Source organism: Phaenicophaeus curvirostris, chromosome 10 (assembly GCF_032191515.1).
Source record: "Phaenicophaeus curvirostris isolate KB17595 chromosome 10, BPBGC_Pcur_1.0, whole genome shotgun sequence".
NCBI lineage: Eukaryota > Metazoa > Chordata > Aves > Cuculiformes > Cuculidae > Phaenicophaeus > Phaenicophaeus curvirostris.
Genome location: NC_091401.1, coordinates 8,841,626 through 8,913,714, shown reverse-complemented (window position 1 = coordinate 8,913,714; position 72,089 = coordinate 8,841,626). Strand labels below are relative to the sequence as shown.

At 39.1% G+C, this 72,089-nt stretch overlaps 1 protein-coding gene across 2 annotated transcripts; it reads right to left on the bottom strand.

Annotated features, from left to right (window-relative positions):
- Positions 1 to 15,628: 15,628 nt before the first annotated feature.
- PLOD2 (procollagen-lysine,2-oxoglutarate 5-dioxygenase 2) lies at positions 15,629 to 67,432 on the bottom strand. 2 transcript variants are annotated; one of them, XM_069864912.1, is made up of 20 exons: positions 67,176 to 67,432; positions 50,667 to 50,758; positions 48,496 to 48,632; positions 42,947 to 43,110; positions 41,697 to 41,809; positions 39,473 to 39,536; positions 38,662 to 38,759; positions 37,421 to 37,522; positions 33,313 to 33,438; positions 31,688 to 31,809; positions 26,629 to 26,733; positions 25,589 to 25,714; positions 24,477 to 24,618; positions 23,205 to 23,267; positions 21,740 to 21,853; positions 21,270 to 21,335; positions 20,156 to 20,260; positions 19,127 to 19,273; positions 18,776 to 18,901; positions 15,629 to 17,795 (listed from the first exon to the last, which is right to left on the bottom strand). In XM_069864912.1, the coding sequence occupies exons 1-20, from the start codon at positions 67,273 to 67,275 to the stop codon at positions 17,640 to 17,642; spliced, it is 2,268 nt and encodes a 755-aa protein (XP_069721013.1). In that variant the 5' UTR covers positions 67,276 to 67,432; the 3' UTR covers positions 15,629 to 17,639. The 2 variants fall into 2 exon arrangements, with proteins under 2 accessions (XP_069721013.1, XP_069721014.1); XM_069864913.1 differs by lacking the exon at positions 23,205 to 23,267 and having other exon boundaries at positions 15,630 to 17,795; positions 67,176 to 67,431.
- Positions 67,433 to 72,089: the final 4,657 nt, after the last annotated feature.

The following is a 72,089-nucleotide window of genomic DNA, read 5'->3' as shown; positions in this document are numbered from 1 at the left end:
CCCCCTTCCTTGCAGAAAGAAGACCTGAAAGTTCAGGCACCCTGGTAATTTCCCTGGAAAAAACAGCTTGGCCAGCCAAAGGGATACAGCTGAGGTAAGATTTGAAGAAAGGTTTGTTATGTCCCTGTTGTAGTCACTGGTCCTCTCTCCCTTCCTTACTTCTCGCCACCAGCTCTGTCATCACTTGGGCCTCAGGATCCTCCAGGGAAAATGGGTGTGAGAATTGGGTATGAGACTGTAGAGTAAGCCCCTGTATATTGCACCACCTTAGGCACTTCCTTAAAAAGCCTTTAGCCATTTATTCTTTATTACTTTTCCCCATTTCATCAGTACAAAGTTTGTAGTGATAATGAGAAAGAGGTCTTTATATTCCTATAATAAAATAAAAAAAAAAAAAAATCAAAACATCTTGGTCCTGCTTTCTTTGTTCAGCCTGAGGCCACAGCTCACTGGTTCTGTGCTCGAAGCAGCCTGTTCATTTTGCCTTCCTGAAGGTCTAAATACCCTTTCATGCACCAGCACGATGCTCAGTGGTCTCATCGCACTTGGTTAGCTCAGAGCTCTGAGGTAGGTAGGGTGCTGCATGTGCTTCTCTGATTGCTCTGCCATGCTCCAGCTCTGAGCCTGCTCAATCCTGTGCAGTAACAAAGGCAAAGGTACCAAGCACCCACTCCCATTCCTGCCCTGACGCGCTTTTGCTCCTGCTTACTATTTCTAGCATGTTCCACTACCTGTACAGAGGAAGAAGTGTTACATTTTAGTAACTGACAACAACTTGAAAGGATCACATGTGCAGAATTTCCAAAAGTATGATTGCCAGGCTCCCTCTGATCTGGCTTGTCAGCCTTTGAGGATCTAGTGTATCTACCTAATTTCTCAGCCTTTCTGGAGTTAGACTTCTCAGCCTCCCAAAGCTCCACGTTCTGATCAGAACTTATAGAAGCTACAGGTTATTACCAACCAGGAGCTCTTTGTGCAGCTACAGTTGTCGTGCTGCCATGACTACTGAAAAGCACATACATGAAACACTATAGCTGATACGTTGCCCAAATAACTGAACTTCAAATCATAGAATCATAGAATCACCAGATTGGAAGAGACCCACCAGATCATTGAGTCCAACCATTCCCACCAATCTCTAAACCATACCTCTCAGTACCTCATCCACCCGCACCTTAAACACCTCCAGGGAAGGCGAGTCAACCACCTCCCTGGGCATGAAATTCTCATCCTGCAATCCTCATAACGTAGTCCTTAACACACATGTACTCTTCACTAACTCCACAATTCAAAATCATAATCCTAATAGTACATTTTCCTCAACACATTTAACTATGCAATACAGTTTAAGAAGAGAAGCATGAAGTATAAAAAAGCACAGAGCTACCATCTTCCAAACAACTTTGCCTTATTCTTCACAACACAAACATTTAGAACAATTACAGATTAACCACAAACACGACCAAACACAAAGTCAGAATAGATGCAGACTGATACACCACTCAATAGCCACAGTCTCCTATTACTTGAGATTAGCTCATTTGTTTCAATTCATCAATTCTTAAATTAGTAAACTGTACACCTGCTTTGGCAAAGCCTCTTGGTTTCAGCTGCGGCTCGATGTTGCCCTCCTGTGGGCCCAAAAAAAGGAGAGCTGTCATTCCTTCACGCCTTCCCCACATCAAGGGAAATCTGGGCATGGCTCACTCCTTTCCAACTGAGAAAAAGTAAGCACAGATGAGCAGAGTTCCTGTGAATCATTTAACTGTAACATTGTTTTCCAGATTTAATCACTTCTGGACTACTTCTGGTACAAGTCTGTTCCAGATAAGCCCTAGGAAAAAAAATCCGCGTCCTGCAAAATTAGACATAGTTTATAATCTGGTATTCATGCAGATTTTCTTCCATCTGATCGAAGACAAGCGATGCATGAAGTTACCTGGAAGAAAAAAACCTACACTTTTTGCAGGAGATTTGAATGGCAGAGTGAATTGTTTTTCATCCTCTGCTTCCTGACAGCATGGGTGCCCAACAAGGGGGTCTTCAGTCTTGGGGACCCCCATGCATAAGCCATTTTTCTTCCATTTTTTGCCTCTTCCTTGCCTAGGATGAGGTGGATTTGTCTGCAACAGCCTCATTATAACAGTTAAGTGTTTGTCACTCATTTGACATTTCCCATACTTTTGTTACTTGGGCACCGTAGGTCCCTATTTCTGTAACAAAATTAATTAGGGACCCATCTGAATTCTGAACTATGGCCAAATTGATTGGGGGATAGCATGCAGTTAGGTTGGTCTCTAGTTACTCTTCCACTTCCTAAGGGTGGAATAAAGGGGCAAATTCCCCTCAACTGGAAGGTAGGAAATGCTCCAACAACAGCAACTTAAGAAACAGAGACAGCAATTAAGTGGGAAGCTAATAATTGATCTCTTTAGCAACAGCCAGGAGACAAGATAGGAGTACCCGGGCTATGTGAGAAAAGCCCATACTCCTTTTCCTGTGCATGATGCATGAGTAGTGAGAGCTCTGAGGAACACAGGGCAGTAGGGCTTGTTTTGTTATTGAAAGGGGTAATTAATAATTCTATCTGCACCAAAGCCCCTAGGGAATGACTCAGTGATGTCACAGCTGTCGCTCCAGGAAGGTTGAATCCCCCAAGACTCCTCCGGGACTTGCACAGTGTTAAGGAAAGGAACAAGTGTTTGAGGCAGCCACAGGCAGAGACTGAGCTGCAATTCCTCTTATCAGATCACCACAGCTCAGATCTGTGCCAGGATCACTGCAACTGCAGTCCTCAGGGAGAGATAGTCTCACTTTCAGCCTATGAAGTGCAACTCTCCTCCTTCCTGGGATGATATTTACAGAACTCTGAAGCAAAATCACACCAAACTCAGCTTTCTGGGTCATTTATTTTTACTGAAGTTGCAAGTTACCCATATGATTTTTCAAAAAAACCCAAACAAACAAAATGAAAGAGGGTTAAATCTTAAGCAATAGAATTTGTAGTCAATATGAAGCAATAAGTTGTGTAGTCTCGGATCATTGGTAAAATCCACCTCAGAATTCAGTAATACTTTGTGGCTGGGTTTGGCTCTTGCTGTAGGCAAAACTAACATCTCAAATCCAAACATAACCTCAAACTAAGTTAAGCTGAGGTCAGACAATTGTGACTTGGGTTCGCATTCAGTTGCTACCAAGTCAAAGGCTTCCTTCTCAAAAACGAAGTACTAATGAACAAGCAACAATCCAAATACAAACAAGAAAGAAGCACCAAGAAAACATCTGGAAGCAATACGGGAAGGAAGAGAACATGGAGACATGGCCAAACGCTTCACTGCCAAAAAGGGGGGAAAATCTAAAAAGATTAATTACAAGGGGCTTTTCCCTGCCTGCGTTCAAAGATCATCAACAGAGCATCTGTGGCAAATAAAAGACTAGGGGAGAAAGTACATACGTGGCTAGGGAATGAGGAAAGAAGAAACTGCTAGAAAAGCAACTCCAGAGTAGCTAAGGAAAAGGCAGCTTATTAGCATGCAGTCAGTTGAGATTTACAAAATAAATAGCATAATCAAAATTCATATCTATCTGTCCAATAAAGCCTGTAAGAGCCACCATTTTTCCTTAACCATCACCAAGTTTGTATCAGAAACTACCACACGTTGGCAGAGGCAAATTTCTGAAAACTCTCTTGCCACAATCGATCTGTTGATTAAGCATCAGGATAATGTAAAGAGTCAAATTAATGAAAGTCACTGGAAACTTTTACAATAATGCTTAGGTTACGGTGGCTGCTGACACACTGAATATAAATTAATTCCAGAGACTCGCTAGCAAAAAAATATGTTGAAGCAGAGAGATATTTTTAAAGCAAATCTGTACATTTCCTAAAAAGGTAACTTTTCACTCTCCAGCAGAAGATTTAACAGAAACATTGCTCCTTATTCCCTGGCCAGTTCTTACACACGCATCCCTTTAGGGCAGACTTATAATCAGGAGATGGACAGAGATGCATCACAAGTATTTACTCTGCTCTGTGAGGTAGAAAGTGAGGGGCAGCAAAATGCTAGTTTGTGACGCCTTATAAAAAGGGAGAGAGAGACTCACATTGCCAAAAGTGGCCATCACTTGGTTTCCATTTTCCAGCTCCCAACACCTCTCTGCAAAAGGCTGAGGCTCCCATCAGGGTGGGAAGAGCCCACTGCCCAGCTGCAGGCAGGGCTTGTGGTGTGTACCCCTTGGGGATAAGCTTTGGCATGTGTTTTGGCAGGCTGCAAATACAGGAGCCAACATACCTCACAAAAAGTTAGGACAGGAAAAATCTGTTGCCTATACGAAATGCTTTTAGAAGAGTTGGTTCTGCAGCTGAAAGCACTTTTAAATTACTGTCAAATTGTATAATGGACCCAGGGACAAATTACTGCCTTTTTCCAGCCCTGCTCATAGCAAATTTCACAGGCTTTATTCTTCTGAATCACTTCAGCTTTAGCACAGTCTTCCAGTTAAAAAGCTATTTCTGAAAGTGTCTTCATCAAAATCACAATTCAAATAAAATATACTACATGTGGACATTTATTTGTCCTTAATAGCACCTTCCTTGATGGATATATAGTTTCCATACATCTAGGAAATGAAACCTGACCAGAGATGTGAAGAATTTGTGAGGAGATGAGTTCTGATGAGTAAGCAGCTGTTTTATTAGCAGCTGTACAGCTTTTGATTTAGAAGTGTCATTCACTCAGAGTTTGAGAAACATCTCGGTATAAATGTTGGTCAGGACTAAAAATGGCAACAGGACATTCTAGTTGTTGCTTCCTGGCTGCATCACCCAATTACAACAAAGTTAAATGGGTGATCCAGAAAGCAGATCCTCTGGCAGAAGAATAGCAGTGCTACCCTTTGCATCCACGCCTCCTCCTTCGCTCCCGTACTAGGCTCAGCTGTCAAGGGAAAACAGAACCATGAAAACAAATGGGTCTTCCAGCAATTGCCCAGTGGTCCCACACACACATCGAGCCCACACTGCATCTCTAAGCATTCTACTGGTGTGATGAAAGCCTGGTCCATCCACAACTGCTTCGTACTTACAAAACTATCTGGATTGTCAGACCTGAATTCATTCCTGGTCAAGACTGACCTCTTAAGATAAACACAGCATGATTGACCCAGCTGACAGCCCAGCTGTGGTTGAATAGTGCCACAGGATAACCAGGGCAACGAGAGGACACTGGAGAAGATGACACTGTGGTATTTGTGAAACAGTGCTGACACGTGGCACAAAAGCAACTTGAGGTACCTTAATATTCCCAGCAACCTGCTTTCTTTTCCCTCATCCCAGAAGTTTGCTTTAACCTGATTCAGTACAAGCAGCCATAGAAGACCTGGGGTAATTATACAAATATTTGCTACATTTTCCATTCTTACAGGAAAGAAGGTTCTTAACCCCTTATAATCCTTTGGTGTTTAGTGCATTTAGAAGGTGCAGAACCTTAATCAACCTCCAAATAAGAAAAGGATTTTTTTTCTGGAATAGTCCTTAAGGCTAGTTTTAGAAATTGGTTTATTTTCCAGTTAATATTTGAAAACTGCTAGTCCCACACACCACATCTAGAAAGGAAATCTGGCAGCACAAAAAGGCTCCTTGTGGTTTAAAAATGTAACTTTTCAGCTCACATATAAGAGGAAGTTTATAATCTCTACTAAGAAAACTATTCTACAGTTCTGTTCTCTGATGTTACGCCTGTAAATTCAAACACCAGTCCAAAATCCTCAAAGTGGTCTCTTCTGATAATGACTTCCTTTGACAACAAAATTAGATTGAAACAATTGAATTTCGCCAACACAGAATTTATGAGACAGTAATTGAAATCTTTGTGCTATCAGAGTCAGTAGCTCAAGATCTAGCCTAGATCAGAACAGTTAAGGTAAAAAGAAATATTAAAAATGAATGTTTATAAAACATATTAGCCCAAGCATTTTACAGTTTTAAAGCATAAAACATTAGTAATATCTCCATTTCGTCTTTTCTTCTGCAACCTACAAACCACATAACCAGTTAATACAATCACTGAAGTATACAAAGTTTCCATTTCATTTCTTCCTACTTGACTTAAGTGAAAAGGCAAACCCATCAAATTATAGCTGATAAAAAAATGCCTCTAAGCATCTACCTCTTGTTGTTTAAAGCCTTAAAATGACTCTCTGCAAATATTTCTTTAATACAGTTTTAAATTTTATATTTTGGGGTTTTGCTTACTTGATTTTGACAAGGTACAACCACACACATTTCAGAGATCACTTGATGGTATTTTGGCAAGGATTGGAGATAGCAAAACATAAAAAACACCAAAACAAAAAAAAAAATCAGGGCTTTGATCTTTGGAACGGTAAGTGATTTCAAAGAAACATAGCAAAATTTTACTTTTAATTCTGGGAGGCAACGATTATTTTCTCACATCCAAATAATTAGCAGAAAGGCTTGGAAAAGGGGTCCCACCTCTCCAGGTACACGAAACTTATTGCACACACCACCCTGAAACGGCACATGCAACCAACATCTAGGAAAACCATAAATAAGTTATTTGCTCCACCATGTATCAACACAGCCCCTATATATTAATATTCAAACAACAGCATAAGAGTCAAATAACATTTCATTAGAACGGCAAATGAATGCGTAAGTGCAAGGGGCAGGTGAGATTGTGTGTAGTGTAGGGAGGTGGATGGCTCCCTGCAGACAAGACGAGGGACAGGAAGGGATGATCCCACAGCATTGCGTTGCTCTTGGCTCCTACCATCTGGGAGATTTTGGTTTCACACCAGCAGACATTTTTAGAAAGGCACAGAACAGGATCAGGGAAGAGATCCCACAGTAGACATCAGCTTTTTAGGAAAGTGTTGTCTTACTTTTTGTTCTGCACTTTTTGCTCACAGACAGCTCTGTCTGGTATTTGAAGAATGTCCCTCCTCACAGCCCCTTCTCGTCCCACGCCCCCAGACTCGAGCTGCACCACTGGGAAGACAGTCAGATGAATCATGGATGCTCGCCTGGCTACTGAGTCACTCGGCTGGAGGTCAAAGCCAAGGCTGCAAACTGAGACTCGGCAGCCTCTTCCCAGATCTGCTGCCAAACAGTATGAACAAATCAGTTCTTCTGAGCCTGTTTTCCCATCTACTAACAAAATAGCCACATTTAAATGATTGGTTGTACAAATACTGCTTTATTACCAGACACTATTTCATCCTCTCTAAGGTTATAAATTGCAACTACTACCTAAAACTGTGGGTATGCAAGTATTTTTCATGGCTTTTTAGGTATAGATGTACAAACACATAGTACATAAATGTGAACACTCTACTAAACTTGAATGCTAAAACTGTATCTTAAATATTATGTTTAAGTCTTATTGAAGCTGTCTATCCTAGTTTCTATTATCCAGATCCCATCCTGTCTTTAAGCACCTGTAAAATTCAATTCTGGCCACAGGATGGCAGACAGTATAAACACACTATTTTATCTTCAACTTAAACTCACCAGGGGAAAAGTATAGACCTAAGGTATAGTCCTGTTTTCTTTCCACCGTTTCTGTCTGCTCACAATTTTATTAACTAGGTTAAATATTTTGACCTCCACAGCAAGTTACAGAAGAGAGTTTATAGAACAGGTATATCATGAAATTAAATAGATAAAAGTAATTTCCAAGAAGTACCTTAAGTCAGATGTGCAGAAATTCAGCTACTTACTGGCACAGCCCTAAACAGATCTCACTATTTTATTGTTCATACATAGTGCTATTTCAATTGTGTTAAAAGTACTATTATTTCCTTCTAATTTAATAGAGGGTTTTTAATTATTCTTGTAAACAGTTAAGTAACCACCAAATTAATTAAATTATATTGCTGTGGTATATTACTTAATACATACCCAAGACAGCAGAATAAAGGGCCAGAAGCTGAGCAAACAGAAGGTTATTGTGGAACTACCCAAAACTCACTCCTAAATTATAAGCATTTTTTCTTGGTTTAAGTTTAGCAAATTTGAAATTTTTAGTAGCCTTCTACCCCAGCTTCTAAAGAAAATTAACACAGAAAGCACCTTTAAAGATTGCAGTAGCCTATCTTCGAGACTGACACTGCAAAACCATTACTCCAATATCCATCCAAGTCTATACACACTCATGAACCTAAAAAGAAGGGAAAGGTTTTCTTTGGTATTTGGTTTCAAAACATGTATTTCTGAACTGAAGAAGGGATGGAGACAAAGAGAGGAACCGGAGCCTGGAGAAGCATACCATGAAGAAACAATGCTTCACATTTAAGTAGCTTTTACATTGCCAATGGCTGTGTTGTTGGAGTGTTTTCTACTTTCCCACATCACTACTCTACTACTACCACTACAAAAAAAAAAACAAACCCCAAAACAAAACCAAAAAAATCACAATTCAAAACTTACGAGCTTGGAAAGCTAGCTCAAAAGGATGAATATTTTCTTTATCAAGGTTCAGCTTATACAGGGGCCTACCATCATGTGAACTAAAGCCACGTGGGATCACAGAAAGAAGCTCTGTATCTACAACCAATTTCCAGGAATCTGAGAGAAGTGAAATGTTTAATAAAGTGGTAAGGAAGGATTGCAAGCATCTCTGCAATAGCTTTACCAGTAGACCACAGGCATGTAGGAAAACACTGGATTCAAGAAAGACATTGGCACAGAGTATAGAGAAATGCCATGTCTTAGTACTCTGCTTGTATCATGAGATATTCCACCAAGAAACACACACAGAAGGCAGCACAGTAAAGTCAGAAAATAATGAATCGAAGTTATCTAAAAGCTGATAAAAAGGAAATATATAGAATAAACTTACGTTGGGGCTATGTAGAACCTAAGAGTTCCTATGAACTGTCTTATGAATAATCCTCAGTGTTTCAGATGACCCGATGTGAAAAATTATAGATGTTTGTTCAGCCTTCAGCCTCTCAGAGCAGAAAATAAAAGTCAGCAGAGGACCTGCTAACTTCTGACATGATCAATATATTTCACTGTCCATCTGGACTGGCAGCTGAACTGGAAAGACTCTATGCCTAAGGCTGTTTTTCTCATGAGTGGTAGACCATGATATGCAATGTTGTCACAAGCTTACTCAATTCCACCTCCTTGCATCTTTAATAAACTCATTTTCTACACATGAAGATTTAACTTTACTATGTGTACAATCACTTGGCTGTGTTGTACAAAAAGAAAAATTTCTTTCCTTTTGAAAAGCAAAACTGAATCTACAAGCTTTGTTAGTGAAGGAAAATATTCTTATGATTAGAAATAAACACTTTTATGTCTTCTTAAGTATTTGAAGCAGAAAAGATAAAAACCCAGGAAAGTTTGCTATAAATTTTTATCATGAGCAAATACTCTGTGGAAGGCATTCAGTCTAAAAGAGGTTCCTTGGCTTGTCTTTGAAGTAAAGAAGTAGCACTACAATATAGCATGCTGCATATAAAATTTTCAGCTAGAATATAAACACATCAAAAACAAAAAAGCAAAAGCAGTACTTTTACATATGGGAAAGATAAAAACCAACCCACATTTATAAAATGCAAGTAGCTACACAGTAGCAGTATTTATGTATGAGTTACTTATAATAAATGCAAGGGCACCCTTCTCTATAGTTCCTTTGTGAAGCAGGGAACTATTTTTCTGCCTTATGAGACCAATTCCTTTTGCATTAGCAAAAAGCTTCAGTTTTACTTTGTGCATATTCAAAGAAACTTTGTGCATACTTACTTCGTACATTATCTAAAGAAATAAAAGAATTCTGTAAGGGCATTTGCAGCAAAAAGACTAAGCTTTGCTTACTGCAGACATCCTATAGTTTGTCAACATGAATTTCTTTATATTTGAAATTTCAGATTACATATTTCTATTTCCCTGAAAGAAACATTTACTTCTTATTTTTAACACATTCATATAGTTCATAGTATCATAAAGTCAACAACTAGGAGCTTTTCCTGTACGATTTGTATAAAAATAAAAATAGGTATTTGGGCTGCAGTATTTTGATGACATTCCTCAAGTACCTCCTCAGAGTACTGGTCATAAAATATTCCATGTAGGGAGTAGTTTTGTTGTCTCAATGGCTGCAAAGTTCCCCTCTTCTCTGCAATATACTTTCAGCCTATTTTTATTTTTCATGAGCTTCTGAATCCCAGCATTTGAATGGTGCTACAGCTTTATAATGTGCTTTTGTTCCCTTCAGACTAAAAGTAAATAAGAATGGGAACAACTTGCCAAGAACAGATCCATTTATTTGTTCAAACAACATTTCAAGAACACCTGCACAGCTATTTTGGAAACATACTGGTATCTCCATTCAGCCTTTTGCATCTGTGTTATCCAGCTTCAGGTAGAATATGTCTACCTAATGATGAAAAAGGCACAGCACTTCCCATACTTCTGTGTTCAGCCAAAGAACACCTCATTTTCCTACTTTTGCCATTTGAACACCTGATACGGATCAATTAATTCTTGGAAGGTTCATATTCCCTTTGCGTCAGTAAGAGTTAAAGAAAAATCAAGCCTTGCTTGTGTACTCTTCCGTGCACCATAATTTTTAGAATTTGGGAAACTTTTTTCAAGCCTAAGAAATGAAAAAAATCCTCTTTCTAGAACAAAGTTAAGGTGCAGCCGGACTATAGCAAAGATGGAGCATGGGTTTGTGTTTGTACACAGACACACACACGGAGATGGATAATGAAATGAAAACTAAAAAGCCTTCACTAAATACACATCACAACAGTGAAACATCGCAGCAGTCACCTGCTCCAACAGCCACCAGTAATGCCACAGGTTAGGACGAAAGGCTCGCCGGTGGGATCTGAGAAATCACACTCACCAGTGGCCCGCTGCATCCACCTCACCCCACTGCCTGCATAAACTACATGAAAAGAGTTTATATCAGGAATCATCTATGCTTTTCTACAGAATATATCTCAGTCATACCCTTGACACACAATAGCTATTTCTGATCCTAAGGCATCCTTCTTTACCACAGAAGCAGCAGTTTTAAATCTATACTTCAAGACCACTTTAAAATAAAGATCCCTTGTCTGCCTTTCTTGCTCCTGCCCGTATTTATGCAAAAGCCATCGGCCGCCTGTATTTTTTTTTTGTCCCTGCTGGAATGTTGACATCTGGCAAACACATGAGACGTGAAGGGGGCACAGTTTGGATGAAAAGTGATATGTGCGTGTATGCCTGAGTGATGGGGGTACAGGTAAGGAATCTATGAGAACAAAGAAGGTCATACCTCATATGGCCAAAATACTCTCAGGCATCTTAATGAAGTACAAGAACTGAGAGTTACCTCTAAGTAACACTATCAAGACTTCCACTCTACCAACCATGATGGCACTGCAACAATAAATCTGAGACAGTCAGATCTAGAACTTTGAAGGCAAAACACTGTTTTATATACCAGGACCTGCCCTACTTTACATGGCACGTGCTTTCAAGAATGACCAAATGCTTGAAATAGCTCCCTGGTGAATCAGTTTGCAAAAGTGATTCAGAGATCAGTCTTTAAATTTGATTGTGCCAAAAGTTCATTACTGCTTTGTGTACCCGCTCACCTCTTACATTCACCCAGTAATTCCAAACAGAAAACCCAGCTTTTAATATCATATACTCAATACTTTCTGCCTTAACTTCTAATGTACTGTGTTTACTTCATGCTGGAGAAGCTTAATTTAAAAAGCTGCGACAGCATTGTGCTTTTGGAACCTGAAACTCACTAAGAGACACTGCTTCATACTGAAATGCCTTCAGTTACCACCATGCTCAAGTCAGAAGTCTCTGGGGGAAAAAAAAAAATGGTTAACCCCCCATAAAATCCTCATCAGAGACTTGCTAGAATTGAAAAGCCAAAATACCAGAGGAGTTCACCCTTACAAAGCATGCTGTGTTTTCTCCAGGCTCTTTATACACATCCTGGGGGCAACTGAGCTGGATCCAACTACGGCAACAAAACTCAAATTTCTCTATAATCGGTGTGCTGAGTGCAACTAGGGATAGGAGCAGGATACAGCTCCCTCTCTCAGGTACCCTCACCAACTTCATCTCTCCATCCTTGCTGCTGCCACAGGTGAAAGACTTATCATTCAAATATTAACAGTAGTTGGACACACATTCCCCTTGCAGAAGAACAGTAATTATCGGTCTCAAAGACCTGAGCAGTTATTCTGCAAGTTCTGCTGCTATATTACATGTAGAAGATAATTTACTTCATATGTTTGGAAGAATAAGCTTTAATTTAAAACTGAAAATTACTATCTTAAGAATAAAGTGGAAAAAAAGCAAGGTTGCAAACTTTGATTTCACACACCACCAGTGGATGACTGTACATTGTCAGAGATTAGCAACCCAAGTCCGAGAAAGCTTAGAGCCGGAAGTGTTAGTTAAGCTCATTTTGAAGGATAGGTCCTGATATCTTAATACATTTAGTAAGCCATCTCATGGGCTTAAAGTATTGTTCATATGAACTGCCGTTCCACCTGAAACTGTAAAAATGCAATGTTTTCATGCCTCATCTCTACTACTGATGTAGTAAAGAAGTAGGTTATACCAAGTTTGCTCTGATGCCTTCCTCCTCTCTCTGCTCCCCACTCAAAAGACAGTGCAGAAAAAAATGGTGCAAAGCCATTAGGAGTTGAGCAACTCCTTTCACAGCTAAACAAAATTCTTGGAAACAGAAGAACTCTGGTTTCAAGCCAAAAGACTAGATCCTGAATGTGTTACTATGCATCTCCCTTGCCAACTTCAGGCACTCGGAGACATTCAACAACTGTAAATCAGCAGTAAGTGGAGCAGGCAAGCACAAAGGGAACCATAGACAGGACTCAAAACACAAATGAGTCTTTTCAAGAAAACAGTTTTCTCAACTGCCTAGGTAGGTTGGAATAACCCTGAAGCGCTGCCTGCAATCTGATCAACATTCACCACACTGGCCAACCTCTCAGCTTTGATACTTCTTCTTGATACTTTGATACTACTTACACTGATGCCAATAAAGGCAGTAACCATGCTGATTGATATCCTGCTTTGGAGCTGTTGCCTTATTCTATTAAATACCTTAAGTGGAATACACTTTTATCAGATAGCTGATCTTACATTTCGTTCCTGCACAAAATAATCCTGAGGGGCATTTCTTTAAACACAGAAGTAATGCTCAATCCAGAAAATGAACATCCAAAAGCAATAAATTACCGAGGGAAAAGAAAATTATGATCTTCTCTACATTTAGCAGCTTTTACCTGATACCAGGGTATCAACTGCTTCCTCCATCTCCTCCTGTTAGTTCAGGATCTACGTGCCGTAGGAACACACTGCACAGCTCTGTGCCAAGAGCTGTGGAAAGAAGCAATTCTGTGGGGTGAATTGTGAACTTTCCTTAGCTTTGGCCCATCCTCTCCTCACTTTGCTCTCCCCTCAGCCCTGAAATGCACTAAAAGACAGCAGTAATCCTGCCAGTGGGACACACTTATAGAGATCTTAAAAGCTATGGCAAATAGGAAGATAATTACAGAAAGGGGAAAAGAATAAAAAAGAAAGAATACAATTAACAATGTTTCATTGAAAATAAAAGCATCTCCTTCCAGTTGTGTTTAATGTTTTATTTGTACACAAGATCAAAGTTCATTACTGCTAAGCAAGACTATCTACTTCATTAGATCCAGAATAACTTTTTATATTAAGATACTGAAAGTATCTGAGAAATGATGTTGGAAAGCCATTTGAAGTGACACTTCTACAATCTGCGTACAACAAAATCCGGCACCATCAATTCTCATTTCAGTTTCAGTGTTGGCTATAAACTTACTTCTGTCAGAGATTATCTTTCTTGGCAGCCGCTAGAGGGAAGAAACAGAACAACAGGGACTTCCTAGCAGTCATAAATTAATTACATGTTCCTGCAACTCTACAGTTAACTCTACTACTGCAAATCTCAGCTCTAACCGCTGCCAATATCAATTCCACAAATACATTTTATAAAGGCTCTGCTCTCTGATTCAGGCTCTGCTATGGAATCAAAAAATCCCAGAATAAAAAGCAGTCAAGTAATTTATCTGACACCTCAGTCACAGGAGGCTGCCAAGACAGGTATTATGTTCCTTTTCACTCACAAAAATAGCAGAGCAGTCTACTCAGCCATGCAAGAAAGTAAGAATGAAGGGAAAGGAAGATTCAAAAAAATACTACATTCAGAACTGAATCCTCCAAAACCTACATCAGAAATAAATCAAAGGACACTGAAATGCATATATTCTTCAAAAAGTGAATTGCAGTAGCTGAAAAGTCTAACCAAACTTTGTCAAGAGTAAAGACAAAAGCTAAACTAATACACACACATGGGAGAAAGGAATTATAAGGGTCTTTTCTAGACTTTTCCATCTCTTTAAATGTCTTTGTCTCCCTAAATCTTACATGTTGCAAAAAAAGAAGCTTTTGTGAAAGCTTTGTATCGAATTAAAATTTATTCCATGGCTACTGTAGGCATGGGGGGAAAGCCATTACAAAAGAAAAAGGCACAGTTAAATACATTTCATTAAATACATTACATTTCAGACTCACTGAAAATCTACCTTCTTTTGGGCTTGCCATAGTTTTATTCCTATTAGCTCATAGTAAGAGTGCAACAGTAATCCTTTGGGGGAAAAAAAATGAAGTGACAAATACATATTGGAATTCCTTGTTGCACAGTGATGTTAGAGATGATTAAGTGTATAAAGTACTACCAAACACCTTGAACATTTTTTAGGAGTATCAGAGTTGGAATAGTTCATAAATATGAATCTAAACCAAGCTATATTTGCTTAAAAATATTCAGATATTCTCTTGCCTCTACACTGTTCTCTCACTTCTTACCTACACCGCAGACTATTCAAGTACTTCACAGTGAAATACAAAGCTAGATGAAAGCAGATCAAAACAAATACTTCACAAATCTCTCATTTGTTGGAGAGCACCTTTATGTCCCTGTACTCCCAAGGTTTCTCACACACTTCTGGAATCAAGATTGCTGCTTTCCTTGTGGATCCATGTATCTTCTAAGCTCAAAACCAAACTTTATTAAGAGGTCCAAGAGTCTTGAAGTGTTTTTAAAGGTAATGAAAACTAAAACCCATTTCCTAATAGTGACAATTCCACTTAACCTGGGTAAGCTCATGCACTCACATGCTAATGTAACAGTACAGCAAAGCTTTCAGAACTAATTCAGGTGAACTGTTAAGAACAAACTCTTTTCCTGCTATCTGTCAGTTTCTGAGTTGCTTCCACACATGTTGCCACCCACCTGCTGAAATGCAGTTAGCCTTCGCAAATACTTCATGAAAAAAACAAGAGAGAATCTTAGTAATGTGAGCATGCTAAGGTCGTTTTTCCTTCCAGCACTTGTGCAGCACAGTAAAAGTAGCACTAGGCATCACTACACGACAAACTGAATTAATAGTTGCAAACCCAGAAATTTAACATTAAGTAAAGCTCTATATTGGTTGAGGGTAAAAATAAAGAAATGACTGAAAAGTACAAAATATGTAATTAAAACACAAGTTACAAAAGTAAAGAAATCTGCAAAAGAACTTTCCCTGTGTGCTATAGGATTATATTTTTTATCTTTTTCCAAGAAAGCTCCACATAACTGTAACTGATCCAGTGGTAAAAAATTTATAAATTTATTCTGTTCTTGCTTAGCCTAAGATATCACAGACAAACACTCAGAAAAAGGTGACTAATAAAGGCTGCTTTCATTCTGAAGGCCTGAAGACATTCTGCTCTGTAAAGTTTCCCTAAGCACAGACCATATAGAAAGACACTCATTAAGACAAGAGGTGTCACATGTCAGGAAACAACGTCAAGGGACATCAATGCCCAAATATTAGCCTGAAATGGTGAGAAGCTGACAGTGTAAAGAGAAATTAAAAGAAGGCAAATAACTTCCTGTGAAAATCTATTCCTTTTCAAGCCAGCCCATTTTAGTACATTATTGAAGTTATCACATTTTGATATATTTCCTTCAGCATAACTTCATGATTACAACCTATTCCACAAGACAGAAGAATGAGGAAATAACTACACATGCTTATTTTTGGCAAAAGAATAATCTTCAAACTCCTCTCAATCCTTCTAGCTCCAAATAAAGCTTCTGCTTAGGAAACGCGCTGTAAAGTTTCTTCAAATATTAGGAGGTAAAATGTCAACTACTGTTTAGATCATCAGAAAGCCTTCATATAAAAAAAATGAAGGTTGATACAGAAAACAAGAAACAACCATACTGCTGGCGCCATTCTGAAACTAATATAAGGTCTGGTACATAGACACCAAGTCAGATAAGAAATAATTTCAATAGTAAGAGAGTAAAGAAGCCAAAAACTGACACTCAGAGAAATCTCTAATCTAAACTTATCCACAGTTCCTTTGAAAATATTCATCAATCAATAAATATAATTCCTGTAAGAAAAATGGCAACATGCAAATAAATAAATTAATGCAGTCAAGTGAAAGCTGTTACATTAATTAATTAACATAAATTTAATTAATTTAAAATTACCCTTTATTTTTCACAAGTTTTTCCAACACATTGTGCATTTTGGCACAGTAGACTTTGAGACAGTTAGCTTCAAGTTTCTTTAAATTACAAACAGTAGATACAGTAGGAGTATTTTAAACCAATTTCTTTAAAATAAATGGCAAGTTGAGACCCTTAGCTTTAAAGCGAGCCTGCCACCATTTCATCTTCCTGATACAAAATTCAAGTAATTTTAAGTAAGCATAGAAAATTGTCCTTATAAAACAACCTACTATTAAAATTTACCAGCATTCTGAAAATAAACATCAAATTTCCAGTATCAATTGGGTGCAATTACACATTAGAAAAATAACTCATTTTACATGAAGGTCACTTGGTGAAGAAAAGTAAATTTTTAAGAGGATGAGTTCTCAAAACAAATGATAAGCCATTTCTTCTTAGCTAAATTAATTAATCCTTGCTCCATCTCCACAATTAATTTTTTTCTTCCCTAGATGTAAATTTCAGTATTGAAAATTAATTAAGAAAACAGGCTACTGAGATGTTTTCCTTTCAGTATATACCAGCGTATGGAAACATTGTTTATCCCCAACAACTGTGCACACGATTCACTTTATTTTGGTTTTATGCTGTCATTTTTAATTGGTTGGTACCAAACATACACACCACAAAAACTTTGGCCGTGTCACTTTACTGAACACCACAATAAACTTTCCACATATTTTTATATCTAGGGTTGTTTGTTTGTTTGTTTCCAACAAAGAAAGCGATTAATTATAAAACGCTTTTCCATCTTCCCTTCTTACCTTCTCTTTAACACAGAATGGAAAAACTAGCAGGACATGTTTACTTTGTGACTCAAGGCTCAGAGTGGATATTGAGAAATCTTCAGCAACTTTAGAACATTTTCTTTTTTTTCATTCTTTTTCCTCAAAGTAACTTTGCTGTCTAAGAACAGTAACTTAAAAGTTTATTTTATCATCATCTTCCAGACGAAATCTATAAATAAATGTTGATGTAAGGAATCAAACACTGCTGTTGAAGAGGACAAAAAAAATAAAAATAAAATTAAGGATCAATAAATGATACTGCAATGTATCTTGTGCCATTTAATATAGGAAGTCCTTCATGTAAATGAGTAAGTCTTCCTGGGTGCATGAAGCTCCATCCTTTCCTGGGAGACTCAATGGAGCAGTTGTACCTAAGAAATTTACATCCACCTCCCTGCAGTAAAAACACAAACAAAACAAATACCCAAACATTTACCTTATGTTTTACTAGAGAAAGTTCCTTTTTATTCACCCATAACTTAAAGTATTTTGCTATTATTAATAGGCTGTTAACAACAATCTGTTTTTAATTACCCCTACTAACAAGGTTGTTTGAATGAAACCATCTTCTGAACAATACAAGACAGACATGCATTTGCAATTAAAGGTTTTCTCTTGCTTTGCTTTAGCACTCCTTGTATAACAACTCATTTAAGCAGCAACTCTGACAGACACATCTTTACTGCAGATAATACCACAGAGAAGCAAATCATGTTCATAGGTCTTGTTCCAGGACTGCGTCCCTATCCAGGATAGTATTTAAAAAAGTCTTAAATATTAACCTATCTGTTGCTTTCACATTTAAGGTGTATTTTCTAAAGTCATAAGTTTGACAAGCATCATGGGTGTTAAACAGGACTGTGAATTATAAGGTTTTTAATCAAAACAGATTAAGTTTCTCTACTAGCAAAACCTCGATATTACCGCTACTGCCCTGTCTATGTCCATACTCTAGGGACTGTTTTATTTGAATCAATACCAGAGCAGAAAAAAAAATAATCTGAAAACACCCAGGAACGACACTTGAAAATTTTAATTCTGTGGCTGATCTAAAAAAGATTAATTAAAAAGTTGTAAATAAAACAAGCTGGTTTGAGTCAACTTGTGACTATTTAAAGTATTTTGAAAAAATCGGTTTTCACTGTATAGAATTGAAGCATTTCAGAATGTAAAAAATGAATGGCTAACACCTCCGAAGTTTTTCTTTAAACCTTCTCCCCCACAATCTGAAACCATTTTGACCAATTCAGCCTGACTGCATCGACAGTTCTTGATCCTGCGACATGGTCTTTAAGTATATGCATTTGAGTTCTAGTTTGGAAACAATTTTAGGTACCCAAAGGACAACATTTTCTATGTAAGTTGTTGACTTACTTGAAAGTCCTCTCCTACTTTGTTAAGAGCAATGTTGATTGTGAATGTAGAGGAGTCATGATGAGGTCTGAGTGATCGTTGTCTGTCTGGGCTGTATTTTACGACAAAATTCAACAAAGCAAACCCCTGAAACAAAAGATACAGTTAGAATTCAACATGTGAACTTCCAAACTACATATGGGGTTCTTGAGGGTTTGAGGGTTTTTTTGTCTAAAGCTGAGTTAACAACATTTATCTAGAACTACTGCTACATAACATATAAACTCCCCAACCAAATACAGTATATGCAATAGAACACTTAAAATTCATCATGTCATGCAGTAATTTCCTGCAAAAGTTTTAAACTCATACCTTGGTGTAATAGCCAGCAAACACTTTTAGCGTCACCGGTGCAATGAACTCTCTTATGAAATGCAGCCATTCGTTATCCAGTCCAATTTGCTTCATATGAATATCGTCAGTTGGGACATTTTCATAACCTCCAGAAATACGGCTGTCCTAATGAAAACACCACAAACAGCCTTGGAATATGGACATGAGATGCTTCTGGCACATCTACAAACATTTATTTTAAATCTGCCGAATCACAAAACTGCAACAAAGCAATGCTTCTGTGGGCATATGTGAGTGTGCTGTACAGTAATTTTATAGCTAACTGCTGTGGGAAAAAAGTGCTGAGCTATCAATGAGTAAAAACTGGAATTTTTTTTTAAATGATGAGTCAATATTTGGATGTGCTGCCTGTAGGTAAGGGCTTCCCAGGATAGTGGTTTGTTGAGAAGTAGAAACAACTGAGGTTATATTAGAGCATAGGCCTCAACTTTACATGGTGATAAATGCCGAAATAATTTGAAGACAAAGGTATGTTAAAATCCTGTATGGAGACTCCTCCACGCAGTAAAATAATGACTGTAACTTATCTGGTTTCCAAGGTACTATGTTTGTGAACACAACAAATATTCCTCTGATTTTAGCAGTAGTTAGTATATACCTTGAACTTTCTGCAAACACAAATGTAATAGCTCATAACATTTGTGAGTAACTGCTTAGGGGGAAAAGTCTCACAAATTAGTACATAAGAGGTAAATAAGTAAAACTTCTCTTAACAGTTATCAACAAGTATCCAAGACCAGTCTTGGATAACTGTCAGAAAACTACCACAGCAATTGCACCACTGTCTTTGAATATGCTAGTTCAAGGTTAACTGAGGAATGTCACTAAATCTACTGAACAACAAGCTATGTGGTGGACCGAGCATTTTATACCACAGAGCAAATGTCTCAGGTCATTGGCGATTGTTGGAATGTTTGTTTGCTCTAGTACAGTGTGACTTTTATATAAAAGTACTTGCTCATTAAGTTTATACAAGCTGACACCTACCTGGTGCTTTCCACCAGACCACTGTCCAAAATGTTCCATTTCTTCTACCAATTCATCACAGGCAGTATCAGAAAATATGGGAAACCAAAACACATCTGGACATGGCTACAAAAGGGAAAAATAAACCCAAAGACAAACAACCAAATTTAAAAACTGCATATGTATCTTTTCAGTGGAGTTAAGTTTTAACAGCTATCTTTCACTTTTAACTGCTAAAAAAGGTCACTAAAGAATATCCGCTTTTTTCATCTGAGCCATAATTCAGGTACATTTAAATAATTTTTGCCTTGATCCAGAAGAACACAGAATGAAGCAAAACCTAACAGCTACCTTGTAAGCTACGACCCAGCATTAACCGCTGCATCAGTGTATTCACATATTCCGTGCCTCGGCTGCTCTAAATAACAACTCTGGTCTCCTACATTACAAGCTATGAAGAAAAACAGTTTAACAGTTAACATCATTTTAACTATAGAAACAATTTATCTATTTATCCAAGTTTCTTAAGGAAGGCAAGTTCATTAAATCACTATACCTAATTGCCACAGAACTGATCATCCAACACCGGTACAACAATTATCACCTTAGAAGTGCTCTGTCAAGGTCAGTTGTATGAAATAAAGTGGTCAGGCAGGCAAAAAAAACAAAACAAAACAAAAACCAAAAAAAAACAAGACAGACCACATCATATCCTGCAAAAGGTTTTACCTCCAATTCATGGATTTTAGACCTTAGAGAATCCATAGGGAAAGGCATGCCCCAAGCAAAGAGTCTAGAAGAGGTTGCCTTTAGTCGATTCCAGAAAACACAGCAATCTGCTACAGAAGTTTTATTAGGCCTTCTGCCAGTGGTTCTAGTTCCAATAAATAAGCCAAATATATCTGTATTCTGTAGAAGGCAATTACTTGGAAAACTACATTATTCTAAGCAATCCAGCAATTATCTTTTTGATTCCATTCATCTAGTTTTCAAAATGGCAAAAAATCAGTTCTGATCAAAACATCAAAAACCTGTTCAGCCACAGATCTAAACAGTATTTGCATGGAAATAGTTACTGTATGCCAATGTATTATTGGTCAGCATCACAAACATTAAGAAAACTATTTATACCCACCTGTTCTACTATATTATCAGTGAAAATCTTCGAGTAGTTGGGATTTATATAGGTTTCCTTCCAGTCCTAAAAAAAATATGATTTTAAAACATTAAAACAGAACAAATGACTTTATAAATAATTAAAAATAATTTATATTCTATTAATTTACTCTAATAAAAGCACTGGAAACAAAGACTTTCTAATACATATAGATGAATTGTTTCTCATCACGTCAAAAATTATGAAACCTGTCATCAAGGCCACTTCTCAAACTCCTTACTCTGGTCATCAGTTGGCCTGTTGACATGATATATTGTTACTGGCATCAACAGGTGTTAGAGAACACCTTTTAGTACACAACCAATATATAGCATATAATAAACAAATATTCTCCATGTAAAGCCTTCAAATCCTAAATCCTTTATAATACACAAACTTTAAATTTTTTTCTAATACAATAAGTGTTTCATCACTGATTAGATGCATACCACAGGATTTTCAAATATCTGCCAAAGGTCATTGTTGTAGTGGGAGGTATTGTAATTGGCTGTAGAAATAAGTCTTCCAAATTCATGTCTGTTGGTAACATACATGAAGACACCCTATACCAAGTAGAAAAAATGTCATTAGCAGAACTGTCCATCTTAGCAAAAACAATGTTTTAAAGAAGTTTGTTTATGCCTGTGCTTTCATAAAATATATCACACACTTGTACATACATTTCATACACATGCTGTTCATTTATCTTTCATTTTCAATTTGTTGATTCTAATCACCAGCTAGTGGTCACAGTTTCTTGTTACAAGCATTTATTTGAATTTATTTTCTAAACATATTAAGCCAAAACATATATTGTCCATAACGTGAGCCTACATGCAGTTATAGAAAGGAAAAAAAGAGAAGATGTTGATTGATTCTTTTCCAGAAAACCTAAGCCAACACACTGGAAATACCCTTTCTCAAACTGAAACTACTCATACATAAAATCCAACATCTAGGGTTTAATTTCTGATCAAAATCTGGAAGTACAAGCTAATAATAGAAGAGCTAATGGAAGTCAGAACAAGAAACTTATTTCAGAGCATTCGCTACATGATCCTGGTGAATTGACCTGAAATAAAAAGAATTTGGCAAATACAGCATTACAAGAACATTCAAATCAGAGTACAAAACAGGTGAGCACTGTGAAGTATGTTCACCTAAGCAAACACTGTGCAAGATATCAAGTGTGACAAGATTTATTATCAAGCTATTAACAGAAGAGATTAACAAAAATCTCTTGATTAGAAACAGTAGCAGAAAATATTTCTTTTAAAAGAAATTTAGATTTGGTGGGGTTTTTTTTCTTAGTTTACTGTTTTTCAGACTAAAATCTCATTTCAGAAGTGTTTGTGACTTTCAGATTTGCAGCAGATGAAGACATTCTTTAGTTATTTTGGTATTTCTGTCTATGTTTTTGTCTGAAAAAGAGTTAAACTGTTAGAAAGATAATTATTATGTTAAACACATGCCCAGTTGTGGGCACTTACCAAATCATAAAATAGCTGCAGCAGGGAGAATAAGGAGGGTCTGGGTCAAGAAAAACAGCTTAAAATTACACCAATTTCACAACTGTACTGTGTGGTCCGCCAAGGGGGCCCAGCTGACCTGCTAGCAATTTGAGCTTTAGTTCTTCCTAGGACTGCAGAAACAATTTTAGCTATGGAAGCACAGCTTCAGCACACCTTGACCTCAGAAGCACTGAGAAACCTCCCTGAGGAAACAAGCCTCTCTAAGACATTTTGAACTGGTCAACTGCCACCTGTCCCTGGCAAAAACTTGAACATTAGAAGACTGAAGTGAAAGTTAGAGCAGTATTTCTTTACAGTAAGCGAAGAGAGGAGAAGTATCTTCTTGTGGTAGAATAATACTGCACATAATAATAACTAATGAATAAAAAAAAAAAAGCAACACCTTTGGGGGTCTGAGCATATGGAATGTTTCCGAAGAAGGGGAGTCTTTTTCCCTTTGTAAAGTCTAAAATGAAGGAGAATCATCACATCAGTTTTCTGATACATAATCTCTTTCTCTTTTTCCGAATACTATTAGGCTTCCACAGTTACATTAGGAAAATAACAGCCTTGGATCAAAAGCTGATATGCCTTTACAGACAACATGCAGTCTCCAAGCAAAGCCCATAATACACATGTCAAAGCTGCTTCCACCAGCCCCTTCTTATCTGCTGCAATACAAATACAAGCACGTACCAGACCATCTTTCAGCACAGACTGAGAAAGGAGAAAAGAGAAAGCAATTTTCTGATGAGCCAGTCACATTAGTTTAATGAGCGCAAGGGAAGCACAGGTTTGCAATAACTGATGCTGAGAAGGTTTGAATATAGCAGAACTGGACGGGGCTGTTCTGAAGATCAGTACAAACAAAGGAGATCATGCCTTGTTATGAGGGAATAAAAAAAAATAATAATACTTGCCAACTTTTCTTGTTCAATTCAGCAAAACTATTTTTCAATGCTACAGTGTCTGGAAATAGGTCTGGTTTAGGTCTTATTTGTTTCTGTGCTGAAACTAGTGTAAATATCAGTAGAAATGTGGATTTACATATTCATAATTTTACAGTAAAATAAGTTTTCTCTCATTACTTACAGCTTAATGCAAGTAACAAATTTCTGATACAGTCTTTTATCTCTCTGGAAAAAATAATAAGCAATTCATGCTTCCTAAGAATATTCCTACCATTTCATAAATCACTTACACTTTATCTATCAACACTGTCCATCACTAGTTTAAATATGTATCTATTAAAACGTATCATTGCGAATTATTCCAACTTAGTCCGCCAGAAGTTTCACACTGAATGAAAATGGGTATAATAATGGTCTAAATGCATCAATAAATCTGAAGTCATACACAGCAGGTAAGTTGAACCCTTTTTCATCTTGTTGAGGTTGTGCCAACAAGGAAGGTATTTTAACCTCAAAAGGAATTTTCAGTGAATTTAAATGAGAACCATCATGCAGTCAGTGCACCAGTGCACTGGCCTTGCAAAAACCTCCATCTTCAACAATTTAAAGAAATACACCTGAAGTGTTCTACGTCACAAAAATTGGCCAGTACTTTAAATTGTAAGTAAAAATATCCAAGATCAACCAAGTGAAGCAGTCAAGAGCAGCAGGACACAGAGAAGTCTGTGTATATTTAAAAGCAAGCTGTTGTAGGTACACCTTACCATTTCCCTTGCATTCCTGCAGAGCGCCATATCAGGATCCAACTTATCACGCATAAAGTAGTTCTTTTCTTTCATCTCTGATCTGAGAGTTTGTCCCTCAATTAAGTATATATTAGCCATATATGGAATATTCCACACTCCTCTGTAAAAATAAAAACAAATGCAAATAGTTTAAAGCCATGAAAACTGATTTGTTGCCTAGTCTATCAAATCAGTTTTTATGTATTTGCTGAGAATACTAAGCAAGTTTCAAGGAAATGAATCTGAAAGATTCCCAAGACATTTGACAAACTACAGCTGGACATTGTGGACATCTCAAAACGTATGCGTAGGCAGTAATTCAATTTTTATGAAGTATTGTTATAAAAGATAGAAAGGTCACATTCTCTAAAGAGTTTTAGCTCCAAACATACTCCATGTTTCCATAGTTAAAGCAATTAGTCAAGCTCTCTTAGGATATTATTCTACACTGCCAGATGGGGAAAGTAATTCTAAAACACGCTCTTAAATGAGTTTTAAGACTGAGGCTCCACACAACTGGTCTGACCTTCTCACACAGATACTCACTGACCAGAGTAGGCCACGTATTTATGCAAGTTGAGCCAATATCAACAAAAAAGCATTGCTGTCACAATGCACTCTGCAGATTTCCTGCCTCCCAGCACCACGATCACATTTTTCAGTGTGACTGACAACAAGTCACTCCTACTCAAGCAGTCAGCCTGTTTCAGACTTTTTTGAATGAAACAATAATTTCTTTTGACTGAGGTTCCTGGGATAGAGTTTGGGGTTTGCTATTTGTTTGTGTTGTCATTTTCTGTTTTATGCACTGCTAGACCAACCAGACACAATCAGACAGCTACTAGTAACGGGTATGCCCATTTCTAATATCAGCTCCACCATATTAAGCACTTGGCTTTTTTATTCAAGCTGTGAGAATGAGAAAAAACAAATGGGATAACAAAAGCATTTCTACAGAATAGAAAAAGCTAAACAATATAACTAAATGAAGCTCCTCAGAAATAATACAAGATTGCATGAGAATGTAACAGTATGTTAGTAATAAATATATTGGGTGCCTTGACTTTCAGAAATAGCTTACAATTACTTACACTCTGTTCCCTTGGACAATATCAATATAGTCTTCTGATCGAGCATAGTAGCCATCTGGGCTCAAAGCACCCCAGAAATTGGACCAAAGCTTCCCATGACGAGTGACAAGAGGAGCAATTATCTTTCTGTGAAGTGACATATTGAATAAGAAAATATGAACTTTCCTACATATACTGTACATCAAAATATACCAGTTTTCCTCAGCTTAAAATACAGTGTAGTTAAAACACCATCAAATGTCAAATCTCAGAATACCTATTCTGAACTTAAGCAGGAAGAAACAGCACCCAAGCATCCACTGTCCAGAAACAGCATCAGTGTAACAGAAGCAAAGGTTCCTGTAAATTGGAGGTGGCTTGATTTCCATACTGCCCACAGCACAACAATAAGAAGCGTGTGAAGTCAAAGACATGAAAAAAACCTAAACAAACCAAGCCAAACAAAACTACAATGAAACTTCAGGTATCACAACATTTTTTCAGACCAATACCTCGCCCAAAACTTAATAGCATCAAAAGGTGAAATTTAAGTTGACTAGAATAAAAAGAATAAACTGGCACTTTGTTTCAGAGCGTGCCTACTGGTAGATATGTTTCACAAAACTTCCGTTTCTTCCACCTAGTGTACCTGGCTTTTAGACTCTACAACAGTAAACAGTATTTCAGGGAACATAATGCAAAGGACTGGTAGACACATCCTTACTTAAGGTCCATCCCTCTCACTATTATTGATAATTTATCTTTCTTTGATATACCTAAGATTCCCAAATACGTTTGAAATAGTCAGTGAAATCTTGATCAATTTCATAGAACCAGCTTACAATACACCATTTTTTTCGGAGGAACTTTGAAGCATTTAAAATTCACATCAGGAATTTCTGTTTAACAGGAACAAAACTACAGCAATCAAATATCACAGGTAAATAAAGAGGATCTTAACTAAGTAAGAACAGACAGGATCTTATTTCCTCTGGATGGGCCCCACCAAATCCCTTCAAGTTGGAGGAAATTCTGTATATATCAAGAGATACATACTATACCTGTTCTGTTCTATCAATATTCTTAAGGTTTTCATGTTTGTCAGCACGACATCGGCATCTATGCTGAAGTAATAGTCACATGCTTTATCCTGGCGACAGAGGTCCCTAAGAAGACAAAAAGGAATAGTTAACTTGCACACATCTAGAAAAGATTAACAAACAAAACAAACAAATGAAAACTAAACCACAACCACACGCCCTCTGCAGCGTAGTATACTATAAGAAAGTTGTACTTAGATTACAGTAGTGTGATAAACTAAAAGATGATTTTAAAACATGGATCACATACTTTATGTTTTTAGTAAACTAAGTGAACTCCAACCTTTACCAAATTCCATAAGAGCAACTATGCACTGTCCAAATGGAAAACAGGGGCAGGGCAGGGAAGGGGGAGAATCACACTACTAATTTATATAGCTGGATGTCAGTACAATCACTAAATAGTGAAGTATGAGCTTATTAAGTAAGCTTCTCTAACAGGTAACTGCGTGTGGCTGTAGCATTGTCCTTGGGCAAAGATGTTACCGATGTGATTTTTCTCATCTGTACAGTAATGGAAACCCTACAAAAAGTGTAAACAAAAAGTATAAAGAAATATATATTTAAAGACCTTTTCTTAATCTTTTTGTGACCTATAAGAATAATATAGTTGGTAAAAAGAAATATAAAACAACTGCACAGGTAGTGAATGGAAATTAGAAAAAGGAATTAAATTTGTCCCATCCACTATTTCTATGAGTTCTGAGATCAAAATCGCAAGAATAAATTATTTGCATAGATTGCCACACCTTCAAGAGAGAGCTTCCACCAAGCAAAAGGCACATTCTACTATAAATTAAAAAAATAAAAAATACAGACTACATTTGCATATTTTTGGCAAGGTATACTTGCTAGGCTAAGATTCAATATAGTGAATTCAGACTTCCTACACTAAAAGAATAGTAGGAGATTATATTAAATCAAATATGCTTCTAGAGAAAGAGGAATAATTTCCTCAAGTCATACTAAAACAGTTTTCCATCACACAGGTGCAGAACTGGCATTAATTCCATTGTAATGGAATTACATTGAGACATTAAAACTATTTTACTTTCTTCCTTTAAAATGTCTATAAACACTGTTTTAGTTTACGTTCCCCTTGATTTGATTGAGACTTTTCTGCAAAGGGAACTGCTGGCATGGCTTCCTGCCCACTCCTCCTCCACTCTTCTCTGCCAGCTAACACAGCACTCCAGCCAGTGGTTAGTCTGCCTCCCCTAAGGATTACTACTAATCAACATCTTTTGTGTGCTTTTGTTCAACCCTTCTTCTGCTCAAAGGACTTTAGTAGTATTGGCTTTGTTGGAATCACAGTAGAAGGTAAAGCTGTTTCCCATAAATTTAAGAAACCCTTTCCTCTTCAGACTCGACCAATAAAGACTATTAGAGACAGATTTTTAAAATATCAAAATGACAGAAAAGGCCTTCCCGCTGCTGCTGAGGACCCCATATTTGGACACACATCCATAGGATAAATCTTTGGTCAGTCTCCGGCTTTACTTTAACAGACATCTCCTTCACGTACAGTTTTCTAGCTTATGTATACATGTTTTTATGACCACAATTGCTTAATCAGCACTTTCTCACAAATCAGCCTCAGATGAAACCAGCAGGATTTATTTTGGCCATATCACAGCCCAGCAATTAAGTCTTTATGGCATTTTCCATTCCTACCCTATTCTGTTCAAAGCCTTACAGCCAGTGAACACAATTCACATGTAGCTATACATTAGCATGATTGCATTGACTAATAGTAACCTGACTTTTATATTGCACTTGACATTAGACATTAAATTTCTTCCAAGAACATTCAGCTTCTTTATCCTTATTCTACTAATGAGGAAACTAAACCTGAGAGACCAACAGATTCCATGCTTGTTGAGGATTCCGATCACAACATGGGCCAGCGCTTCCCCAAAAGCAGCTAAACCTTTTGCTGCTCATAAAAACAATGAATAATTTAAATATTTTTAAATCACTAAAGTGTGAAAAAAACACAAATGGAATAGGTCTATATTTAGGCAAACATGACTGGTAAATAGAATACATGATTTCAAAATGCACAGTCCTTCAACTTTTGCTCCCTGACCCCATCCCCTTAAGTCCAGAGCCTGAGGATTAAAACTGTTTCAATGCATTCAGTGTTGAAAATCCGTCTATTTTTCATTCATATAGTAAATCAACACAAAATACTAAATTAGAAGTTTTGGTCTAAGTTACACTTAGTCACTCAATAATGTATTGAGAACTCTTTGAAAGTATTATTGCCTTAAGTAGTCTGGAAATTCAGGTGTAGTACAAACCAAGGTGAAACTTCTAACTTGAACCTCAGTAACCAAGAATATTAAATATACTCCTTCTTATATTTTATGTATATGTATACATCTATAAAAAGGCCAAAAATAATGCTACTATTTTGACCGTCCTTTGACTCATTTTTCCCCTATTTCTTTCTATATAGCATTGAAGACTGGCTTACCAAATAGCAAAAGTTCATGTTTAAAGCATAATTCTCCTTGCGTTCCCAGATACAAATCACCACATTCAGATATGAAGTTTAAGTTTTGCCTTTACACTTTAAGGTCACAAACAAAAATCTCCACAAAATGTAGCAGCTTTCAGATATACAGAACGAGTTGTAAGAGAGTCGTAAAAGTTTCTGCCAAAATTAATAAAGTAAGCCTACTCTTAAGAAATTAATGCATCTTCTCTTTAGGCTTTCAATATAGTCAAGTAGCTTTCCTAAGGAAACAAAAGTAATCCTGGATATTCTCATGCTTTAAATTATTACCTTCTTATAGCGTATGGTAACCTCTCTAGATGCCGAAATCCCAGATTATGTATATCTAGGTAACAGCAAGGGAAAAGTAGAAAATAATTTCTAGCAATAATGATATGTATAGTAACAACTTTCCTAATCTAAATTCAATGGCTAAAACTTTTAATCTACCTGCTTTACACTCCACTTAATTATAAACTAAGACCAAATGTTGAAAAGAAACCTGTATTTTCATATGTAACTTAAATCTATTTCAGTGTAGCAAGTAATAAAAATCCAGAAGGCCAAGACTTCTGATTGGAAGTGTGAAGTGAAGCTCAACAGATCAGTTTAAAGTATTTTGCAATTAGAGCGATGTTTAAGTTTGCTTAAAAACCACAAGCCCAACTGGAACAAGCTCATCTGAAAAGGGAAAGTGTGACTGTTCTGGTCTTCATCAAACTTTCCACTGAGATATTTCATTGGGCTAGTTTTTTACAGCAGTAAGACATTTTTTCTACCCAATTTCTTTACTGTTGGGTAACTTAAGGGTTGGTTGGGTTTTTTTAGACATAGTTTGAATTTGCAGTTAATCAATTTATCACTTTTATATCCCTCACAAATTGGAAACGCAATTCCAAATGCGGACTGTGAGCTCACAGGGAAAGCACTTACACCATTTGACAGATCTCTAAAAGAAAATGCCTTCATACACGAGCCAACCCTCACTGAAAGACTAGAGACAGTGCCTGCCATTTAAGATGACGTGTTGGATCTCTCCAGATAGTCGTAACAGTATAAAGGAACACCTACCAGATACCACTGAAAACAAAGACATGTAGCCACAAAACAGATAAAGCACTAATGTTTGGCTTTGCCTCTCATTCTTAAGTATTGTTTTTTACCACAGTCACCACACCTGGAAGCTACTGAAATACAATAGGGGTGGGAAAGTTGTTTTAATTCTGCAACACTCAAAGTTAGAAAAGTTCTTCCTCCATCTGAGGCTGGAATCCAGAACTGAAGCGTTCAGAAGCAACTCCAGGAAATCCAAGTCTCCAACAGAAATCACTTGACATCTAGGACGCACATATTTAACACCCCTGCTCTTCCTTCAACCACAGCCAAGTTGCTTTCCCTATCTGCAGGACTGAGAGGGAGTCCTGCACCCATGTCATCATTTATCAATACCAAACGGGAGCTCAGAGCCATTGACTTAATATCATCTGACTTTCAAGAAGCAAACAGGAGACCCCAAATTCAGCTTAAAATCCAACAGTGACGTCCCAATCTCTCTAACATTCTTCTGGAAACATTTGAAAGTTTTCAGTGTAAATCTTCCTTAAAATTTGTGTATTCCTACTAAAAGTTTTTTTAAAAGTTCAGGAAAAATCCTAGCTGGTTCTATTACTAATATTTTTGAGTGAAGAAAAAAACAACCCTCTAAAAGAAAAAAAAACCAAAACACTGATGTGTCTAAATACAGGGGAAAAGATTATGGAGAATAACTTTTTTTATAAGTAAAAGCTTGGAGAAATGAATTAGATAAATTCCTGTATCTCCCCACTTTTTATTATTGCTTGAACATATTTCATATCGTTATTTCATACTTTCTGTCATGACAAATTCTGTAACAGCTGGCTGAAATCTCATCTCCAAATGATGCAAAGCCACAAAGTTTTTCTTAAGGAAAAATAAAACCAAATGCATTTCTAGAAGACACAATGCAATTAGAATTTCTATTTGTTTGCACCTGCTTCCTCCTCCCTTTTCCTTTTAAATTACCACTAAATATAATTTTCTGCACAAACTTTTATAAGTTTGTGTTGTTACATCTATTTTATTTCAATAGCATTCTTTTTAAAAAATATTTAAACTTGACAGTTTATCAAGTTATCACGTTACAACTCATCATGTTTTATTATATGCTAATGTTCAAGATAACTATAATGCAAAAATAAGCCATCACACCTCTTATTTCTCTGTAGCCCACTATTATCTTGTCCTTCATTAGAAGACAAGATGACAGACTACTGAAGTAGTCCAAACCAGACATTTTCAACAGCTTTTTTATATTACACAGAAACCATAAAATACTCAACAGTTCCTATCTTATATGTAGATCTTGCTCAACCACAAAAGCTCCTACTTTCGTATCTTAAGATGTAACGTTATTTGTGTTTAAGATGCAAAATATACATAACATACAAAAAAAGAATTAGAATATGCACCACTATAATAGATTTATAAATTAGAATTTACATTCCCATGTTCCGGGCTTCTGCTTGACTCAGATTTTCTTCGGGTCCAACAATTTTGATGTTTCTGATAATGTTCTTGGCTTTTTCCCAGAATTTCTTGATGTGTTTTTCATGGTAAACCTCCTGTAATCATGTTAACATTGTTTATAGTCAATGAAAAGTACAAGCAGCTGTGATATCATAAACATAATGTCCAAGAACACATTCTGTTCTATCCTAAATAAACAGATGGTGAACAGTATTTGAAGATATTCCAGTATATTGGTCAACAAAATGAAGCTCTTCCGTCCAAAATGTTCGCAAAAGAATCCAACACATCAGCAATATAAGTCAAAGCTGTACCTCCAGATCACTGATGCAAGACTCACCATCTGCTTATGCAAATTTTTTTCAGGATATTTATTTTACAAACTTCAAAGCCCATCCTACAACCCCAGTGGCACACAGGAGTTTTCTATGCAACTCCAGAATGGCTTTAGAGAGGGTGCTGCCACCTGTACCCAGGTGGACAGTCACAGCCATTGCTTCTTTAAAATATAATTATTTCTATAATTTCTAATTACTCTACCTCTAATTTAAGAGAGCTCATCCACCTGCAATGCTTCCAACCCAGTGCCTTCATTTGTAGGTTTTGCATATTAGGCTTGACATTAGCATAATTAAAATATTGCATAGGGTGTTTCCTCTCTGTCATGAAAAGCTGTTCATCCTTTTATACTAATTTTGAATACCATACGACTTCTGGATGAAGCAATCCAGTATAACCTACAATTCCTAGGCGCATATCACATTTGTATCTTTAACATTCCCTTATAAAAAGCAACACTGAACACTTTAAAGATATGCTCTACTTCTGTTACTCTGGCCTGCTGTGCTACGATATCAACAGTAATGCACTCCAAGTGAAATAGGGCAGAATTGTATCTTCCTCACATTTCTCTTCCAGCCCAGTTTTTTTCCAAAAGACTTACGCACCTTACTCATGAAAACCTCAATACTGAAGTCACTGGTCAAGTATCAGCAGATCACTGGGTAATTAGCAAAAAGCATTAAAGAAAAATTTTTTTTAAAAAAAGCAAATTATCTGTACTGCCATTCAAGATATATCTAGATACACAAGTCTTTCCCATGGCCACCAGTAGGAGCACCAAGAGAAACATAAGTGGTCTGGGGTATCAACAAGATGAAAAGGAAATCCAATGTCAGCTACTGGATAACAGTTATTAATAATTTGCTTTAACATTTGGTCAGACCTGAAACGGTCAGGCAGTTGGTCTAGATGACGATCACAAGTCCCTTCAAAGTGGAACTATTCTGTTCTTATTCTACTCTGTTGTTTTATGTCAATCAGTACTTCCCCTAGAAGCATACACTTTAAAATACAAGATTTTTTCACTACTAAAAGAGAAAGAATTTAAGCATTTTCTTTAAAGAGACTTCAGCAAGCACTGCCAAAATTTCATTTGTGTATTTTTCCCACTTCTGAACATTAAATTCTGAAAGATTACCTTTTCCTATGCAGTTTAACTACGCACATAAATAGAATCCACACGCTCCCTCACACATTTCCATTGATATCATAATTTTCAAAATTGAATCTTTGCAACATAGTAACATCACACTTACATTGTTATGAATGAAGATACTGAGTGCCTCCTTTGGATAGTCCAGAGTCAACAATCTATCTAAAAATTTAGGTAGGAATGGAGTGGGTTGTTCAATGAAAACACCAATTTTTACTCTTGGATATTCCTAAAAGAAAAAAGTTTTCAAACAATCAAATCCAACTAGCTCAAAAGTACTATGCCCCCTTTTTATTTTCACAGACTTCACTAAATAAATAAATATAAAGGATTTAATATTGCTAGAAAATTCTTTGAATTCCAGTAACAGAAACTGGAAGCAGAAAATTACCTACTATGTTTTTAAAATGCTTACTTAAAAAAATTAAAACAGAAAAAATATTTAAGGAAATACACTTAGAACTCCATAGCAAATTCATTTTTTGAAAGTAACATATATCAACTTGACAAGAAAATATAGTGAAGGTCAGGGTTTTTTAAAAGCAATTAAAGAATAAATACAATAAAATGTTTTACGCATTTGTCCTTTAAGCCAAAGACTGCGATACCCTTCCACACACTTACAAGTACTATTTCCCCCAACCATTATAATTGGGCTCCACATTCCTTCCCTACTCACTGATTTTGTCCAGACCTTTGATGAACTAACTAGAACTCCTCCCACAGCACCCAGAGATACTAGAATTTATCCACCTTATTTTAATGTGAGTTCGTATCTTTCTTTCGAAGAGTGGCACTAATTCTTGGTTTGTATGTGCCTGATATAGAGATTATAACCACTAAAAGAAACTGAGGCCATAGTTTTGTGTGTTCCTAGAATATATTATTACACTATGAGAGGTAAAGAAATGTAACCTTCAAAGGCCCCAATTCCTACACAAAGAAATGCACTGATTTAACAAAAATTCTTTCCACCTCTATAACAGACAGTATAAATGCCTAACACACTACAAGGCTCGGAAAGAAACTTTATATGAGTACAAAAGGCTGCAAGTTAGCTTTCCTTAAGCAAGCCAACACCCACTTGAAAAGTGTCTGGATAAATCATCAGCACATGTTGAGATTTCACAGTGTCACTGTCTACATCGGAAATCCAGAAACATACTGGCAAGTGTACCAGATCGGAAATATTAGCACCAATGTTTACCCTAACTACCTCCTATTCACAACTTCATCTGCAAATCTAATACCTACTCATGCAGACATCCTAATAACTTTGAAACAGCTGATGAAAACAAGCACACTGATATGCCTTGAAAAAGCAACTGTGATATTCTCTGGCAACTGCTTCATTGACAGTGGCGTCACAGTAACTGGTTCCACTGATGGTGAGCCATGAGAGAAGTAGGGTGTGCAACTGGGCTTGCTAAGCTGACTTTGTACATGTGCTACCAGTAATAGCACTTCTGCAATAATTTATTTTGCATATTTCTCTAATTCTAAGGCCTTTTCCCTTTATTCTCCAGAACAAAGAGTAGCAGGTTCAGGCTGAACCTGCAGAGGTTACAGGAACAATTGGGAATTAGTAACACTCCTTCAGTACACCAAAGTGTGAACCACTTGGCTCCAATGCCTCAGAAACGTGGTCAAAGCCAAACAGTGTCTAAAAAAATTAAGAATGAAGATCTCTGCAAACTGCATCTCCAGAAAGCAGAGTTCATCAATGTACACTGTATAATTTGAATCTAGGTCAGAATGAATAATTTTAATACTCAGCATTCTGAGTATATCAAGTCTGAAGTTTTGGTTCTTCCCAAGTATGCCTCAGCAAAACCACTTTGGGAATACCCAGTCTGCACTGGGATGTTACATTTTCTCTGACAAAGTTTCTCATTTTCACTAAGGTCACACATTTGCCTTTTGAAGTTTACTCTTCTACAACCAGCAGGTGAGCAAACAACAATTTTTGTAGGAAATACAATGCAGTCATATGGAGACAAAGCAACCCTTGCCACAAGAAGCACCAGTGAAGAGAGAGAATGAGCAAGGTCATCCTTTCCACTTGCATCCAGAATTCTTCATCCCACCAACAAACTTTAGAACTTAAGAAGTAACTCTAGGGCAATTAAGTTTGTGACCCAGTTTAACTAAGGTTTTAGAAAAACCACAAACCTTAAGTGGCAAAAATTTACACTCATTGAGCCAAGATGCGTTATTCTATTAAAACTCTGCATTTGAGGCTCTCAGCTGCATCACAGGTAACCCCCGAAACTCAGCTTTTCACAGGCCACGCTCCCAGCACCTGCTCACATCAACTTTTGTAGTACCTTGGGCTCTTCTGTTTATCCATTACAGAACAACCAGCACAGCCCGTAGCAATCCTTCTACCCACCTCTGCCCCACATACACCTACCCCGACCTCTGAATGATATCCTTTGTGCCCCTGATGGAAAGCAGTATTATTTCAGCTCCTTGCCCTACACTGAAGCTTATCTGTTTTGTACCGCTAAAATCAAGGTCTGTAGGTGAGTCTAGGCCAAAACATGGAAACCACAACACCTGAGCATATGGAGTCAAGGACCCAATCATGCCAGAATTCATCTAAAGGAACTCAAAGCCCAAAATATAGCTGGTATCAACACATCTGATTCTCTACTTGCTTATGAGAAGAACAAGAAAATCTTCAGAAGGCACAAGTGCATCAATGCAGAAGGTTAAATAAAACATTATGGGAAGAATGATTAGAGGCAGAGAGCTAGTATTGATCTTTTTACTGAAGATTCCCTGTTAAGCAGCAACCAGCCAGGCCAGAACAGAAAGCGCATTCAGAAAATGAAATACTGCTTGTACTCAGAAATGCCCAAAGTAAACACTTCCACTGAGGCCAAGGAAAATCTTGCTATTTTTGCTGGCAGACTGAGTGAGGTATAAAGTCCAAAGAGTGAATTATAGTAAGGAAGAAACATTCCAAGTAGATGTACATAAACAATAGGAAGCTGTCCAGTAAATCCACTGCAGGTTACCCCCCATTACTGGCTTTAAGATTAAACTGCACCCCAACCAGGTTTTAATTGCCAATTTCAGTAGGAAAAAACTAGACAACTCCTTTTCCTAAGGTAAACTTTATGTTAAGGGTGCAAACACTTTTCAGTAGAACACTGTTTGAATGTTGTATTCTGAAGGCAAAACTAAGATAAAAAATATAAAAATCTGAAAGTTATTGTAATAACCTTTTTCATTTATACTCCCATCTATCAACTGCTTATTGTCCAGAAATTCTTTCACTCTGTCCCTTCATGAGAAAGATAACAACCCATTTCTTTCACATTACCCTCAACATGACACTCTAAGACCTGTTATCATTCAAGTCTTCAATAGAGAACAGAAACAAAATATGCTGCTGGAAATAGCCTGTTAGGAATAATCAGAATGCTCTTTTAAGTACAAGCCTTACATTTCCATATATTAGATCTTACTATTTACTCTGCCTGAAGTTTACTGAGTACAAGCCAAAATATTTGTCAAGACACTAAAGACATCACACTTGGAGCCAAAGACCCAAACCAAGTTCCCAAATATTTGATATACACACACGCATGTGTACATGTCTGTTTGTTCTAGCCAATCTCTTACATCAGATTTATTCTAGATACACATTTGCATATACAATACAGAGATCTATTACCCTTTACAACGTGAAGCAGTTTTGACTATTTCTCTGTCTTTCATAAAATAGTAACTGTAACCATGCTAGTTAACTAGCTAGTTGTCAAACTCTATTTGTAACAGAAATTAAACTGATGCATATTCAAGATTTTTTTTTTCAGGTCTGCAGTTAAAAATCTGAAATAACTAAAGAGTTTTTCTACCTTCCAAAAATTCTAACTATTCACTTGAATCTGTACGATTCAAAAATGATTTGTTCACCCTCAGTGAACAGAGGTAAGGATCTGGAGGGCTTTTGGAGATGGGGTCACCTACAGTAATATCGGAAAACTTATATTAAAATACATGCATAAAACAACTTCTAAATGTACCAGTATTTCCAGTTAATTAAAATTCCACCTTTACAGTTTCATATACCAGAAAAAATATCCAGAGGTGTCTACAGCACATAGTATTGCATATTGAAGCTGCATTTGCCTCAGAAATCACTATACACTTATAAAATGCATTCAAAAGAGTCCTGTTCTTGTGAGAAGGATTCTTACCGTTACCGTTGACAGGTCTAGTAAGTCTAAATCACAAATACCACAACCAGTTTCCCGTGTCCAAGCATTGGGGATATAGTTTCCCAAGTAATTCAAGTGAATCTGGTAAATAAATGAACAATTTAGATTAATGAAACATGCACGCAAATGGTGATTTGTACCTTTTAATGAATTCGGGCTTACTCATTGAATCCCTTAATCCTAAAGGCAATTAACTGTCTTTTTTTTAATTATTATTTAAGACTAAAGAAAACCCCACAAACATGCAAAAATAGCTGGTAAAAGTTGGTTTTCTTTTCTCTTCATTTACAAACCAGAGATGATAACCTTCTAGCATCTATGTTTATTGCTTTAGTTAAACCAAAAAGTTGCTGCAAGCATAACAACTATAAACTAAATGCCTGTATGACTTCCAAGAAAATAACCAACACTTGACACAAAACACAAAGAGCAGCTATATATAGAAAACATAGAAGGTAGCTTCCTAGAAGATGCGGTTTTTATAATATATATCAAGATGCAGAAGCAGCCAGTGGGATGTGGTTTAAAGCAACATGTAGCTTCTTAACACATTTTGAACTGGCACTGAACAAAACATGTAGTTTTTCTGTTGATGGGCTGCCCAGGCTGCCCTGTACTCCTGGATACCATGGGAAGTTTGTGAGAACTTCACTTTTCTCTACTGCCATTTGCAATGGTTAAGGGTTCTCTTATGGTGGGGAAATTCTGCCTAAAAGGTGTTTATTATTTATTCTTGCTCTGCTATCCTCATCAAAAACTGGAAATACAGAATATAATTTTGCATTAAAACACACTCCAGCCCAATACTCAATCTCCATTTTAGCATATTCGGGGCATTTGTTTATGCATATTGAAAATCATTCTAGAAAAAAATCATCCTTCCGATTACCTTTTAACAACCAGACAGGCATTCTTCACTTTTTTCAGGAATTGTTTTGTGTTAGTGAACAAATTAATACAAGCTTACTCACTTCTAATATCCCATACTACAATGAATTTGGGAACAGTAGGAGTTGTTTCAGCAGCAATATCAAGCTACGGTGATAGCAGAATAAGATCATGGAGGGAGCTATTAGAATGGAGGGTTTATCCTTGCAATTCTTATTAACATGAATTAGAAACAAGCAATGGTGGTGTGCTATTACTGTCCAGACACTTCCACCATTGTTTCTGCCTCTATTAAAACTGTCGTCTTTGCACAGAAACAAGAAGTCACTCACTTTAGTCGGACCATTTCCATGAATAGTGATTGGTAATGTGTCGTACACTGAATTCCTTGCTCTTACTTTTCCTTCTTCAAATTTCAAAAAGACTTCATCTGAAAATCAGTAAGATCATACAGTCGTAACAGTTTATAAATAAAAGCTAAAACTTCAGAGTTCTTAAAGCTCTTGCTGAAACAATTTAACTTGCTGTTGCTATCACTGTCAACATTATTTGGGAATGTGTTCATTTTTTTAACTAGACCTTGAATTCTAAGCTCTTTATGCTAAATAGTTACATTTAACTACAGAGCTTGCCATCAGCAGCCTTCAATACGCAAATAAAATCTGCTTTAAAAATAAAATTGGTTTTGTGCAAATGCTATTTATAGAGAGATGACAAATATTTCAGATATGACCTGTCTATAAAAAGTTCTTCCATAACTCTGTGTTAAAGGTAAGAAAGTAAGTTTACACAGATTCTCTTTCATTTTAAATTCATGACAATTAAATAACATCTAAAATGCAATTTTTATTACCAATCTTACTCCTGTAACTAAGTTTGTTAAATACAGACGGGAGAATGGTTCTTAACTTTGTATTCATTGCTAACTTCATTTGTTGAAAAATATTTTTTCTATTTTAAATAAAATAAAATGGGAGAAATCAATTAATATTAAAACCCAAAGACCTGTAACTAATTTGGTAAACACATTTAGTCATTCAAATGCTTCTTTAAAACATGCATGTTTAGGGAATGCTATTCACGGTTAAGCAAAGAAAGTGTTAATAGTTAATAAAACACACAGCGTGCAAATCATACACTTACCAATAGCTCCATTTAGGGTCTGGAAAATTGTACATTTGTGGTCCAAAGTAATGTTAATGCGTTCCTGAAAGAAAAGTAGCAAAGACTTTGAGGCATTCTAAAAGCCAGTGTTTTTATGGTAATGTCACAGTTATACTGCAGTGGCAGCAAGTAATCAGGCAATACTATTCTCCATATCCAGCTCTTAGATACATTCTTTAATTTTATACAGTTAATTTTCTCTATGCTCCTAAGTTTTGCAGCTGTATAGCGATCAGTATTATATAGACAAAAACTTTATCTAAACTTGAAAGATAAATGTCATAACTCTCCAAAGAAACTTCAGTTTGGCAGTACAATGCAAAGAAAGTCTGTCTAATCTTAAAAAAATAAACTAAGACATTTTAGCCAAGCAACAAAACATACCATGTTTCACAGTATCAAAAATATAAAAGCCAAATCTAAGTATCACATCAGAATAGAAAACACTACTGGTTTTAAAACGTTACCAATATTGTATTATAAGTCTTACTTAAATTTTTATTTACAGTACCTCATTGTGAAGTTTTAACTCATTGATCAAAGTACACAACCTTTAAAACCCTCATACAGACAACATACTCTGTTTCGATCTTCCAAGATTTTGCTACATATTCTACCACATTGGATACCATAGAATCATAGAATCACCAGATTGGAAGAGACCCACTGGATCATCGAGTCCAACCATTCCCATCAATCACTAAACCATGCCCCTCAGCGCCTCGTCCACCCGTGCCTTAAACACCTCCAGGGAAGGTGACTCAACATCACCCTGGGCAGCCTGTTCCAGTACCACCACACAGAAAATTAGTACTGAAGTATAGTACAGTATCCCAAGCATAGCACCATGGAGGTGTTTTTAAATCACAGTGAAGAAGCGCACTGTGCAGACGTACACATCTTTTGTCTAGAAGACAATCTGTTCAGACAGCTAATTATAATACTTTTGACTCCAGTGCAGAGTCAGCTTTAAAGCTTCTACATCCTGTCCTTTCAATTGCATATCTAACATCTGATTTAACTTGCATAAAATCAATTCAAACACTAAGGGCTGGATGGAATGCGCAATGAGGAGAGGCTAAGGACTTTGGGCTTGTCTAGTTTGGAGCAAAGGAGGCTGAGAGGTGACCTCACAGCTCTCTACAGCTTCCTGAGGTGCAGAAGTGGAGAAGGAGGTGCTGAGCTCTTCTCCCTGGGACCAATGATGGGATTCAATGACCCTTGCATGGGAACAGTTCCATGTTGAACCAGAGGAGGTTTAGACTGGATATTAGGAAGCATTTCTTTACTGAGAGGGTGGTCAAAGATAGGCTTCCCAGTGAGGTGCTCAATGCCCCAAGCCTGTCAGTATTGAATGGGCATTTGGACAATGCCCTTAATAACATTCTTTAACTATTGGTCAGACCCATATAGACCAGGCAGCTGGACTTAATCACTGCAGATCCCTTCCAATTAAATTATTTATTCTTGTACCTGTAACTAAATATGCCCCATGTTTCAGGTATAACTTAATAGAAAAACATCTGCCTTAAGCACACAAATGCCCAAAAATTAACCTCAAAATTCTGCAATATCAGCTTCTAAAAGTCTTCTTGCATCAATACGTTATTAACTTTCCTTAGCCCTCTTTGTCCAGTGTCAGGGCCATGTCTCTGACCAATCTATCATGCTTTAATGCTGCTACTCAGCAAAGAACTTTGTTAAGCTAGGGCATGGAGAGGTCTTCACCAAAAATTTATGATGCAGCTTTATTGAACGTATGTGCACAAAAAGCCAAAGAGTTAGAGATAGCTGCAGGCAGGATCTGAAGTGGCAGCAAGCCAAAACATAAAACACTGGATCAGCAAGTAGTACAGTGACACCATGGAAAAATGCCACATTCTCCAGCCGTCAAACTACCGAATACATGGGACTCTCATTGAGATGAATGCGTCCAATCATATACCTCAGAGCTATTATTTCCAACAACGAAGTAAAACCTGCTGAGATCTGCAGACAGCCTGAAATAATAAATCAAGCCATGACCCTTTGGAAGCCTGTTCATCACTCCAACAGTAGGAACCTCTGGGGAACAAATACAACTGTCAACATGGCACTCAGGAACAAATAGACATCATTACTTTTATTTTTATCTCCTGATGTTTTATGAGGAGCAGCATGTTATTTCAAGCAGAGAGAAATGAGAAAGCTAGTCACTACCTACCCTTGCCAATGGGTCAACATAGATTTTGGTGTAAAACAGCTGGTCATCATCATTATCCTGCAGATTCCATTGCTGCACAATACGATTTATATATGGAGCATAACCAATAAACCCTGTAAATCACACACACATACGTTATTTCTGTAAAAAAGCCCTATTCTGCCAACGCTATCCACCAGTCAGAGACTTCACTCTGACTGGCATCAGCAAAGGAAAAGCATGAAATTCATACAACTTGGCTCAAAATCCAGTTTTCTTCTGCTGCTGCTTTAAAGAGTTCATAATTAAGAGTTATTTCTATCCTAATCCTATTTTAAGGGAAAAATTAGGAAACATATCTGTTTAAGACAGTCCTGAGAATTCCAAAGCATGACATTAGACTACTACTGTTCAAGAAGTTAATCTGAGTTAAAAAGTTTCATTTTGATCAATCACTTCTTGCTGGCAGAGAAGCCTGAATCTAATTCTGCCAGAACTACAAAGAGAACTCAACTCAAAGAGAATATACATTATATTTAAGCCAAAACAAAAGAAGACAGGGCAGATAGCTGAGGTAAAGAAGGGAGGGAAAGGAATAGGGACACTCACAGATGTACATGTTGCCAACCACCACCTAGGAGTAGCAACACCTCGTGCTCTGTAGCAGTGTCAGAGCACGTATTAATCAACTGTGAAATTATTACCAGAGCTGGCACTTAAATGAGGATACCAGAATTAACAAATAACAGATTAACAGGAGTAACTCACACTCCTCCTGGAATGAACTGCCTAAGCCATGCTGAAGGGCTAGGCACATCTATGCTATATGCTGAGATTCTCAAGGACAAAGCAGCCAAGTCAGGAAATTCTGTGACCCAGCTAAACTATGCCTATCAACAGTATGCACTGCTTTGACTGGGCTCGTATACTAGATTGTTTCTAAAGTAGATTCAAATGGTGGCAACTAGTTCATCCCTGCACAGCATTTCACTGCAAGGCAAAGCTGCTTGCTAGGATGTTAACTTTATTTACCTGCTTTTTACAAGTTATTGCAAACAACTCCTATGTAAGTTTGAATAAAAACTATTCTTGAGCACAGATGAGGAGCTATTCAAGTGGGGAGAGAGAGGGGAAGAGGAGTACAACAAATCCAGTCCTCTTTTATACTTGGCGAATTCAGGAACAGTTCCACATACAAACGCATAAAACTGATAACAAGAATGAGCCATGCGTAAATTCAAGTGCCTTGCGTGTTCAACAATCACACTTGCCTCCTGAGTTCAGGAATCGTTTTCCACTCCGGACAACAGGATACTTGTCAGCTAGTCTTTTATCTGGCCAAATTAGTCCATCTGCTGCAAAAACCACTTTATGATTAGTTTCCTGGAATTTCTTTAGCAGTTCTTCAGGCCCCCCTGCAAAGATAACATCATAGCTGAAAAAAAAGAAAAGATATCTGTTAGACTAGTTTAATTTTAATGCTTCTGTGTCCAAAACAACAAGTGGTTGGACAATTCAAATTTTAAAATCATACAGATAGCTCTTTGATTCTGATAAATGGCTCATTAAATCATGTTTTACCACAAAGTAAAAATCTGATATACTTCTAGAGGAAAAACTTCAATCAATACTACTTATTCCCTTCTACTTACATGCTTTTTTTTTTTAGCCTTCTGCATTTTGAGCAATCTTTTTCATTCAGGCTTTGTCTACCTGAAATTAATTTTCACATTTTAAGTATTTTGAGTAAAAATATATTTTTTTCTCTTTAGAAAACTGTTTGTGTTTAACAACAACAATCACATTTAGGAGATTAAATAGAGGACTGAAAGATGATTTAGGTGACTCTCACTGGAAAACTCCAGATGATCTTATTCCAAAACACAACAGCACTGACTTTCTTCTGAAAAATCTTATCAATAAAGTGCTTAGACATATATTCTATTTTATGGCCTGTTGCCCATAAACATAAACTGTGTTGCATCCTGACAATATATAGATCTCTTCTTCAACCTCTTTAAGGTACTATAGGCTTCAGAAGGCTCTAACCTTCACCATGTCTATTTACAAAAAACTTAACCTGCCTTGAGCGTTCATCAGATTTGACTTGCAACTCCTTTTGAATACAAAGACCTACAGGTGGAGGGCTCACCTCTAAAAACAGCAGTTACCTAGAGATAAAGGTTATCACTACCCCAAAACACAAATAAATATGTACGAGTTTGGCAAAGGTCATGTAAGAATGCAGTATCACAAGCCTAGTGGTTTCTTCTTGTTGAATGATATCCAAGTCCATGCCTCTGAAGGAAAAATTTAAAAAAAAAAAAAAACATAACCTACGCCCCCACTTCAAGGTCATTTTACACAGCATGAAACCATGATACAGTAATATTGGAATTATGTCATAGATTAGTTTCTGGCTGAGAAAGCAGAATTTGGTTTTAACGGAGGCATTTCAGCCTCACAGCATACTCATCTGTATGCATGTATATTCTCACTGCACACATCTACATTAGTAACTGAAAGCCATCACCCCGATATAGGGCAAAGGAATGGTACCACTACGAAAAATCCAAAGGTCTAACTTTGCCCAAGATTTTGTTCTTGCAATGTCTTGTAGCTGGTCTAAGGAGGATAGCAGTACCCCCACCTGCAGTACACAACCTTTCGCCTTCAATGTATTATTCAGCAATAGTGCCAACAGATCAATCATTATTGACTCCTAGTACTTTTTTATTACAGTTCTGAAATAATTTAAAATATCCATTCTTCAAAGTGAGTTTCATGCAATTGGCCTAAGAGAACTGAAATGCAGAAGAGATTATTTCCACTGCAGAGCAAAGTATAAACCCTGGAGAGGAAATGTGTTACATAGCCTCTACAAGTAAGTGGATTTCTGAAAACTGTTTCATTTTCTTCTGTAACTTTGCCAGAAGAATGTATGAGAAAAAAAAAATAAAAATTGTACATTTTGGAGCTTCCCCAGTTTTGCAAAAACTGCCTGTTTCTGTCCTAATATGAGAAAATACACTTCTGTCCCTTTTCCATTTAATTGGTATAGCGCAATTCTAAGCCAGTATAAGACTGAAGAACAAGCAAGAAACAGGAGACAAGTTGAAGACAGACAAAAACAGAGACTTGTTTGAGGCTTTAACTTAATAGCTTATGGCAGGCTGCGCTTCTCCTCTTTGATCAAGTTAGTGCTGCTGCTCCAATGACTTACAGCTGCAGGAAGGAACCAAACATTGCTTCCAAAGACTGTCATTCTAGAAAAGATAGCCAAAGTTGAGCAACGTGCTGGGCTAGCCCCAGGCTCTGCTTCTGAAAGGGATATGTTACTTAATAAAGCAGAGTTTGTAATACAAAGCACAGTACAGAGCTGCTAAACTGCATTACCTATTATTGTAAAATTTACACAATAATGGATATTATGCAGGAGCATAAAACCAGCATGGACCTACACTTTCCACTAATTTTCATGGCCTTCAGTTGTTTGGTCAACTGCATCACCCCTCCTTCCCAGGCAGGACCTCCACTAGCCTTCCACCCCTCCCTGCCAGTCTTCCCAAGTCACCTCCTTTATGAGGCTTCTGCTTTTCTCTCCAGGCAACAGGAAAACCTCTAAAGCCAAACTAAAACCTGTAAATCCATGGTTTGCCTTGCTCCCCTGCTATGTCAGATTATGTTCTATGTTCAGCCTATCCAGAATTCAACTCTTACTGTAAGGGAAGATCCATCTGAGATGTACACCACTAAAGCCATCACAAAACAGGTCCAGAACTATCCCTGACAGTTCATACTGTTATTATGGGTGACAGACATGACTGACTTTAAACAGGGCTTCAAAATTTGTCAGCAGTGAAAAATAGTGGATGTATTCAAGAAAAAGCAGTCTGCCTTGGCAATCTGGAAAAGCTCAGATACTTTTATCTGTTCTTCATAAATCCTTCTGATTAAGTAGAAAGTAAATAGAGGGGGAAAAATAAACACACACACAAACAAAACCACACGAACAGCAAGTTTCCACAACTCAAATCCCATTTCCCAGATGACAGATGCCTGGGACTGGAATCCACCCATTCCTCCTTTTCTTTTGCAGCAGCCAAGCACCCCAGCAACACAGAGAAATAGCAGTGGTGGCTTAGGTCCTCTAGAATTGAACATGCAGCTTTTGCATCCACAACTTATGGACTTGTTACTACTGGATCTGAAGGTTAAGAGGACGAAACACAAACAAGAGAGAGCTTACTAGTAATCAGAAATTCAGGTCTATATCTCATCTTATTTAATCCAACTGTTCAGCCACACAGCCATTTTGTCGTTTATGCTGTATCCACACCAAGATCACACCTTAACCATTTTGAAATATGTAGATGAGAGTTTGAAAAAAAAAAACCCAAAAATCTGAGAGGTTTCAAAAGTCTTCCAAAATACAAGAAGATGGCTGTGGGAGATCTGGAAGAACAGTCACAGCATAAACCATTTTATCCAGTCTACAACAGCCATTAGCCAGTTCAGTCTGGTGCAAAGTAACTCAGTAGTCGGCTCTTGCAAAACCAAGCCTTATTTAAATAGCATTCCATCTGAAGGCAAAGATTTTTGCTATCCGCACCTAGATACATGCTGCCCACAGAAAAAGTTCAAACTATTTCCATAATTGTGAGCCATACAAAATACTGCTCAAAAAAAAAGCCAGAAGCTGTTTATTTGTAGCAAATGTTTTACTTAACAATTTGCCTAGTAACAGTAAGCAAACTACACATTTCCTTTCCCTGCTCCCAAGATCAATACTCCAAATGCTTCACAATGAGTATAATGAAAAACACTTGGAAAAGAAAGGAAGCTCACTATATTTGTCTTTTCCAAACTTACTGCTACATTGATCAAGATTTAAATGGCAAACCAGGATTCCTGGAACTTAAAAAGTTCATTAGAATTAAAATATAGTGCTAGAATCAGTAAACAATTTTTTTCCTCCTATCTGAAAATTTCCACCAGCTTTATGTTTAAATGCTATATTTTTTCATGGCAAGAAAGATTACAGCATCTGCACACATGGTCCTCTGTACTCTCTCATCCATGCCAGCAGACAGCCTGCCCCTTGAGAGAATAAATTATGTTGGAGAAGAATTTGAGCTATGCCCAAATCTGATAACAAATCTGCATATATTACCATATAGGGAGAAAAAACATGGTTAATCAGGATAATAAATTTGAAAACAAAAATTAAATCTAAGTAGCAAACATTTAGGGGAAATTCAATTCATCTGAGCATTCAGTAAAGTACAAAGTCTCCCAAATTTAATCTTTAATAATTTCAGTTATTGCATGATCAGTAGAACAACACTATGAACAACCACATATTTACTTTTAGAAAGATCCTTTTTCCACTTACCAATGATAAAACTGATCAAGTCAACAAGAAAAAAAAATCAAAAACTGAAAGCACACCTCCCAACTTTGTTACCTTTATTGTTGATTAAGCATTGAAAGAAAACATTCAGCATAAGTTTCTCTTTTAAAGCTTGTTTATAAATTGGTTAAGATGATTTACACACTGGCTTTCTAACTCTACCTTCTGCTTATCTCAAGAGGTAATATTAAAAAAAGAAAACTGAGTGGCATCTTTAAATTTAAATTTCCAACCAGTTTAATAGGCTACTCCAGCATTCCTAAAGTCTTAATTTATGCAAAACAACAAATCAACTTTCTAGTAAATAGCACTGCCAGACCACTTTCTCTCTTGTGAGGATGCCTACTGTACAAATCCTGCCAAATCTCTACCTTGCAAAAGGGTCCGTAAATTTCTTCAGCTGTCAATTCTTTTAAAATAAAAAGTAGTGAGTTAAAAGCTGAAAGAAAATTCTGGAGCAGACATTCCAACATGACTCACTAACAGCAGCATGAACCCATGCACAAGCCTCTCCAAGCTTGCACTCAGCTACCTCCTCAAGGTTTCTTGTGTGCAACTGGGGCTTCATGTCCCTGATTCAAGATTTGGTCCCACACCTTGCAGTGATTCTGTCAGAGCTGTGAACCCACTCTGGTTAATGCTAGAGTGGTGGCTGCTGTGAATTGGATTCTGAGCTGCTCTTGTCACAAGAACAAAAGAAGAAGGGGGCGTGGGGCTGGGAAGCAGAGGGAAGCAATGGAAAAAGTGGGATTTGAACATGTTTGAGCTCCCTATTTTAGGTGACAGCGAGAAACCTATCTGGCCTCCAATAAGCATGTTCAGGCATAGCTGTGACATGAGCTATAATCTGGCAACTACAGCAGCACTCTCTCTCCATTCTTCCATCACACAGACAGCACAGGCACCAGGGGTCTATCTGGCACCAAGTCTCGTTTCAGTTCTCTAACATGTAAAAAAGTTCTCCTGTTAAGTGCTTTCTCAGGGACCTGCTTCCCTAACTTCCTCCATGTCACTTCATGAAACAAGATCATGCTCTGGTCCCTACCGGCCACTTTTATTTCTGGCATGGCTTTTGCTCCCCCCTGCATTCCACACTCCCAGCCCACAGCCATGACACAAACTTGCTCACACCACAGCTGAAGAGGGAGAGACAAATGCTTGCCTAAAAGCCTGTCAGCTCCCAATAACATTTTTTTACCTCCTCGAGGCAACAGAACAACTCTTACATCTGTAAATCCATCAAAAAAGTAACAATCTACTATTTTTATGAATGGAGAAAAACGTAAGCAAACTTTTTCAAGTAAAGTGAGGGGGAAAAGCAGCACACAACTTTCAGCACATCACGGCAGCTACTTTTGTATGCCTACCCAGACTACAATGCAAAGGCAACAAGCCAAGTTTGCTCACCATTCAACAAACATCACAACCAAGTCCTCTTGATCAGCATAGCTTTCTATGCCTTCTTTCAGCAGTCGAACTTTCTGTCCTCCACCAATAGAGTTAGGCAACTCGCCACCTTTCCACTCTTCACCTTTTCCAAGTACCTGGAATAAGAAAAAAAAGCACTTTTTGCTAGTAACCAAAACCAAGAGGCTTTTTAAAGTAGAACCTTATTGAAAACAGATGTTAAAGCAGAAGCAACACAGCAACACATTATAGCATAGCAAGCCAGCATTTCCAGCGTCACAAGTTTTCCGTGTCTGAAGCAGCATTCAGCACAATGACATCACTGCAAAAACATGAGACACACTTCTTCACCAAATAAGAATCAAGCAATTGCCTGCTACCACCGTGTCTCCTTCAGGTAAAAAAAAAAAAAACAAAAAAACAAAACCTAATAATTTTCCAGATTTTCTATTACAAAAACATTCTGAATGAGGTCTATAAAAGCCAAGAGAATCACCTCAGGAACAGGGAAGCATAAGAGACCTTGGTGGATCAGAGTGCTACTAAAATAATACAAACTGCAGGCTCCAGCCTTTCTGAAATCTTAGAATCATAGAACAGTTAGGGTTGGAAGAGACCTTAAAGATCATCTAGTTTGAACCCCCCTGCCATGGGAAGGGACACCCCACTAGATCAGGCTGCCCAAGGCCCCATCCAATCTGGCCTTGAACACCTCCAGGGATGGTGCAGCCACAACTTCCCTGGGCAACCTGTTCCAGTGTCTCACCACTCTCATAGTGAATAAATTCTTCCTAATGTCTAGTCTAAACTTGCCCCTCTCCAGTTTATACCCATAGAGTACACATCCCTCAGAGTAGTTTTGTACAAGGAATGGATAGGTTCCCCAATATAGAGCTGGCTGCTAAAAATCAGCTAAACAAAACACCATCCTAGCCATGCACTACTGCAAATTACACCTCAAAAAAAAGAAAAAACTCTTGAAATTTTTGCGGGTTATAAAACATAATGGTTTTGGAATTTATAAAACCTGGAAGAACTACATTGCATGATGTTCCGGACAAATCTGCAATGTTATTAGATGTATCCACAGCTCAGGTGTCTTGGGTGCTTTAGTATATCACTGTCATATTAGGAAAGGTACTCTGATGCTTCCAAGTTCAGTGGTAGAAGCAGAACTTCAGAGATCAAAATAATTTCCTATTTAAAGTGTAGACGCTGTGGCAAATATGCAGAAAATTTTCTTTGCACCATCTGAATTCCTAGATTTTCTATTGCATAACAAATTTGTGCAGAACAAATTAGGTTGGTGTCCTTGATGTGCAGGCATATCATAGAATCATAGAATCATAGAACCACCAGGTTGGAAGAGACCCACTGGATCATCGAGTCCAACCGTTCCTATCAAACACTAAACCGTTAGCACCTCATCCACCCGTGCCTTAAACACCTCCAGGGAAGGTGACTCAACCACCTCCCTGGGCAGCCTGTTCCAGTGCCCAATGACCCTTTCCGTGAAAAATTTTTTCCTAATGTCCAGCCTAAATCTCCCCTGGCAGAGCCTGAGGCCATTGAGGCTTGAGGCCATATGATACAGGCGAAAAGATGACACAGAGGCCAATCTCAGTTCACAACATTTGGAGACATGGAGCAAGGCAGAAAAGGCTGGCAAAAATGACAGAAACATTTTATCCTCTCAGAGAGCTACAAGTTCCTGCCAAACACAGTGAAACTTCAGCTGTCACCCACCCTCCTTCCCTGCAGTAGAGATGCAGCCTTGTTTAAGGAAGAAGGACACATCCAAAGTCCTCCAAGCACAGTACAGCTTCCAGAAGTATTTATGAAAACAAAATCAGCTGCACTGAAAAGCAAGACTATATGATAAATCATGACAGAACCTGTAAGTGACTGAGGATGCAGATCACAACAGCTAGCAATCTGTAAAATTGTTCCTAAGGCAACAGAAGCAGCACTCTCCCGTGGTCAGAGGGGGATCAGCAGGTAAGCAACAGGGACAGCAGCAGGGCCATGTGCAAGTGTCCTTACTCACCTCTGAGCTCCGCAACTGTTTTACTTTGCCCTAGCACTCAAGGAAGCTAATGCCACTTCAGTTACTATTACACTGTTTCTGTCTTAAAGGCTGCATACTATCAATATCTGGTATGCAAACATACCTTTACTGTGTAGTTGAAGTGCTTTGCAGTTCGCATGAAACGGTGGAAGCCATCTGTTTCTTTAGTCGCTACAGTAAAAACCAGTAGTTTATCTGAGGGAGGAAAAGAACGAATATGTATTAAAATGTTTTCAGGACACAGTTTCTAACAAAAACTGCACTGGACAGCACTGTATCAGGGGGCTTTATGACTTGCCTGCATCCCACTCAAAGAGAAGAGGCAAATATATTACAGGCATGAAATATTATCAAACAATAACTGTGACTGACAAGGGTGCTGTATTTAAAATTATCCTCAGGAAGAAGCAGCAAATGTCTATGCTGTGAAATCTAGCTCAATATATGAAAACAGAGCTAGGCTGATTTCTGGACAGAGAAGAATCTTCAAAACAAAAATAACTAACTAACCTTTCATTGTGAGGTAATAACCCTATGACCTTTTATCACAGAACTGAAAGAACCAGAGAACGTCACCCAACCTCATGAACTCCCCTGAAAGCAAGTGGTCCATATTCTTCATGAGAACAGGGCAAACCCACAGCAATAGAAACCAGTCCCCCAACAGGTAGCAGTTAGTGCTTTTAAGTCCTTGCATAGAGACAAGAGAGTAAGGTCATGTTTTTTCATTCAGAGCCTCTGTAAATTATAGCAGTGTTAATTTTGCCCTCTTGCTGCATTCAGGCAAATGATTGTGCAACCAATTTCCTTTTTATATACCAGGGCTTTTGACATAGTTCAAATGAGGCCACAACTTCCCACTAAACAGCTTCCTAATTAAACTACTTAACAACATTCAGGACCCTATGCAACATGCTGCATAGTCAAGGTACACAATTCAAAGCTATGAGAAAGACTGTACCCCTATCCAACATCCAGTATTTAATCAGACCAGCCTGGATCCCAGAGCACATCGCAGTTCTGCAGTTTGATCTAAGTGCAAGCAACAGCTGTCCTCTGAACAGAGCTCCTGAGATCAATCTTTACAAGAAAGTAAAATTAATCGCCTCTAATGAGCATTCCAGATACAGTGCCTGTTGTTGTTTCACTTTCCCAAAATATGTCCTCTGAGTTTATCTTTACCAGCACAGTAATGTGCTAGAAGCGGTTGCTGTGAAAAACATTCCTATTAACCCTTCAGCCTTGTCCATCACCACAGACTTAGCAGCCTGGATCCTGGCACCCAAGACATCATTCTGAGTGTATTCAAATCAATCACTGCTTGCCATTTTGTTTTATTTAATACCAGCAAAACTAACATACAAGACGATAACCTGCTTCCTGTTTTGTAGAAGAAATGCACCTTGCTAGTTACTCGTATGATGTTCTGCAGCCAAATATCAGGGCACTTCAAGAACACCTCTGCTCTGACAAGCAAAAATACCTGTAGAAGCACAGACATAGCCTGCAGAGTAACATAAAAAACAGATGTTCTAATGAAGTTCAAGTCTGTCTAAAATAGCCACAGCAGGCAAACTATGGAGATTGGTCTCAGGAGCCACTGATATTTTTTCCACTGAAATAAGGCTTAGATTCAGCACTAATCAGTGCTCGCTGCCAAGAACACGCCTACCAAGTCAGACACTGGTCTGGCAACTGTATCCTCAATAGCAGCTATAACCAGGGTGCATGAGGAAGAACAAGGATAAGGCAAGCAAGAGGCTTTCTCTGCTTCTTCTACCAGTCTCAATTTATGGTTTCTCCTGACTTGGATGAGATTTCTGTACATTCCAAAACACTCAGTCCACTTTGGGGTTTTTTGGAGCAGGTACTGGGTACATGGTTCTGTAGCTGCTTAAAGGTTAAATTGGCTAGGTAAGAGCAAGGTAACAATCTTCTGTGCTTTAAGCAGGACTCCTACATTTTTTATCTGATATAGCCCAAATTCTTTGACTACCGACAACATCTCTATCAGCGCTGCCCACCATGCAGAATTTTATAGCTTTCTCTGTGTCAGCTCTACTGGCCCAGGCTGACACTGCTGCAATACAAAACACAAAAAAGAAAAAACTGAAAATACTTTAAATGCCTCAATCAACTCAATTTGAACACCCAAAAACTTTGGGAAGACAGTTTTAGAAGATTAACTGCTTCATCTTTTTCTCACATAAATGCTAGCAGTCTTTTGTAGGCAAGAATCAGAAGAAAATCCTGTGAGCACATCTCAAAAGGGCAGGAGGACCTCCACAGAGGATTCCAGTGCAATACATTCACAGATGCAGTGACTCACCAATAATAATGGTTCAATATCTTCAAAATTATTTATTCTAAAGGTCATGCTATCTAAATTAATACTACAGAAGTCACCACAGAATCAAGAAGGAACATGATATCTTAGACTATGACTAAAAGAGAACTGAAAACAAAGGACAGGATTTTTCTCCATGGAACAGATTAAGTTATGATTAATTTTTTGTTCAAGCACTGCATTTTCAAGTTAGAGCTGGAAAAAATCTAATCAAAGCAGACTGCATCACCAAGCCAAGGGAATCCATTACTGAAGGTTTCCTAGGTGACCAGTCAAGCACTGACTGTAACACTGGAATTTGGTTTAGAGTAGACATATTTCACACCTATCCCTTCCGGAGGAATGCTAACAGCAAGGGTTTCAAAAATTTGTACTTGACAACATGATGTAAATGACAAAATGTGAGCTGCATCAGATTCCTCCCATGGTCACTAAGTCAAAAGAAAGCATTAAATCAATGTACAAGTACAGCTTGGGAAGCAAAAAATAAACTACTGTTCTTCACGGGATATCATTACTCTCTTTTAGTGGAACCCACTGCAATTCCACCTACACACTGTTCATGTGTTTCAAGATTCACTACGGAGCCTGGTATGTCACTTGAGTTTTGCAGAACAGGAGGGAAGAGAATGACACGCCAAATCATAGGGGATTTCAATACAAGCTATATAAAATGGAGAAAGTTGAGAAGAGAAATAATGCAGTTTATATTGACATGAAACTGCAAGAAAATCTGTATCACACAACCAATCAAGCAATCCAGTGCAGCCTGCCTGAGTCAGGTTTGCAAACAGACACAAGAACAAACAGAAATCTATTTTTACAAAGGTATTACTCACACTGGAAGAGTTTTCCTCTTAGCATATTTAGCAATGGTCAATTTTTTCAAGTTACAGGTGAAGAGGTCTAAAAGGCTTTATTTCCATATCTCTGCCGTACCACAGAATTGTAGGTGCATGCGGTACTTAATTTTCAAGCCCAGCAGAAGTGAACTTATAGCATTTAGAGTCCATTTAGAATAAGAGTTCTTTATAAACTATTCTTTGTTGAGGTTCTGGTGTTGTTTTCTTTATGGGGTGGAGGTTTGTTTGCATTTGTTTTGTAAGGCTTTTTTAAAAGTAATCTGTGTCTGACCAAAGAGCAGAGAAATATGCTTTCATTCTGTCTACAGAATGCTTTTATTCACTGTCTACAGTGAATAGGGAGAGACAATGCAAAGTGCATTAAATGATCATTACCTTCTCCTATTATAGATAGTATTATTAACCAAATGAGGAAAACATCACCATTCTCTTTTAGCTAGTAAGAGGTGACAAAAATATTTATGTAATTCCTGTAGGCTCCTGTGACTTTATTTAGATGCAAATGACAACTTTCACCAGTTTTACTGGCAGAGTTCCACTGAGCATAACATGGGAGGTATTTGTTTCTTCCCATGGAAGTGAGTGGAAAGAATGCTTCTAACCATCAAATACTTTGCCAATTTATTTTTAACCTTTTAACTTCATTCATATAAAAAACTTATTCCAAGTACAACACAGATCCCAAGTGAGTAAGTTTACTCAAGTGCTGTTTCCATTTCAGGATGTGTTCACCTACATCTATTTTAGCTACAGCCACCCACAGTGTCCCTGCTGCACAGGGCAGGTTTAGTCCCACTAAGAGCCTTGCTGGTGCAAAGGTTCAATGCAGCACCAGAGTCCTTACTGCAGGCTGAGTCACACAAACGTCACACAGAGGTTGAGTGACTGGCCCAGAGTCCCCAGCAGCATCGCTGTGCTGGCTCAAGGGCTCCAGCTGTGCAATGAAGACCTAGGAGTAGCAGCAGAAAGCTGCCTGCAATTACTCAGACCCCAAGTAACCACTGCGGCCCAGTACTCCCCAGCAAGTGAGCCGCAAAATTCTCAAGTCATCGCAAAACCCCCCGGATGGATTCTAGCCATAGAAATGCTGTTCCTGCTTCACCATCTGCTCTGGCACGAACCCCTGCCCTCCACCCAGGTGTCTACCATAAGGAGCTCTACTGTACGGTCTTAGATATAGACTTGAGCTGTCCAGTTTCTTAACAATGACAATCCCTCTCGCACAATGGGATGAATATACTCTCTCACTAGTACTTTCCAAACAAACTAACAGCATCCTCAAAATGCAAACATACATAAAGCCAAGAGCACAGCAGGTGGTCACAGCTCTCCACACTTGCAGGGTACTGGGATGCCACAGAGGCTGCCTGGCAGGGCTAGTCTCCCTGGGCACGTGGCCTGCCAAAGATATCTTGGCAGTCATTGGAGGGGATTACTAAGACTGGCATGTATTTCCAAAAGTAAAGTCAGGCTGCATAAAAAAAACAATACTGAAGTTCAACAGGAAGGCATGAAATAAAATCTCCGAAGAGCTTCGTGCCAGGTATGAGGGTGCTGAAGTTACTAGAGTACAATTATTCCAGACAGCTTTCCGACAGTTACATTCACAAAACAGCTGTTCTGTTTTGAAAACAAGCCTGAGAGAGCACTCGTTTGGCCAAGAAAAGTATATCCAGTGACAAAGAGAATTCATTTTTACATGCAAATTAGGAAACCCTTTAGCACCCAAGCTGCAAAAGACAACACTGCAGAGCACAGGCAACGTATTAGGAAACCCAATGAAGGTTTATCAAAACATCGCATTCTCACTCAGTCTTTCGTGCTGCTACTATCAGGAATCTGACTGCATTATAAATACTTATATTTCCAGAAGAACAAACTTTAAACCAGAGCCTATGCCTTCAGTGAACTGCCTGGTGAGGTCTCAGCCAGGAACTGCAATGGCAGGACTGCTTTAAGAAGCAATGACTTCTCTCCTTGTACCTTTGCAAAGAACTGCAGTCATTCCTCACATACCCACATGGTTCTTATTTATCTTGAACGAACACCAACAGAGATTACTACATAATTTCTACCAGGGGTTGTGGGCATTAGTACAGTAGCTTCAGGGCAGCCGAAACTGAGGATATTGCTCACAGCCACACGGAAGCTGACATTTGGTCCCTGGATTCAACTACCATGGACTTGTCTGGAGTAGGATTGAGCTGTAAAGATCAACGGACATCCGTGCATGGTTCTACATTATGCCATTAAAATCTATCTCTATCTTTAAAATGAGTGGCTTACAATGGTAAAGAAATGATATCTGGTTCCTGGAATACATTTTTATCCATGTTCTAGTATCTACATAAAACAGTCTATCCCACCCAGAACTGCTCAAAAGAGTAACAACTGTGCATCAACCTCTCCATTAAATGAGCAAAGAGGTGTACCTTTACAAAATAACTTACCAAAGGCTGCCAGCAAGGAAAAAAACAAGTTGCTAGAGATCATGGAAGAATCTTGGGAACTGGAAACATACTAGGAATGCCTCTCTAGGTTTTTAAAAACAAAAACAAAACCACACAGTCAAAGAAAGGTCAGGTAGTAATTGTGGCAGTGATCTGCACGATCATAATCTAAGGCAAAGGCTAGGCAGATGTCTGGAAGAGAAGATGGATGAGATGGATACCTGGAAGATGGACACATTCATCTGAGCCCATTAAATAAGCTACATAATTGTGCTTGTTATTACATCCTGCATCTCAGGAGACGTGGAACACCAGCAGGGTGCAGTTTCCCACAAAAACAAAACCAAAAAAAACCCAACAAACAAAACAAAACAATAATGATCCCACAGACTGGATTTAGCTTGCCTTTACACCACATAGGAGAATGTTCCTCCATGACCAGAGACACACAATAAAGCACAATGCAGCTGAAAAAGTGTTTTCAGCCTGGATTCCACCCATCACAATTCAAGAGCACATTAATGAGGAATGTTTAAAAGTAAGCTGAACTGAGAAGTAACTGTCAGAGCAAGAGTAAACAGCCCCAACTAACTGAAGACATCTGACTGTATTCCTGCTATTATTTGTTTCTATCAATTAAGCATTAAAGAAAGAAAATAAAACTGAGGGAAGCTTATTGGGGTTTGGAATAAAGTTTTCAGTATGCCTGTTGATTTCCAAGGCAGGCAAACTATCCCATGCATAATCATCTGAAATTTATGAGTCCTGACTTGGCCATGCAACTTTCTCTTCTGACTTCTGTACTCAGCCAGTAACAAGAAGGTGAAGCTAGAGGAACCGTCCTCAAGAAATGCTATTTTCCCTCCTTATGCACCTCACCTAAAGCACATACTGCATTAACAACATCCATGTTCCAATACTCTTACAGTAGTCTAATTGAGAAATAAAAAAGTAATTACTGGGTTTCTTGACCTTCCCATCCACTTCGCTAACCTGAATGGGAGGAAAAAAAAACTCACAGTCCTCAGGTCTGCCCTCAGCATAGCTGCTTGCATACCACAAGCACCTGATGGGTGCTTGCCAGGTTGTCACCAGCCCTGTTTGAAGAACATGACATTTTAACATCATTACCCTGATAAGCATATCGAGTACAACATGTTTGAGTTAGCAAATAAAAGGATTAGTGCAGATTGGGCTCTGTGCACATTGGCTTACAGTATTGGAAGGCATGACCCGTAACTGGGATTCAAGACCTAGAGTTTCTCATAGTTTCATGATAAAACTGGTAAATTTGGGAAGAATAAAGCTTTATAAGCTATTTAGGAATGCAGTGTCCCAATACAACCAGCCTCCTGTAACTTCTCTAACAGATGAGTTCTATTTCTGGAAGATAACTTGGAAAATGTAGAATACTCTACAACATCTTCTGAACAAGATGAAACTGAGATCCAAAAAGAAAAAACAATGGCTGATACAAAGCCTCTTGGAAAATCTTATTTATAAGCTTCGCTTTTGTTTCCTCCATAAAACCAAATAACATAACAGTCTGAGTTCCCAATTAACTGCAAAACTGTGAAAGAGCTTTTAAACAGATTGCAGCATTAGGTTTAAGCCCACAACAGTAAAGAAAGCATTAAAAAAAAAACTTAAATGGACCACTGGACTACACAACACTCTACAGAGTCCATACAGTCACAATGATCAACTCTCTTACCATGCAGTTTTGACAACTTCAGTACAAACAACTTTTCCACATGCTTCTGAGCCACGCTGATACTCCACAGACAGAGTCACCGATGGTGCCACCAGCAACTTCCCTTTCCTATCTGTATGGACTCAAAACATACGCTCATAACCTCCAAAACTGTTACGTCAACTAAAAAGCTAAAGTATCAAAAAGCACTTTCAAAATCCAGACTTTTATCACAATACAATCTTCCACTTGTCACCCACAAAAGCAATATTAGACTCCTCAAAAGGAATTAATTTTCCCCTCTATAAATGGGAGTTATAGCCTAAACTTAAGATGCTACATCAAATGCAACTTTTGAAAATCCACATACTCTGAAAATATGTCAAACAGCTGGGGACAGGAGAAACCCATCATATGCAATATAACCATGGTAAGTTATACCTACATACCTATATTTGGTTAATGTAATCTAGCAGCAAACAAAGTAGCTCTTAAGTAGACGACATTAAAAATGCAAACTTAAAACATATATATCCACCCAATGTCAGTTTATATGATGTATGTACGGTCCAAGAAAGTAGTAAGCAAACAGAAGAACCTATGGTCAAATAAAACTTCTGGCATAAAGAGGGAAAAGACAGAGCCATCTGACAGTTGTTTATTTTCCCCCAGGACTCCTTATAAACACAACAATGTGCTGAAATAGCAAACATGGTCATCTTCTTTCCTCAGGAAAGAAATGTGCATTACACTCCATGACAAGAAAGATGACAGGTGCACAAACAATACACTTCATACTTGGAAGTGCAGTTCTAGGTTTTTTTCATCTGATCTTTATTTTATACAGTCAACTTCGCTCTGCACAGAAGACTCCCTGCATGCCTTCACTCATCCCACAGCTTACTGCTTTCCAGAGAGGCAGACTGGTTTCAAAGTCCTATTAAACATAGCCATGATCACCTTGTAAGACTGAATCCTATGCAATTTAGTACCACGGTTAGATTGCTGTTAAAAAAACATCTTTGGAGGGGAGACAAAATAGACTTGAAAAACTTGTGAAAGACTGGAAAGTGATAGGATTTAAAATAAAAGATGAAATTAGAATTAACAGATAGCAAGTTAAGAACAGTCACGGTTGCCAAACACATAATGCATACCAATTTCCTACACCAATATGCATTCTTGTGTGGGAGAGAGAGATTTTTGAGAACAAATGCTTCAAATAAATCTTAAAGGTCAAATTTTGAGGATGCAGACCTTCTGAAAATTGGGCCTGTTTTCCTCTATACTACAATGCTGTTGATCACTGCCTTTCAATACATACATGTCTAACCGCAAAACACAAAGAGCAGCAAAAACACTATTCATGTAATTTCCAAAGATATACAAGATTCTCCTTGGCCAGCTATTAGCAGACTTGCACCTTCTCCACTTTAAGCCAGACATATTAAACTAAAGCAAAGTAAACAGAAGTCTGTCTTTTGAAGGTATAAGCATAGTTATTGCAGAACTAATGTCAGTACACAGGTATCAACTCTGCTACCACGTGATCCTCAAAATGGTTTAACCTGCACAAAAGAAATACTGCCACCTTAACCACATGGACTGTCTGTGGATAATACTTTCTGTGCTTCTCCAGGTTATTTGTCGACCTTGCTGAAGTTACAGAGCAAAAGCTGTTGGTATCAAAACTCCCAACACTGTCCCAAGACAGAGAATGAAACCATTCATTGAGACAGAAGATTTCAGAAGCTGTCTAGGGAAAGAAATAGGGAAGGCATAACTTTCCAGTTTCAGTTACTTTTGAATAGATAGGGCTGTTGCAACTTCCTCAGCCACAGTAAATGTTGCCTGTTACAGAGTTCTCCCTCTCCTCATGTGTTTTAAAGGAACGAAGAAGGCGGGTTATCAGAATTGTGTTTTTATATAAAAAAAGAGTTGCTCTGTATAATCTCATAATATAAAATTCATACTAGATTAGCACTTGCTAACACACAGCCCTTGGACAGGACACTACTTTTTTTTTTTTCTTTTCTATTACTGAATCTACACTGAAGTTTTCCAGGACTTAGAAAGAGACTTCTTACTCAAAAGTCCCATTATTGTTAAATGCCATCTGCAATTTGAAACCACTCAAGAGGTGAACAGTGTTGTACAAACTGTGCATTTCAGAATCTAAAGTTTGTTATGAAAACACTAAAAATTTCTCGTGAAGAAAGAAACTATCTTTTGCTTTAATTCACAGCTCACAGGGATGTGAACAGGCATTTCCTTCTTCCATGCATACTGACAAACAGCAACTCTGCTGAGCTGCTGCTTACTATCAGTCTTTCATCACATCATTTTTGATGATGTATAGACACAGCATCTAAAATGTTTACTTGGAAATGATCAACTGTTGAATAGAGCCAATTCTAAAAAAAAAATGAAATAAAATAAATAAAACCCCAGTATCCACAGATTGTAACTCTGTAACAATTTTTCTGTACATGCATATATACATACAAACACTTTCAGACAAAGATTAGCAATTAGTCCTAACGTGAATGTACAACTGATTTCAGGAAACACTTGAAAGCTGATTCTGAGCTGATTATGTCTCAGCTCATAATTTACTTTCTTTTAATTTAGTAGTATAGAATATACAGTCAACAAGAGGTCATTAAGATCTGTATGTGCACTCGTCAATCACCCGCATCAGTCCCAGGTGCAGTGCTGGCTGGAGCTCAGGCCCACACTCTTTCTAATGCAAGATTTCCTCATTTTAATAGCTGAACAAAACCAGATACAAGCAGCAGTAAAGAGGTTTTCCATCAGCTTCAATGGACTTGGGTGAGAGCCTGTTTACTGAATCAATTATTCTGTAGTAAAGCAAAGATAAGGCATGTTCCCTAGTTCCCAGATAAGAAAAAAACTAAAATCAACTGTTTGTAAATGACACCATGGCCATGCATGAAGCAACTCCAACAAGAGCTGCCTAACTTCCTGGCAAGTAGGGAGCGGATCAGGTTACACAGCTGTTTATTAGTGCCCAGATAGCAATCAAACCACAAAAATCTTCTTGAGAGTGGAAGCGGATGGAGTCACGGCACAGGCTGGGTCTTGCTTGAACGCGCCGATTGGATGGCCACGCTATAAACTGTCATCGGGGCTGTGCAGCTGAGAGCAGGACACAATTAATATCAGCTGCCTAAGTGAGAAAGTTCACTCCGCTTCTGCCTTTTCTCAGCCTTGCCCTCTGCCTCTCCCATAAATATGTATGTAGAGAAGGGCAGGCTCCTTCTTAAGCTGTTGTTTAGCAAAACCAGCTGTTTAAACAGAAGCGATAACACATAGCACCAGGCATTGCTAAGGTCCATTTCCTGACAGCTAATCAATCCACCGATGAAACTCAGCAGTTAAGATTTGCAAAAAGTTTCTCCTTAGACTAACCTTTTCTTTAAAAAGTAGAAATTAGACCTGTAACTGCAGCCATCCTGAAAATGTGTAACTGTCCTTCATGCCTGCACCGTGGTTCATGTTGGCAGTGGATGCTACCGTCCTGATTCATCAGTTCATTTAAAAAAGCTGCCCTACCACATAACAACTGTCCCTGTGCCCAGGTAGTGGACATGTGAAAATCTCCAAACAGAAACACAGGCCATGCAATCCTGGGAAAATTAAAAAATGTAATTTTCTAAGATCCCCTTTTCTATGTCAAGAAGCAACTTAAACTCCACAGCTGTGAAATACTGATAGTGCCCTGCCTTGAAAAACTCAGTCCTTCAAATCACAAAACAGTACCAAAAACATCTGCCCTACTTCTGACACAACACCATAACATATCTTGTATGATGCATCTTTAAACCTGCTTTTAACACCAAACACTTGACCCAGCAACTTCAGTTACTAAGTTTATGGGCCTGGTTCAGATCTAATATGTGTACAATTGCTTCACAGTGATGTAGAACAGAATTAGTACGCTGCTTAAGAAGATAGCCTAAGGAAACACTTTGCTATATTAAAGTTTCATGTGAACTACCAAAAAAAAAAAAAAGTAAAAAAAATTACAAATGCAATTTGATTAGATACTATTTTCTGCACAGCTGATTTCAGCAAGAAACCCTAACAGGCTCAACCAGTACATTAACACTTAGACCAACAAGTACAGAATTAATTCTCAAAGGAATGGTACTTATTTTTGTTTAGCATTTTTCTGTCTTTTTTCCTTACAGTTTATTTACATTAATTACAAATACTATCTGTCAGCTTTAAAAACATACTTGGCAGCTACATTGCCAGAATCAGAGCTACCATCAAAAAAGACTCCCCAGCCCTGCTTCTATTTCCCCCGTGGCTATATTGTAAGAAAATGCACAGTGGATCAACAGATTTGCAACTTGTCCAAGAAGGAACCCTGAAATACTTTCAAAGGGCAGACCATAAAAGCTGGTGAGCCAACCATTAAAATAAAAGGGGATTTCTTCAGAATTGCCTTATAAATTTGAATGCAATGTTTTAAGCCAAGGCAGAGCTCTACTGCTTAGCCTTAAATTATTAGGAAATCAGTCTGTAATTATGCTGCACTCCAGTTCAAAAATAATCCGGGATTTTAAAATAAATTATACAGTAATCCACAGCATCTTTAATTTTGGTTCAAGCAGAAACAGAATGAAATGATCAAATACGTCAACTATATAATTTGTCAATGATCAAATATTTCAACAATTAGTAGGTATCTAAGTTTCTGAAGTCTCAGTGCTCATTTGGAACCAATATTATTAAAATATTATATTAAAAAGGCACAAGGCATGCACACATTGAGAATGAAGAAGCCCGGTTACTCTGATCATCACATAAAGGATTTGCTATGTTATTTCAGTGGATTTCTCATTTGTTTGGTTTTCATTTGTTTGTTTTTCCTTCTATGACAAACTGCAAAATGAACTCTAGCTCCTGCAAAAAGAACAAAAAGATACCTGGGATGAAGCAGTGACTTTACATATTTAGACTCCTCATGACAAGCATAATCCATATTTTAAAACAGCGTTCACCTTAAGGAAATACTCCAGAAGCAGTTCCATTAAACCACTTAAAGCTATTTGTGGTGTCGGTCTGTGCTTGCAAGCACGTATTCCTTGATGATTAAGTGTTGTTTATTCTCTAGAGCTACAACATTCCCACACATACAGACACATTCCTGCTACTGATGGGTTCGGTCAGGTTGTATTTTGTGCCAGAGAGAATCACATTATGTTCAAATTAAGAGGGGGAAAAAAATATTCTTCACTTTCCGACTTTTTTGCCTTGTAACCAGTCCCTCAAAAACTATAAAAAAATTACCTAAGTGAAAACAAAACTGCCTTTATTACTTTCTATGGCTAGGGAATTGACCAGAGCAGTATGTAAAGTAATTTACATTTCAGACGAGCAGCTCTACACAAATGGAAAGATACTCCTTTTGATTACGCAATGTAATAGTGCTAATTCAACAGATAAACTAAACACTTCCCATGAAGACACTGAGTCACTTTTGCTTAAGTAAGCAGTGGTGAGAGAAAAAGCCAAGAAAGAACTCAGACACAAATCATGACTTTCTGGATGATGATGATGATAAAGGTCACAACTGTTTCACTCTTTCTCGTTTTAATTAGAAATGCATTTTACAGTCAAAGCTGCAGCGATCTTATCCAACCTCACTGCATAACTTTGCGGATTTGCACTCCGCAGCCATGTTTGCCTATTTGTAACTAATGTCCAGATACACACATTCCCCACTACACACTGTTTCATCTGTTATTCACCTTTTATTTCAAAGCTGGAGCCTAAAGGCATCCATGCAAGTGGCCATTACCCACCTGTAGTAGTACACACTGACGCTAACACACGTTCCTAAGTACTCCCAAGGGAGTCAGGGTGATGGTGCCCTTGGGACATGGGTAACTCAAAGTCTGTGTCCTGCAGGGTTGGGTCCTGGATATGTCATTCTCTACCTTTATCCTTCACCTGTGTGAGGCAGGTGGCAGAATACAGGTGTACAGTCCTCACAAAAGGAGCATGAAACTCCCAAGAGACCTAGAGGTAGTTTTTCTCCAGCACAAGTTTATGTAGCAGTTTTAGATACTGCAGTGATGAGATGGACAAAGTAGCATCAGTAGAGGAACAAGAAACAGAAAATTGGGCAGAGAAAGACAGTCAGGCACAAAGTGCTGAATTTGTGGTCTCTACTCCATCAAGCAGGCAGGGTCTTTCAGTACTTTTAATAAGCAGATCAAGATGGTTGAATGACTGAATTCCCTTGTTTGCACACCATGGGTGCCTCAGAGGGAAAGGCTGATTGGTCGCTCGTGGTCACTCACATCGACCATTTTGCCTGAGCCAAAAAAAAAGTCAACAGAAATGGCAACAGTACATGCTGTATCTCCAAGTGAGTCCTGGCACACCAGACTAGGCAGCAGTTACTGCTTGAAGCATTTGTGGCTGGCGTTTGACAGGCACTGGGGTGGAGGAAAGCCACAGCCTGCCAGGCTGCCCACACCCCCTGGCCCAGCTGGCCAGAAAGCCACCCACACTGCCAGGACCGTAACAACTCCCCTCCCAACCCACCCTCCCACTCCTCACATTCCAGGAGTGCATACAGACAGCAACAAACCACAGGGTCCACCTCAAAACCTGCCCATTTGCCGCCGTTAGAACCCGTGGCCCCCACACCTCAGCGCAGCCCTGCTGCAGCGAAGCCGCTCTGGGGAAGAGGCTCAAAGGTGGCAAAGACATTTCCCTTGACAGGAGCTGATTAATAAAACATTTCATGTGGGAATATCATTTACATCTGTTGCCAAGGGCAGCGTCTGCTCCTAATGCAATGACAAATGTCTTCTCCGCACGCTCCCCTGCATCCTGGACTGCCTTACAGGACAAGCAACAGGCAGGGAGCAAGTACACTGCAATGGAAATACTGTAACGCTGCTCTTTCAACACAGAAACATTTTTATCTTCACCACACAGGACTCAAGTGTTTGAGAGCTCAACAGTGCTTTCCTCTGTGATTCCTTGAAACACAAAGCTCCAGCAAAGGAGCACTGGAGGGGCTTCTGCAAGCACAGTTGGCCACAGGGCTGTGCTGACTGCTCATTGCTCAAGCAGCCACCGCTGTGCAACAGGCAGTTGTCTTGCTGTAACTTTTCCAAGCCTTTCCCAGTAAAGCAGTGAAGTCTTCTCAAGAAATAAAGATACAGCTTGGCAGTCAGTTTCAGACATTCTCATTACAGCTTATTTCCGAAACAAGCAACCCTAGCAGGCTGCTCTAAAATCTGACAGGGGAATTGTGTCTTTGCATGCTGATTTATATCCGAGTGGTACAAAGTATCAAGAGACTAGAAATGAAAAAACTGATTTCTGAAACTGGAGGCACACAGTAAGGTCTGCCCCTCTTGAAGTGATACAGCACAGTCTCAGGGAAAATATTTAAGGGTTAAAACTGTAATAAAAACAAGTAACACAGCAGGCAGTGTCTGGGGTCACGTAACTACTCAGGGAGTGGTTTCGACTCAGCAGAGCCTTCTACAATTCAGGCTACTCATGTTAAAATTAAAAAGAATTAAGATCTTCCTGTGTGAATGCCCACATATAAATGTATCAGTGCTTTCCAGCACTGTAACTTGTGTAGCATCATTTTTATTATTTATATAAACATAGCAGTCTATTTTTGGTTTGCTGAATCATACAGTGCTGCCTGGACTAAGCACTCTTTGCTTTCACACCTCTGAACACCAGCGGGATTAACGGAAAACCCTTACATGCCAGCTATTAGCTTCTATCTGCTTCAGATCACACATCTCAAGTACATAGTTAAAAAAAAACACAAGGAAAAATCCCCCCAAACACACAAAACCATTATTTGAAGAGATATGTTTGAGAAAATGACTACGTTTGCAATAACTAATTTCCAAAGGAGCCCGATTTACAATCTCACTGCCTTGGTGACAAGCATGGGAGCTCAACTTTTTACTCAAAGCCTATCCCTATAGGCAGCACCTCCAAGGGACAGCAAGGGCTGAACAGTAACACTCACACACCCCTTAAGAGACTGCAAACTACAGTGCATGCCACTACCTTCAGAGAAGTCTTCTGAATGAATGACAGTAGCAAAACATTAAGAAAACTGGAAATGAGAAGCTCATTGATTAGAGTCTGATATTAATCAACACCTTTTTTTTTTTTTGCCCCTAACACTATTTATCCACCAAGTCAGCAGTTCTCCTATCAAAATCAGAACTTGCTTCTCTAAAATGGAGCTTCCTTCTGCTCATCAGAAGAAAATTAAGCTAGGTATAAAAATAACTTGATTATACTCTTGAGTAAATAAGCCAAGAGATGGAACTGGTTTAGATTTCATGTGGTAATAATCTAGTGGGACAAAATACATTTGTATGCCTAGAATAAAAATCAGAAGTACAGATTCAGTAACAGAACAAGAAATATGTTTTGGCATACAGTTGGACATACATGCACTCGGACACTGCTCTCTGAGAGAATTTCCTGTATACATTTTTTTTATTTTACATGCTGAAGATAGAAATAAATTTTATCTTCTGGATCCTTGCAGTGAAAGTGACGACAAAATACCAGGAGCCAAAAACAAGGCAGCCTCTGCGGGGAGGGAAGGGGCACTAAAGTCTCCATCTGACTTCTGTCTGGAGTAGGAAACTTCATCAACAGTTGATACAGCTTGGAGAAACAACTGACTCTGTGCTTTCCCCAGCGTTGTCACCAACACCTAGGGAGAGGGGAAGGGAGAGGGGAAGGGAGAGGGGAAGGGAGAGGGGAAGGGAGAGGGGAAGGGAGAGGGGAAGGGAGAGGGGAAGGGAGAGGGGAAGGGAGAGGGGAAGGGAGAGGGGAAGGGAGAGGGGAAGGGAGAGGGGAAGGGAGAGGGGAAGGGAGAGGGGAAGGGAGAGGGGAAGGGAGAGGGGAAGGGAGAGGGCGGAGGACGAAAGTCAGGGCGACTCACTTCCCATTAAGGAATCTTTTTCTATTCCGAGAGAGGCGATGCACCTATGACCCGCACTCTCAGCCAAGCGGATCCTCTCGGGAGCAAACCGGGGAGCCCTGCCCGCTCCGCCGAACCCGCCCCGGCGCCCGCGGAGGAAAGGGACGGGAGCAAGAATCGACTCGGGAAAGCGGCGGCTCCCAGCCTCCCCGGGAAGGCTTTTCCCCTCGCGGCGGAGGTTACCGAGCCGGGAGGCACAAAGCCGCGGCCGGTCGCGCCCCAGCCCGGGCTCACCTGCGGTGCGGGTCCCGGAGCGCCGCGCCGCCGCCGGCAGCGCCAGGGCCAGCAGCAGCGGCAGGAGGAGGCGCAGCGGCCGGGCGCCGCTCCTCGCCATCTTCCCGCTCCGCGCCCGGCGGGAAACGAAGGGGAAAAAACGGTGCCCGGGGAGCCGGGGGGGGCTGCCGCTCCTCCTCCGCGGCGGGTGGCGGCGAAGCGCGCCTCGCCCGGCCCGGGCTGTTCACGGCGGTGCGAGGAGCCGCGGGCAGAGAGGGCACCCGGCAGCGCAGCAGCAGCCGCCGAGCCGGGGCGCACGCGGAGCGGCCGCGGGGGCGGAGCGGCCGGCCCAGCCCCGCCCCGGGCCCCGCCTGCCCCTCCGAGCGGGCTGCGGCGGGGAGGGGGGCCGGAGTCGTGTCCGGATCAGCGCGTTCCTGAAAGTTTAGTGTCACAGAGTCCAGTGGCATGAGGTTTGACAAGGCCAAATGCCGGGTCCTGCACTTGGGACGCAACAACCCTGTGCAGCTACAGACTGGGAGAAGTCTGGCTAGAAAGCTGCCTGGAGAAGAGGGACCCGGGGGTGTTGGTTGACAGCGACTGAACATGAGCCAGCAGTGGCCCAGGTGGCCAAGAAGGCCAATGGCATCTTGGCTTGGATCAGAAACGGCGTGACCAGCAGGTCCAGGGAGGTTCTTCTCCCTCTGTACTTGGCACTGGTGAGACCGCTCCTCGAATCCTGTGTTCAGTTCTGGGCCCCTCACCACAAGAAGGATGTTGAGGCTCTGGAACGAGTCCAGAGAAGAGCAACAAAGCTGGTGAAGGGGCTGGAGAACAGGCCTTATGAGGAACAACTGAGAGAGCTGGGGGTGTTTAGCCTGGAGAAGAGGAGGCTGAGGGGAGACCTCATTGCTCTCTCCAACTACCTGAAAGGAGGTTGTAGAGGGGAGGGTGCTGGCCTCTTCTCCCAAGTGACAGGGGACAGGACAAGAGGGAATGGCCTCAAGCTCCGCCAGGGGAGATTTAGGCTGGCCATTAGGAAAAAATTCTTCACAGAAAGGGTCATTGGGCACTGGCAGAGGCTGCCCAGGGCGGTGGTTGAGTCACCTTCCCTGGAGGTGTTTAAGGGACGGGTGGATGAGGTGCTAAGGGACATGGTTTAATGTTTGATAGGAATGGTTGGACTCGATAATCTGGTGGGTCTCTTCCAACCTGGTTATTCTATGATTCTATAGAACCACGGGGCTGGAAAAAGACGTCTTGGATCATCGAGTCCGACCCTTCCTATCTGCCACTAAACCATGTCCCTGAGCAGCTCATCTGCCCGTCTTTTAAACACCTCCAGGGAAGGTGACTCCACAACCTCCCTGGGCAGCCTCTGCCGGTGCCCGATGACCCTTTCTGTGAAATTTTTTTTTCCCCGATGTCCAGCCTAAATCTCCCCTGGCGGAGCTTGAGGCCATTCCCTCTTGTCCTGTCCCCTGTCACTTGGGAAAAGAGGCCAGCACCTTCCTATCTGCAACCTCCTTTCAGGTAGTTGTAGAGAGCAATGAGGTCTCCCCTCAGCCTCCTCTACTCCAGGCTAAACACCCCCAGCTCTCTCAGCCGCTCCTCATAAGGCCTGTTCTCCAGCCCCCTCACCAGCTTTGTTGCTCTTCTCTGGCCTCACTCCAGAGCCTCAACATCCTTCTTGTGGTGAGGGGCCCAGAACTGAACACAGGATTCGAGGAGCGGTCTCACCACTGCCAAGTACAGAGGAAGAATAACCTCCTTGGACCTGCTGGTCACGCCATGTCTGATACAAGCCAAGATGCCATTGTTCTTCTTGGCCACTTGGGCACACTGCTGGCTCATGTTCAGTCGCTGTCAACCAACACCCCCAGGTCCCTCTCCTCCAGGCAGCTTTCTAGCCGCTCTCCTCCCAGTCTGTAGCTGCATAGGGTTGTTGTGCCCCAAGTGCAGGACCCGGCATTTGGTCTTGTTAAACCTCATGCCACTGGACTCTGCCCAGCGGTCCAGCTTGTTCAGATCCCTTTGGAGCCTCCCGACCCTCCAGCAGATCGACACTTCCACCGAGCTTAGTGTCATCCACAAACTTGCTAAGGGTGCACTCGATGCCTTCATCCAGGTCATTGATAAAGACATTGAACAGGGCTGGACCCAGCACTGAGCCCTGGGGAACCCCACTTGTCACTGGCCTCCAGCTGGATTTCACACCATTTCCCACCACTCTCTGGGCCCGGCCAGCCAAACAGTTTTTCCACCCAGGAGAGTGTGCGCCTGGCCAGGCCAGAGGCTGACAGTTTCTCAAGCAGAATGCTGTGAGAAACCATGTCAAAGGCTTTACTGAAGTCCAAGAAGACTACATCTACAGCCTTTCCCTAATCCAATAAGCGGGTCACCTTGTCATAGAAGGCAATCTTACTGCTCTTAACACGCAAAACTATTACACTTCTATCATTAAAGAAACACCCAACAAATCACCGAATTACTGAAGGTGAGCATGGTGATGATGAAGGACTGCCCCACCTCCACTCTTTTTCTCATTGTGATACAAGGTATATTAAAAAACACACTGTAAACAATAGATTAAATGTTTAGAAGTCATTTAAAATTATAGAAGCAGAGAGCAGCCTATTGGAATCATGAGGATTTACACCTTGGAATTATTATTCCAGGACCAAAGGCATAATCCAAAACAAAAATTAGTGATGAAAGCAGGATTCATGTATTTGAGGTCCATCTATAGAATCGTCAAATAGACACCTCATTTTTTATCCTAATTGTCTCTATGGGCCTAACAGATGTGCTTTTTTGGAGCCACAGAGGAAAAGAAAAAAAAACGGGAAAGAAGGGAAAAATTGACTTTGGCTACTGCAGCCGTAAGAACAGCATGCTTTTGTTTGGAACCCAGAGCAGAAATCAGAGCCTGCATTATATACCCAGATGCTTTTACAGTTAATTGAGAGAGCTCGTTCTTTCTGCACCAGGCAACCCATACAGCAGGGAGGGAGGTAGACCAAACTAAAGAAAAATACTGCATCCTCAGTCTGAAGGAGATCCTGCAGCAGAGAAGACCCATGAAAGGAGCAGTTGGGAAATACTGAAAATGTAATCATGCACTTATGAAGCTGCAGTTACTAACTACAGGAGAAACAGAAAAGGCTCTCCACTTCTTGGGCAATTACTCATGACCTAGTTTCTCCTGCCACCTCTGTCAGGCATGCAGAGATTCACCAGAGAACAAGCATCTTTTGATCACAAACAGTACGACCATATTTATGCACACATCCATGAACAGCCGTTGCTCACTCTTCCAAGAACCAGCACTACTGCTGCTGATCGGTTGCATGGGTACATAGACTGTGTGTATTAGCTGAAAGCAAGCAATGCATTACTGGGATGACACTGCAAGTACTTCTATCTTTATTTTTTTTTTAAATAAGTTAAAGAAACTGGCCTATGAAAAATGAAGATGGAAAAAATAGTCACTACATCACAGCTACAGTTTTAAGGTAGAAAACAGGCAAATAAGCATTTCAAAAGAATTTGTCAACAGATCAAACCTCACTTCGGATCAGAGACATGTAGAACACACTTAATACCATCAACCATTAAAGAAATTACAAATTTCTTCAATAAAGCCTGAGGGGGAAAAGACCATTGGGCATCACTTCAGAATACCATGGAGATGATGTCACTGCTCCAATGGATGGGGTGGGAAGCAGCCAGAGTTTCAGCCCTGAGAACTGAGAGTAAAATCAGCAGCTGAGTATCATATGTATACACAGTACTCTGAGAAATCATAGCCCAGCACCTCACCTCTGTCATAAGCAGCTAGTTCCACCAGAGACTAATGCATAGGTCCTAAACAGTACTGTTGGGTGGAACCCAACAGGCGTAAAAAGGAGGGAGCATCCGAGAGAAACCCTAAGAGACATTTTATTATCAAAAAGTACATGTAAACAGTAGCAGGGAAGAATAAAAAGAATTAGTGAAAGAAGACTGTAAATATGTAATAATGAAAGAAAAGGAAATAGCTGGCAAAGACAGATTTCTAATGTATGAGAAAAACAGGGTGAGAGAATTATCATATATACACAGTTTGTACCTTAAAGTGCAAGCCCAGACTTTGACTAGAAACGTTCATATTTCCTTGTCATTTTCCTTCGTCTTTTGAAGGCTAACTTCATTTTCGACTGTTAGAAAAATTGAAGCTTTGGACCCAGTGAGAAAACAGAGCTGAAGTCTAACCAAAACACTGCTTTCAAAGTGACAGATGTGGCCAGGCATCTCCTATTCCCAGAGGCTTTACTCGGACACTGGCCGATGCAGGGGAAAATGCTTGTGAAACTTCAGAACTGAAGTTTGCCAGCTGTGCAGTGTCGAAGGGCTCTGCATCACCCTGCCTCCACTGAAACTTCGGTCAGAAATGATACTTCTGTCTAGAAATACCAACGTCAAGGCTTGAACTGACAGCTGGTGCTTAGCAGGGTCTTCAGCTCTCCTGATGCTTTTGCAAGCTGCTTCAGTACTGTATTACCATTGTATGTACTCAACACTTAAATCTCTGAACTGCTAAGTAAAAACTTACCCTCAGATCAAAATAATTTTAAGGAATTACATAGTGTGTAATGTAATGTGCAAAAGTATGCCTGTTACGCTACAGAGGTTAACTGCAGAAACCATTCCTACAAATGTCCCCAGAAATAGTCTCCCATTCTTGCTGTTGTCACTCTCTGTTCCTTTGACTTTTTATTTTATCAAGCCTTTTTCCTTTTCCTCTGCAATAAGGCAATTTCTTCATGAGAAATAAATGTTTGGTTAAGTAGGCATGGAGGAGGAGAGAGTTCATTACTGTTAGCTATGAGCCTCTGAACATGGGAGCCCAAGGAGTTTTCTTGTCCTAACACTCCAGCAATAGTGAGCAAAATCTGA

Bases quoted from the DNA above. Each gene is read 5' to 3' on its own strand.
- PLOD2 (XM_069864912.1), bottom strand. From the start codon at position 67,275: ATGGCGAGGAGCGGCGCCCGGCCGCTGCGCCTCCTCCTGCCGCTGCTG. The intron at 37,523-38,661 runs GTGAGTGACTTC...TTTATTTACCAG, and splicing joins ATGGAAATGGTCCGACTAAA to ATTCACTTGAATTACTTGGG. The intron at 25,715-26,628 runs GTATAGTATGTA...GTCACTTCACAG, and splicing joins ATATTGATAGAACAGAACAG to AAAGATAATTGCTCCTCTTG.